Here is a 70,147-nt window from a genome sequence, read left to right as displayed (position 1 = left end):
TCACTGGCTTATAGTATTGCTACACCAGAATTTACTTTGATCTTATGCCATATCATCGGTTTACAAGGATTGAGAAGGAGGCTACAGTGACACAGACATGCACAAACTTTTTATTTTTTTTTAAACCAAGGTAGCGTACAACATTATTAATATGCAACCAACTTTCTAACTTTATTTGAACTAATGTCATTCTTCTCTAATGTCAAACACTGGGAACAGAAAGATGGTACCGCTGTGTGTTGCAAGGGGAACAAACTGTAGATATGTCTGCATGACAGTAGTAGTTAAAATGGAGGGAGATTATTAAAGGCGGGAATATTTAGATCACGTCGTTTCTCTCAAGAGAAACGGGAATGTACCTCTAACATCGGCTCCTTCGTCCCACTCTCAAGGCAACGATGCACCGGCAACTTTTTTTTGATGCGACACCGACGGGAAGCTCGAAACCAGCAGATCTGTAAACGTGTAAACATTTATTTGAGCTTTAAAACGATGCCTGTGCGTTGTTGCCTTGGCAACAGTGTCATGCCTTTTTGCCGTCACGCACACCATGCTTCCAAATGCCCGAAGAAGCTACCAGTACTGTACGTGCAATGCAGCGGTGGGAGAAGCACACTGTGTCTTAACGTGCTAATTCATACTTCTGGGAAAAGGATTAACATTTGTATAGATATTATTTATTTAAAATACATTGTGTAAATTTCTGACATTGCTTATATTCAGTGTGTTGTGTAAAAATGAGTTGTTTTTTTATTTTGATTTCAACATTTTGTGTTACTGGGACAATTAAAACAATTGTTTGAAAAAAAAAAAAAAAAGTGAGCAGTGTTTTTTGTCGGCGCTCGTTGATTTACAGTGAAAGTGGCGCTTCGGGATAGTGACATCACTATGTCCATGGCTGAGGTGCCTGGAGACGAGCACCTGTGGCTGCCCTCTGCTCCAAGTGTGCTCACCTGGATGGGTTAAATGCAGAGAACAAATTCCTTGTTAGTGTGTACAAATACAATTCAAATGAAAATGATTTGACTTTATATTATACAGCAGGCCTGCAAACTTGAGACCTGGACCCTGGGGTTCTTTGGTTAAAAGTTGCTGAACGAAAGAAAAAAAACACTGTCATCCCTCACGTGGCTGTAGTATCAGAGGTTTTCAATACACACACAATCCCTGGACATGCTGAGGCAGAAACTTCTTCACCCCACAAAGACAAAACACAGAGGAAAGAGCAACAATGACGTTCAGTGCAGTGAGGAATGCACAGACAAAACAACCCCTTCACAGGCTCAGCCCTGGAGAAACAGCTCGTCGGGTCACGATTCCGCAGTCCACCTACACCTGAAGGACAAGGGGCACTCTTTGGAGGACAACAACATGCACATTTTAGCCAGAGAAGACGGATGGTTTTCAAGAGGAGTGAAGTAAAAACTGGAAAACCCCTCTCTCAACATTGGCGGCGGACTGAGTGATCCCTTCTCAACCACTTACTACACAGTCTGTCCCCAGAAAGTCTCACTTCCATTCACACCTCGAGTCAGGGGTTTCTGTCCATTAACAGGACATTAGTGTACAATCATTGGAAGAAAAAAAAAGACTGAAACACAACAAATTCCTCCAGTTACAGTCAAGTCAACACACTATAATCATGTGAGTTTGCTAATAAAAACCTAAACTCCCCACCACTCATTTAGAACTTAATGGATGAATGGTGCAACATCTTCTGGAAGACCCAAACATGTCCAATCTTCTTTCAGCTTTTCCACATATACATGACCTGGATGGCTGAGAATCTTCACTGACACATTTGTTTGTGTGAGTGAAGGACTCTCAGCTATGGACAGTGATGAAAACTCTGCAGAAAAACATGATGGTCGAGTGAGCAGGTGCACTAAAATGACCTTAAATACCTACATTTTTTTTTCTTTTTAAGCATTACATTGTAGTTCGTCATTTGTCCAAAAGAGGGCACAGGTTTGCCATAATCTACATTACAGCACCTGCTCTCTTCCTGCAAGAAGTCCACAAAGGCTTTAGGCTCTCAATAAAGTGTCATAACTGATGGCAGAGGTAATGTCATTTTATTTTATTTCTTCATCAGAACATAAACAGAATGCATTGCATAGCATGTACATAGTCCCTCACTGTCTGAGCAGTGAACCTCGGAGTCAAACTGCACCTTTACACTGATAGTTGTGACTCCTTCAAACCCAAGTGGGCAAGTTGAACCATCTGCGGAAATCCCAATAAATAAATAAGTAAACACAATCAGCTCAGTGTCTATTTAAAAAAAAAAAAAAAAAAAAAAGAAGATCATGCAGGAGGCTATAGAAAAAAATAGGACGTTTCAAACAGCTGACTTTGGTGTGAGAGTGTCAAAGCTTCTGGAAATAACCTGAAAGCATTGCAAACTAGGTATTGGTTGTACCTGTACTGTTTCAAGTTTTTATGATAAAAGGCACACGCCACTGTTGTACTGACTTTGAATACAATCTTTGGTAATATTGCACTCAAGTGCTGCTGCAAACAAACACACCATAAAAAAAATGGATACATATATCAACTCAATATAAAAGTGAAAAAGAACAACGCAAAAATAGAAAAGATACCGCGGTGTGTCAACATGTCTAAGAATCCTCACAAACGACTGATTAATCACCGACTCTCGCTTACGTTCCTTTTCTCTTTATAGGTGCCGCAGAAACTCAAGACGTGCCTTTATCCGTCTCTATTGTGTCAGTACTGCATCTGGACATTAAATCACACTGCACCTCCCCCATGTGAGCAGGCCTTGTAATATCGCACTGAATAAATCCCAATTTTAAACAAATTACTTCCCATGCTGTAAGGAACAAACACAAGGTGTGAAAAGAACAATTTACATTCTCCAAATTGGGAAAAAAACAAGTGCAAAAATGTAGGTCAAGAGGTGAGTTCACTTTGGAGGTGCAATAAAAAAAAAAAAAAAAGCCATATATTCCCTTTTTCCTCTCCTCCATCCATAGCCCGATAGTTTCTACATAACTTTTGCTCTACGTCACATTCACACGCTTTCAGGAGCCTTTGTGTTCGCTCAAAATAAACTCGATTGCATAATTGTCCCCCTGCTTGAGCCCCCCCCCCACCTCCCCTCCTCCAGTCACTAAATATACATCCAAGGAATTGATGGTGGTATTAAACAAAAACAATACATCTATGTACAATAACAGTATTTACAGTGTGGATTCAGGGCGGGGATCAGAAGTTGAAAAGGTCGATAAAGTCTTGAGGGGAGAGGGGCATGGTGCAGCTCTCTGCGTTGTTGGCTGTGCAGGGATGGTCTGTGTCCTGAAAAAATAAATAAATAAATAAATAAACAAAAACAGATGTTAGCATTTCAGCACAGCTTCACTAGTTTCATATCTGCTTCAAACGAGCTCAAATGTCGTACCTTCCAGCAAAGGATGTGGCAGTGTGTGCAGAAGTGCAGGGTGTCGCTGTACTGCTCTCTGTGAGGATAGCAGCGGCTCAGCTTAAAGTACATTTTTTTCCACTCCAGGTGACCTTTATCTGACACTATCAGGCGCTTACGGATCTGGAGAAGAAGAAAACAGACTTTAAAGATATGACCCAGGGAGAGAAAAATATCCACTACAATGATAGCTTTCTTGATCATTTCTTTTGGGCCACATTCTCTACTACACACACACACACGTTCATCCAAAAGCCTTAATGGATAGGGGTTTTCCTCCAAACAAAAACAACTTCTAACCCCATCACCCTGTAAAAAAGCTTCTGCGGTTTATACAGCCTCACTCCCTTATCAAGTGCACGCTTTTAAGCGCAAGGCTCACTGTGATATCTCTCCTGTTTATCAGAGATGCTTAACCTCATTATTTAACTGCCTATACTGTGTATGCCGCCTGAACTTGTTTGCGTACATTATTATCTCCACTCACATATATTCCTTCCTACTTGCCTGTCTGTCTGTGAAGTGGTACTGGCAGAGTCTCTTCCACAGCAGCCGGTCCTCAGCAAGGGCCCCCAGCTCAGGACACACTTGGCCCAGGCTGACCAGGTCCCTGCCATCTGTAAGACGCTGCATGATGTTCAGCTGCAGACTGGCCGGCAGGTCAGTCAGAGACATGCCCGTGGATTTGGGCTGAAGGAGAGAGGGGCCGGGGAAACAGCCGTGAATATTACAGGAAATTATTAATTTGCACCTCAGAGCCCCTCTCCAGTGTCTCCTGTATTGTGTGTAGACGCTTACCCTGTTGATCTGGATGTTGTCCAGCTGCTGCTGCCACTGCATGATGTTCTCCATGCGGTGCACCCAGATGTTGATGTTCCCCACCAGTACAGACTTGCCCATGTCCTGGACAAGACCACACAGCGAGAGGTACAGGGTCTGCAGCAGCTCTTTGATGGGACGGACGTTCTGCTGGTCATTGAGGACTGTGGAGAATTAATGAAACACCCCGATTATTGATTATTACAAGGATGACCTGATGTTTGAAACGGGGCAGATTAGCAGCTACGAGAAAAGCAGGCAGGGACACAGTAAAATATTTACTGTGAATCGTCAAAAAAAAAAAAAAACACACTATTAAACTAAATGTTTTGGAGTGGCTGCGCTGTCCCCCCTGTTACGTTCATAATATTTGGCAAAAATGTTTCATAAGGCCACCTAAACAACCTGAATCTCTGTTTAGTGCAGGGAACATTTAGTTTACACTGTGGCTTGCAGAGGGATCTGGTGTGTGTCAGTGTTTTTCACTGAGCTATTAAAACACTAAATTCAATCCCACAGCCTTCTTTAGGTGTCACCAAGGCTAATTTCCTCACCCACTGTTGCAAACAACACAGCAGGAATGTACATTATTTGAATGTATACCTTTCAGAAATAATAGTCTAATACACTTGATACTTAAACCATCAAAGAAAAGCAAATGTGTACGATAAGAGCAGGAAAACAAAAGCCTTAGACGCACACGAGACAATAACCGAGGGGAAAACTGGTGGAGGGAATGAAAAAGAGCAAGAGAAGAGCGACAGGGCTCACCTTTCTGTACCACTCTCTCCAGAATATTCATGTAGTTTTTCTGCGCCACTCCGCTGAGCGAGGGGAGCTGGGACTTGGCGATAAGCTCCAGGAGCTAAAGCCGAGAAAGAAAAGAAAGAAACACAACATAAATTTCACCCTGTCTGCTGTCCAGACTCTCTGTCCCATTGCCTCATTACTTCCATGTTTCTTATGCTGCATTCTTGCAAAAGGCACTTGCCCCCTTCAAAATAAATGTCGTCAAGAACAAATTTGGAGACGTTCCACCGGGTCATTACTCTCCCCTGACGCTGGGCCCAGTCAGCTTGTAACAGCATTCTTGGCTCTGATCGCCCTCGATCTGAGAGTCTTTACACGCAGAAGCTACTGGAAAGGTGCTGGACGGCGGCCCAGGTCGCCAACAACATCATCCTCCACAAACAAGCTTTTAATCATTTGACTCCCGATCTTCGTGTCATGTGAATAAGCTGAATCATTTGACAGAGTGCGTGCACTTGAGTGTCTACGTGAGAAATGGTTGTGTGTGCGTTCGTATGTCTGCGCAGTTGTTGCCGTTGGCTGGCGCACAAGCGGCGGGTAGCAGCGCGGCATGTCTGGCACGAACAAGAGGGCCGTGACATCATGGAGAAACTGAAGTTGCTCAACTGTGACCTCAGCATGTGACCTTCGTCATTGTACCACTTCTGAACATCTTCTGAAGAACTTTCTGGTAAAACAGGAAAATGCTCTAAGTTAAGTTAGAGGAGGCTTAAAAGTAAAAACTATTAAATCGAATACTGTACTGACAAATCCTACATAAAAAGATGGTGAGTTTGTGGTCTTAAGAAAACCAACTTTGAACTAAATTACTTCTCTCCTTCATCCTCAACCTGGCTGTCAGCTTTGCCAATTTTAAGCTTCCCCACTCTCTCCTGGCTGATCCCCCCCTCCCCCTCGCCCGCCAATTCTTTCTTGCTCCATTCCTAAAACCTAATCCTATGCCCTTCTCCTTTTAGCAGCTCATCAAGTGCTCCTCTCTTTGTAGAGCAGCCGGGCAGAACAATGTGCGTTTCCGTATCTACTTTTAGCCCCCCACTGTTCACTAAACTGCAGCTCATAGCATGCAGCTCACACTTTTCCACACCAGAATTAGCAGCAGCGGTTCTCCTCTACGCTAGCCCTGCTTTTGAAATAATTATAAAATCGCCAACTGCTTCTCCTTGGAATGACCTCAGTCCACGTTTCCGCTCTGAGAAAAGACATGACCACTTGTTGTCCCTCTGTGGAAGAATCTGATCTGTGTAACTGAGACTGAGAGTTAAATGAACCCGCAAATGCCGTCAGACACGACCAGTGGGGAGCGGTGACCGAGGACACCGTGTCCAGACTGGACGCTAGTGTTACACAGCCGCATTGTTCTTTGGGCTTACCACGCTACTCTGCACTCGTTAGGTGGAGCCCTGCGCTAAAAAAGGCAGAACCCAGACTCCAACAGAGATGCAAACAAACTTATCTGTTAAAACAAAACAACTCTTAACTCTTTTGTATTCCGACATCTCTGGTTTATTAGTTTAAAGAGTTTATAAAAACAGTGACTTAATGGATGGTACTCTAATGATATTAAATACTGTGCCAGTAGATGAGTGGCAAGAGACAGAAGACAAAAAAAGGACAAGAGGCAACACGAGAGAGAGGGGGGAGTTGTATCACCTGACAACCACCAGGTCTGGTTTCATAAACTCCTGTCCGGTGGTCGCACCTCACCGCACAGCTGTCACCCCCCTCCCTCCACGTGCACTCCCCCGCCTCACCCCGACCAGAACAACCACATGTAGGCTTCAGCTCACATGGGAGCACATGCGGAAGAGCTGGTGTCCAGTAGTGATGTCGTTTTGATGTAAATTCAACCAATTGCTTCGTCGATTGATATCCCATTGCATTATTGATACTGATTTCCTTTGAGAGGACGTTTTTCGCTGAGCCATGTGGCATCCCTATTGTACCAGTTGAAATTTCAGACACATTATAAGTGAATAACAAATACGAATCTTAATGTAATTATGGTTTTAATTTAACTTAGTGCTGCTAAAGTGTATTAGCAATCACATTACGGTCAACACGCGCTCCCTCCCCGAGTCAGTATCATCACCACTGGGAGACTCCTGTCTGCAAAGTATTGATAAGAGCCCAGCAAAGGCCTACACACCCTCTTAACCTTAACCCTTTCCCTGCCACTGACAAAAACATCCAATAACAACAACAAGGAGGAAGACAAACAAGAAGAGACAGTAGAACCTGGAAAGAGAGAAAGGGAGACGAAAACTCACCCTGACAACGTAATTAAATCTCCTCGTGTCGTTGATGGCGCTGCAGAAATCCAAGCGGTTGAAGGCCTCTCCCAGCGTACAATATCCGTGGCGCTGGAGGAATTTAATTATCAGGGTATTAGATTGCAATCCTCGGCAGGAGTATAGAGTTTTCTCGGCGTGTTTACATTAGCAATGATGATGTGAAAAGTTGATGTGAAACTAAATGAGGCGCTCGCTTACCTCCTTGGTGCTTCCTTTATGAACGTAAATCCACTTTTCCCTGTGGAAATCTGTGAGAAAGCAGAGTGTTTATGTGAGTGGCCGGCTCTCATTAAGCAGCTTATTAGCGCTGTAACAAATGCGAACGCACGCATCACAAATAAGAGTGGGCATAGTTATTGAACTAGAGTTTATGAAATGCTGGAGTCGTAAACAATGTTAATAAGAAGAGTTGGTCTCTTGAACGTTGCACAACATCCTTGGAAAGTTTCCTGTGCTAGTCTGGATAGGCTACTTAACTTTATTACGTTTACAACACGATTTAAAATATTACTCACAGGGGACCTTGGAGTTGTTGTTCATTAGGTCTTTCTTCCTCTTCTTGGCAGCCATGTCATAGCTGAGCGAGAGCAGCAGGTTCTCCTTGTTGAAACAATCCTCCTGCTCCACTTTGCAGAAGCTGTAAAAAACAAAACAACAACAAAAAAAAAAAAAAAAAAAACAAGGACACATTCATTTAAAAGAATAACTTGAAGGCAGAGAGTATAGTTTATCATATGCACTACTTTTTATGCTCTTTCAGTTTCTGTTTTTTTATGTAGAAAGAGCTCAAGCACCAAAACAAACAGGCCATGTTTTAATGCAGGCTCTTCCTTGTTAGGAGGGAGCGTACTCATGTTGGAAAGTGGATAGACGTTTCTTAATCCCCTCACTTGTTGTTAGGTTATTAATAGCTCAGTGATTAACCTCGAAAAGAAACATGGCAACCAGAAAAACAACAAGACACCGTGGTTAATGGTGTGAGTCTTTGTTCGCAGCGCTTTCTTCAAAACTTCGCCGTCTCCTCCTCCTCCTCCTCCTCCTTCTCTTTGTTTTTTTTTCCTCCCTCCATCTTCCTCTAACTTAAGAGCAATGGCGCATTTAAGAGCTGCGCATTTTAATGACCAACCTCTGCACGGAGACGTTGTTGTTTTTGTCGTCTGCCGTTGTCTTCTTCCATCCTTCTTCGGTTTTAACCCAACTCTGACCCGGTGACCTCCAGTCCTGTCCGAGAAAAGGCATCCTGGAGTCTTTTAATATATATGTATATATGTTTATATATCAGGAAGTAGTCCCCGCTCGAGTTACTATGCGTCCCTTCTTCTTCTTCTTCTTCTTCTTCTGCTCGTTTTCTTCAATGTGTTTCTAATCTACTGTTGACATTGCGCAGCTCCTCTTTATATCCTCCAGCTCAGAACCCGGAAACGCACGAGAACCGCCCACTTTGGAAACTTCCCTGTAGCACGTGGCTTTGTTTATCAACTTGAGCGTTGCAAAACTTCTCGGAGGAAGGAGCGGAGGGATCACAACTTTTCACGACACGGGATTGACACCGAAGAAGTTCATTTGAAAATAATTGTTAACGGATATGAATCACTGAAAAAGGCGCTTTTTAAAAAACGTGAAACGGCCTTGAAGGCGATTATGTAACAGTTGCCAGGGCTGGAAAGTACATTTACTCAAGTACTGTAGGCTACTCACCTCAGAAGTAGGACTACCTGTACTTGAGTATTTCATTTTATTGGCCAAAACCTGAATACATTTTTACTTTAGGTTGATTTTATTATCATTATAGATTAAGGTCTCTGTATTTAGTTCCGTGGATGATTAATATTTTTACACTGCTACTTTTATTTACTTAAATAAGTAAAATTAAATGATCTGAAATCCCTACCACTGGCTGTGGCGGTATAAGGCAAAACTTAAGGAGACTATACACTAAGAGTTGCCTCACTACTGTTTTTGTAATGCATTGATGCTGAGGAAAAACACTTGCCAGGAAGTGTTTTCAGTCCCAGTTTATCACTACAGGTTTTACGGCATAAATAAAAAAAAGAAAAAGACAGAAACATTCAGATCTCCCAGCAACGTGGCAGTAATGTCCCCAGATTCTTAGTTACTCCTTGTATTATAAATAGATTGAGATGTCCTTTACATCGCTGCAGGGTATTGGGTTGCACTGTGGATTGTGCAGGAGTGTGTGTCTGTGTGCGTCTGCTGACTGGCAGATAATGTGTAACTAATCCCATCCAGACCACTGGGTCACATCCTATCAGCTTAATTAAACATGCGACATTATTACACACTTTCTGGGAAACAAATCTCATTTTTTATAGCTTTAATAGCCGTTCTCGTGTCATTTAAACGTTCATAGGCGGAGATGAGGTCAACTGCCCGCTTTGTTGCTTTTGTCATCAGCATTCAATACAAAAAAAAATGAATAACAAAAGCGATCAGTACGGAAGTGGTTTTAATGTCTCACCAGAGCACACCTCGCTCTGATCAGTGAGCTCATGTACGTCCACTTCCTAAAAATCCTCCCACGCGACGCACACTTTGTTTCAGTTGTTGTCTTTGCAAAATACTGCCATGTTGCTATGTTGTCTTTGTGTGCCTGTATCTACACCCATGTGAGTGACTGCTCACATATCCGTCTGCAGTGAGGCAGTGAGGGGTGCGAGAAGGGGCGAGAAGGGATTTTCTTGGTCCTCATAATTCACGACACACTATACAATCAGCAAAACATGTCAGCAGCTGCACATGGTGCGCAACAAGTGTGCTTTTCTTCCGAGAACTATCAGACCGGTGTTTCAGCGTCTCGTCTCGTGCTCGTGTTGGGACACATTTGGTCTTGTGTAGCAGGAGCAGTTCTGCAGATGAAGTGGTTTTTGATTTACTTATTTTGTCTTCATTTATTTGCCTTGGCATAAGTATCTCTTGTTCATCAGTGACTTCATATTTGCCAGTACCACATGATTCACTCAGACCTTACAGCGCTAGCTCATTAAACTTTTCAAACAGGTGTATCTGAAGCGTCATGCCTGACACTTTAATGAAACACCCTGATATATCCAAAAGGTCATGTAGCTCTGCACACACTCTGTGTTATAAAATCTCTTAACGAGACATCACATGAGAATATATGATGGGGCATCGTAGGTAGATGTGAACTGTTCACAACTTACAATTGCAGCCACTGCAGAAGTGACTTAAAATAACTCAACACTTCCTCATGTGGGTAACCAAACAGAGTGCAGTGGTGTATCAAAAGTGGAACTTCAACACTGAGAATGTATTTCAGTGCAAACTGCAGTTGTCCCTGTTGTCTGATTAAGTCTATTTGTAGAGTAGACCGAACACCAGCATGACACGGAAAGTCCCAGCAAGTGCTCGGTCAGCTGGTGACTGGCTGACCGAGGATGAAGCTATGACCTATGACTAACATTTAGTTTATTCATGACTAACAATGCTGAATCAGATGTATAAAGTGTTGCACCAGACAGCAGTAAGTACGTTAACAAGAGAAAAGAAGAAGTCCTATTTTTTTTAACTTTCTAGAAGTTGTGGATGTACAGGTTTCCTTTTCACTATCTTAATTCAGACTGAAATTTCACAGCACCTACTGTGTGGATTGCTGTGAAATTGTTTACTACCCTTCACTGTCCCTGAAGAATTAGTCCAGCTGCTTCTTGGCTGACTTTGTAGCTTGGACCACGACTAGGTTTTACCTTATAAATTGAAATACCTTAAAAATATTTAAGGAATGTATGTTTATGCTCCCAAGATGGTGTGTCCTAATGATTTTGATGATCCCCTAACTACCCCAAATCCTATAATGTACTCAGTGTTTAGTTCTAAGTAGCACATTTTGACGCACTTACATGCCATACTCATACTGTCACAGAGGGTGACATTAGCACTATGCTGAAATCACCTAATGTGCTGAAAGCATTAGAGAGCCGGCACTGATGTAAGCCCTCATGCTTGTTTACACTGACACATATACAGCATGTGTGTGTCCATGCAGCGTGTAGTAGGTACTCTGTGTATTTTTCCGAAATATAACTCTGCCAATATTTTTAAGGACTCACAAGACATCAAATTAGAGAATGTTTTGAAAGGTTATTAGGGAACGCATACACTGCCTCTCTCTCTCTCTCTTCCATCTATCATCTCTGTTTTTGTTGTGATGTTGTGGCCAGACCTGACAGCTGCTCAGTCCTGCTTGACCCTCTAAAAACCTTAATGACAAACACACACACACATACACACACACACACACACAACATACAGAGTTACACAAACATACACCTGTTGCTGCTCCTCCTGGATGAGTTTCATCACTCGCTCAGATTTTCTGTTGTGAAATCCTTCTCATCAGTTTCTCTCTCCCTCTCTCTCTCTCTAGTCTCCTCTCACATCTGCCAGCTTGCATGGCAACCGACAGCGCCAAATGCCTCACGTGGTGTAACATTCGCCCTCTTGTTTGTTTCTCAAAATAACGTCAGATCACCTATAGTTTTTCCAGCGCCCTCCACCTTTTCTCAACCTCCCCCCCGCCTACTCCACCCACCGTCCCTTGGACTCCATTTGTTGGAACTGTAACCTCTGACCCAGTGACTTCTGGTTTCAAAGAAAAGCCCATGAAGTCACATGTTGCACCCTCTGCTCACATCATGTTTACTCCATATGAAAAGCTGACCCAAGTCACTGATGAATGAATTCATGCTATCACTCCATCTGTTGCTGATGGGTTTGATTGAAATCTGTCACATTTGAAAAATATCTGAAACAATTGTGCTTTCAGGACCACCAAACTAAATCACCAGTGATGTTCTGCTCAGGAGGATACGGCTAAATCTGGATTTGATATCTCCCATTTCCCCTGGTAATCCAAAAGATTTCTGCAACGAACAAAACCTCATGTCAGCCTGTCGAGACTTAATTTTACCTGTCACAGCTGGAGCAAGTGATTTGTTTCTGCTGGATTATAGTTAGACCGTGGCTTTTCTATATCTCTAGCCTCTCCGTACATGCTGGACGGGAGCCTGTCTGGACATGTAGAGGTCCTGCGTGAACAGGAGCATGAGGGGGGGTCAAACGGACACATGATGAGGCATACGGGACACATGTGCTGCTCAGATTTCGTTCTCTGTCAGCACTGCTACAACATGCTGTACCAAAAGGGAGATTTAGAGAGGTCACATGTATTGGTCTGGCACTTTATTTTCAAGGTAGAAAAACAAACAAACAGAAAACAACAGTACAAAACATTAGTAAAGATTTTTTAAATGTTTTTCAGGAAGCATTAGGTTTATGTAGGAACGTCACTATTATGTCAGCATATAGTTACTATATACTACTTAATGTGTATAGCTGTGCATTATATAATACTAATAGGTACAAAATAAAGACATGCAAAAAATATATATACGTTATAAGCAATTCATTTAAGTTATACATTTCATTATAATTTTCCAAGGAAGCAGCAGACAATCGTCCAAAAGTTCTCCAGACACATCAGCAGGTTCAGACCTAAGAGCTGAACATGGCTTTGACTCGCACCAAACAGTACACAGCCCCCAGGATTTAAACATGACAAGTGAAATCTTGTGATTTAGAGCAGACCAAAAATAGCACTTTACCCTTTGTGAAGTCAGACAGGTTAAGAACAGGCTGTGCAGCCTGTTTGTTAAAGCAGTTGATTTGCAATGAAGGGCCTGTGTATGTATCTGTGTGATTTAATCAAAAGGTAATGAATGACGGTATTATTTTATCTTGTTTTCATAGGTTTGGGTGTTAAATAAAAGCATGGAAACGTCATGGAATAAGCAAAAGTGTTCAGGCATTCAGATTATAAAATTCTTATATGTACACCCTGAAATACTTGAGGTATGTTGGCTTTATGAATCATGTACCAGTGAAGTCTGGTAGTAAACAGGTTTCAAACACACATCATTAAAATATGAATCCTGCCTTTATTTCTAAATAAAAGTTTCACTTAGGATTTTGCCCATGTTTGTGAGACACATGTCAGAGTCAGCGAGCCGTGGTCAAACAGCTTAAACGGCAGACTCCCTTTAGATGTCCAAGTGTCCGTCTTTAAGTCATAGGACTCAAAACTGTCCGAGTCCTCAATGACGTCGTGGCCGTTGACGTAACGCCCGCCCGTGACATAGAGTTTGTTGTTGAGAACGGTGGCAGAGTGGTGCATCCTCCTCTCCTTCAGATTGGCACACTTGATGAACCTGTTGGCCTTAGTGTCGTATGCAATCATCCTCCTGGTGTATCCTATGACAGGCAAGAGATTTGTATGAGAGAGGAAGTAAGTGTGGGTCCAGCAGAATGTGGTGATCTAATTCAGGACGCTTCATTCAAGTTTTAAGGTTAAAAGTCCTACTGACCCCATTTTTTTTGGTATCTATCATAGTACTAGACTTGATGCCGTACCTTTAAATACATCTAATCCCAAAGCAGTAATTCAGCTAAGTGTGCAATGCATGCTCATTCTTGCATTACAGCCTTTAACAGCGCTGCTATCTACCTCCAATGATGTAGATTTTTTCATCCATAACCACAGCCGGAGCAGACACGTTCTTCACTGTTCTATTCTCCATCTTAGACCACATGTTCCTGGCAATGTGATACACCTGCAGAAGAGGCGAAGGGAAATTTTCTGAGCGAATGAATGGATGAGCGTGACAGATGACAGATGAATGAACGACAATTGTACCTGTATTATCCTGACAGGATTCTGCATGGCATCCTCTCCTCCAAACATGTAGATCCTCTGGTTAGTAGCAGCGACCGCGGGGTGAAGAACGGCCTCAGGCATGGGCGCCATACACTCCCACTGGTTGAACATACTGTTGTACCTGATAATAGCATAATGTGTTTAATTCTGTACATGTCACTGTTATTACCAACAGAATCTCTTGACTGAGGACGGTCCATTTCACCTCTCTACGCTGTCTGTCAGTCGTCTGTCAGGTCCAAGGCCGCCCAGGACGAAGATGAAATGGAGGTAGGAGACACTCTGGTGGGCAAAGCGTGGCTGAAGCATGGGCTCTGCTGTCCGCCACTGGTTGGTCTTCAGGGAGAGAGTGTAGACGTCCGCGCTGACTTTGCTGTACTTGGTGTTTGTGGTCAGGCCTCCGATGACATACAGGACGCTGTGAAGTGCAACATAGGATGATTTGTAAAGACGAACGGGCAGCTTGGCAAGCCACTGCCACTTCTGGCTCTTCTCGTCGAAGACCAGCGCCTCCCTCGAGGTCTGCTCGTTGTTCTTCCTCCCTCCTACCACCACCAACATATCATGGTAGGTGTAACGCCTCGGTGCGACCCAGAGAGGTTTGAAGTCGACCACAGTATCTCCAATGTATTTTGTGCTAACAGAAAACATGAGCCGTCTCACAGATTCAATGAGCTCGGTGCAGAGAGTGGAGGACTGGATCAGAGGGTCATTGGCTATGAACTGGAAGAGGTAGGTGGGGTGGATGTATCGAAGACGAACTTTCTTGAAGAGGTCACTGATGGCACCACGTCTAGATAAAGGGTCATGATGGATCCAAGCAACAAGTGTCTCAAAGACCTGCTCCTCCTCTGCGCAAAGGCCGTCATCCTCCAGGTAACCCATGATCTCCGGTAAGGAGAGATCACACAGATCCTCGGATGCCGACACATCAGAGAAGCTCTTCATGGCCATCTCTTTTGCTTTGTCTCTCAAGCTGTTACAGTTCATGATGTCAGAAAGTCTTATCATGCTCAGACAGTTTTCTGGGCTCAGCTGCTTCTGAAGGAATCCTGAGCAGGCCTCAAAAAGGCAGCCATATTGCAACATGGATGCCGCCTGCATCAGGGGGAGCACAATATCCATGCTGATACTGATGAATCCGGTGTAAACATAGTCAATAACACTGCTCAGAATGGCTGACGTGATGCCCTTTAAGTCAATCTTGGCCTGATGCCTCTCCATGAAGTTGTTGCAGAACATGGCTCTGAAATAAGGGCTGCTGGAGACCAGGACGTTACGGTGACAGGGGATCTCTGTGTTGTCTGAACACAGCCACACGTCGGTCAGGATGTTGTCCTGTCTCAGTCTGTTGAGCTGCAGGAGCAGATTGGAGGAATGCTCTTTGTCTTTGTAGTGGAAGACTTCAACAGCAGGTCGATCCATGCTGAGAAGAAACCACGTTGTTAATAGTTTTCAATTTCAGACTATGTTTTGACATGATTGCTGTTGTTTTAATGCAATTTTAGTCTCTTTTGCTTGTATAAATTAACAAAACTGTGCGGAAATAAAACATATTTAGATGTTACACAGCAATTTTCATACAAGACCATGGCTCTTAGACATCTTACAATAGATACAATAAACTATAAAGGCCGAAGTCATACCCACATAGTATTGGAATTAGATTCAGTAAACCCCTGCGGCATTTATCTTAAATTTAACCTGCAATTATTCCTGGTAAGCTTCCCAAAGTTCAAGTTTAAAGATATAACTTTAGGTCACCACGTCAGCCATGTGAAGCAGTGCAGCTGCACAAAGTTATTTCCTGAATGGGGCCTACAGTAGACCTGTCTGATCTTTCTGGAGACTAATAGTCTGAGCAGATTTGTGCTGAAACACCTGCACAGCTCCTCTTGCTGCCAGAGTGTCATTATTGTGGTGCCAGTGAAGCTATTGTTGAGTGGTATTATTTTATGTGGAGCTTCAAAAGATAATTTTTTGGCTTTTAAATCTGATGACTGTAGCGGCAGCTTCAGTTTCGTGCATTAGATATGAGAGAAAAGTTTGCAAAAAATTTATCAGTTTATATTTAAAACAGCACAAAATTTCTATCAATGATCACACATATTATTTAAGTATGAAACCCAGCTCATATTAGTATGGAGTAATATTTGCATTTAATCAATTTATATATTGCTAACATAAGACAAAATAAATCCAATGCTTGCAGCACACGAAGCTGTAGTGGAACATTGCTCTTACCTGGTCCTCTTGTTTCTCTTTATATATGTTCCTGGGGTCCTGCTGCTCTCAAAGCAAGTTCTCAGCAGAAGATATGATGTCTTGACATTTTCCTGTCCCTTCTTCTCTCTTCCTCTCGTGTTGATGCTGTGTGACTGTATGTTCCCCTCTCTTTGTAGGAGTCTGTTGCGTACTGTTTGTTGTTATGGTCTCTTTCCACGAGGCCTCTGTGTACATTCCTCCCCTAAAAATAGGACCTCTCTTTGGCAGCACTGCTGCAGACTCACATGTGACATGTGAGAGAACTTTTCTCAGTGTCGGTCTGACTCCACCACCACTTAATCTCTCTTCTTATGTTTTTCTTTCTTTCCCTCTTCCCGTGATATTATTCCTCCTATTTGTACACCCACGCCAGACTTCTCCTTTCTTATAGCTTGTGTTCCTGCTCACTCCATCATCTCTATCTCTGTCTGGCACATGATTGCGGCAGTAACAGCACTGATACTTGATAACACTCATTTTGTTGGCGGCTCTCGCTGCCAGCTGGTGGAACACACAGAGGTTTAAAAACAGGATTATGTTACTGTGGAAGCAACAAAAATACTTTTTCAAGAAAAACAAACAAAGAAGAACAAAATCCGACGACTTTTATTGACGATACGAGTTCAGCGAGAATGTTTTGGATTCACATCAGGATGAGGGTTGGGGTTAATGGAGATGAAATTAGACGGCCTAACCGCACTGTTTGACTTCAGTTTTACAAAAGCTCTTCATCTTGAAGCATAGAGAAACATCCTAATTGTGTATCAAGCACAGATGCGTGCATTTCCTGTTTTTTTGTGTGTATTCTTTAAGCTCATTTCCATCTGATTTGTTTCATGATCCCTGAAACAGATCGAGCCTATTCACTGCAGCGCCGCGGCTTTTATGGGGGTACATCCCACAAGGTGGCAATGTGCTCGTTGCCCGTTCCTAAAAGCTGGAGAGGAATCAAAGCTTGCGGGGCTGTTTTCTTAAATGTGGGCACATGAAAACAACAAGACAAAAAGGTTTCCACTCATTGCTGATACCGACGTGACTTGTTTTCCTTGTGCCGAGGCTTGTTTACAGACCTCTGCAAATCAGACGTAAATAGCTGCTTGAGGTACCGTGGCCTCTCGAGTGCACTTCCATGTGTACCGTATAACAAAATCACCAGCTTAGACCATAAGCCATTTGTGCTGTTGCTGTCCATCTTTGCGGACAGCTTGTGCTTTTGTTGTTTGTGGGCTGCATCAAACACAATCACAGACACCTCTGGCACCATTGCTGAATGCATAATGTGCACAGTTGTTGCAAGAAACGGGAACCACGCATCAACCTAAAATGAAATGAAAGTGTGGTATTATAAACTGAAGTCATAATAATCCAACGGTTGACACCAGATTCACCAGCTGCTACAACTAGACAGCGACATCTAGCGGTCATGTCAGTAAAAACTCAACTGTTTCATTATGAAAATCTAGTTCCCTTTCTAATTAACTGCTGCATATCTTTGACTTTTAGTGTGTGTGGTCAGGAGTTTATTAAAAAAAAAAACACACACACAAGAAAGGCATCAGCTATATCGTAATGTAGTAAATTGTTATTCATACCTGCAGGACAGCGCTGACTGTATCATGCAACAAAATGTCAACATTTAATATCCTCCCTTTTTGCACGGTACTGACATTAAAATTGTCTCATCGATCTCTACGGTCAAGGGCAAAAGCTGGAACTTGTTTGCCCAGAAGACTGCGGTGTCATTTTATCACCCCCACTCTCATATTCAGCGCTGTGATTGCATCCTTTATAGTTAAGCACATTGTCTGCTATCTCTGTTCCTTCACCTTGACAAAAAGGACTCATTAAAGTCTGCCTGTAGGCAACAAGTTATATTAAAAGTTAAGGCTTTGGCTCGCTCTTTGCAGCGCAGCATTTTCATACAGCGGCGAGGCGGCGGCCACCCACCGCCCACCCCTGTGTCTTCATATCACCAAATGATTATCTTCTCATAAGCACATGCTCTAATAGAGCTTGTACCCTGGGGATTTAGATCTCGCTGATTAGTATTGTGTTTGTGTTAGTGTGAGTGTGTGTGTGTGTGTGTGTGTGTGTGTGTGTGTGTGTGTGTGTGTGTGTGTGTGTGTGTGTGTGTGTGTGTGTGAAGGGCAGACAATTCTCCTTGGTCAAATAAAAGACTGTTTGAAAGCTGCACGGGCAGCTCAGTCTGCTTTCTTGACTTTGTTTGACTGCACTCTACTCAGTGCAGGGTGTAATATTTTGCTTTGCACATCTTGTTCGTTTTATTTTATCATTCGTGATGATAAAATGGGAGTAGTATTGAAATTAAATAAAATTCATTCTGTCTGGGCTGAGGAGGTCCCAGACCACTGGCTATATATACAGTGAAAGGAGAGTGCTGATCCTTATGCAAGCCCAGATAATGATCCCCATTCCTCTATGTTTGCTCAATTAAGGCCTTTTTTATTAAATCAATGTGGAAGTGAATGAGACCTTTTGCATTAGTCCATGGAAGAGTTAAAAAAAAAAGAGGTTTCCTGCAAACAAATCATGTATTTTGAGATTACAGTGCCCATCAACGCATCATCATGCCCTGACACTACACAAAACCAGCTGTCTGTTCAGTTTGACTCAAATCTAAGTATCCTCCTAAATTCTCTGCCTTCCTCTTCTGTAATGAATTTCAAGCTCGAGCTGAAGTACACTGGATTGTCACTCTGTCATGTCTGTTTAGGATGCTTGCCCTGGTGCTCGGGGACTGATTCCGTGCTTGACTAAGCTCGCTGAGACGTACTTCCACAGCGGAGTCAAACACAGCTAGCTAGGTAACCGGGGCTCGTGCCTCTGACTTTTTCATTAAATGTTCCGTGACTGTCACATTGCCAAGAATTGTTGTTTGAGCTATACAATGTCAAAAGCTTTGTACGATTAACGCTGAACCACAAACGCCCAATTGAATCAGGTTTCACTCATTAAAAACACACAATTCTGCAATACCTAGAATTTCAGTTTGTTTGATTTGGTGACACCTGTGTACTGCTCATCCTAAGAAATTCATAATAGTACAAATGATACATCAATTAGAAAGGCATGTGCATGTGCAGTATACACGCAGGCATGGATTCTGGTCTTATTAATTTCCTCTTTAAATCTCTGGAGCGTTTGTACCTCATGTTTAATCCAGTGCAGGAATGGCGGATCCTGTTTCTCTCAATGGAAACTACTATAAAAAGAATATGCTCCTCAGTATACTGAGTCTAAAACATCAAACAGCTAAACCAGAATAGTGTAGGCCATGAATAGTATCAAAAGTTGGGTTTGATGTAAAAGTCATATAGATTCTAACTTTAACGTTACACCAGCCAGCCACAACATCATGACCACTGACAGGAGAAGTAAATAACATTGACCATCTTATGACAATTCAGTGTTCTGCTGGGAAACTTTTGGACCTGGCATTTGTGTGGATGTTACTTACACATGTAGCACCCACCTAGACCAGACCAGGCACCCCCTCCCCATAGCAATGACACTCCTTGATGGCAGAAGCCATCTCCAGCAGGATGCAGCCTGACACAGACACACACACAAAAACAGTTTAGGAACAACTAAAAAAAACTTGAAAAACAGCACAAGGTGTTGACCCGGCCTCCAAATTCACTGGATCCCAAACTGACCAAGTATCTGTGGGATGCACTGGAACAAGCCTGATCCACAGAGGCCCCTCCCCTCAACCCACTAACAACATTCTGTTGCCAGACACCACAGGACACCCTCAGAAGGTCCGTGTCTATTCTCTGATGAGTCGCAACTGTTTTGGAGACACAAGGGAGACCCATAAAATATTAGGCAGGTGGTCATAATGTTATGCCTGATCGGTGTACATGGCCTTGTCTTCTGCATAGCTTGATTTTCATTTTCATATGCTGTTTGTTGTTAATGCTGCTGTTTCACTGACAGTAATTTGTAGGAAGAGGCGTCCCCTCACTCACAGAGCTGCTGTGACTCCAGCTCAGACATTTGCAGATGTCTTAAAGTATTAAATGACCAAAATGAACCGAACATAACATTTATGTCCCATTTGCAAGTTAAACATCAGTCTTAGTGAAATGTTCAAGGTGCAGATGGAGTATTACACTGTAATTAATTCGTAGGGCGGACAGCAGCCTTGTAAAAAGCAAGCTCACATTGCAGCACCCCACCCCCCAAAAAAAGATGATTTGAAATACAAGCTAATTTTCAGTGTCTTAATCCTTTCAGTGCACTCAGACCATTATTGTATCCACTAGGTGTCAGGCCAACGTTATGCAAATTTCAAAGCCGGCTCCTTCCCCTGTGACTTCTAAGAACTCACTGTAAGTCAACACAACAGATGCACGAAGTGGTGAGATGAGAACTGTTTCCTTATTTTGCTCAGTTATTTATAGGCCGAGACATTTTCTGTAAATATAAAGACAAAAATTAGCCTATTACTCCTCTGAGATATCCTGAAACAGTTGCACACATGCATTTGTGGTGTGAAATACAAAGCGCCGGTTTGCTATTTGACGCGGCTAGGCTCCATTTACACAGACACTGAGAATCATATGGTAACCTCTTGAGTGAGTCTGCCTTGGGATATTACTCCCAAGTGCAAAGAGATCCATTCGAAGCAACAGTGAGAGCAGTAATCTAGCTTTGATGGAGAGACGTCCACACATAAATGAACAAAGAGTGAGGGGGAGAGAGGGAGGTTTGAGGAGTAGCCTATTGAGACAAAGAGAGAGAGTGAGAGAGAGCTAGAGAGAGAGAGAGAGTAGGGGGTTGTGTCAAATAAGTGTGTGTGTGTGTTTCTGTACATGCACACAAGCTGGGATGAGGTCTTAAAGGGCTTATAGTTAGCTGCTTAAAATTCTTCTGACGCAACCAACACATGCAGGACATGTTATTTGGAAAGAAAACAAAAAGTGCGCGAGGTGGAAGGGCAAATGCTTTGTGTTTACTCATTGTGCCCTCCACCGTAGCCCTCCCAAGGCTCCTGTCTTGTTGGTGTGGCGGTCATTCAGTCCTTGTCGGTGTGCGACATGTATAAACCTGCCTTTATGTCTGCTCTGATAGAGCCAGCCACACCGTGTGGGTTAGTGGGTGCCGCGTGGATGGTGGAGGGGTGTTTGTGGATTTTCGTGAGCCTTTATGTGCTCTATATGTTGCTACATGTGTGGGAGGGAGGGTTGCGAATGTGTGTGTGTGTGTGTGTGTGTGTGTGAGCGTGCAGCAGATATTGATATTCCACTAGCAGCAGAAGCTGAAGCCGATGTCTTTAAAGTGTCAGCCCTCAGCAGCCAGCCAGGTGTACCTGAGTTACAGAAGAGAGAGGGCGAGCGAGGAAAAGGGAGCAAAGGGAGAAGGGAGTGAGACAGAAATGTAGAGAGAAAGAGAGAGGCCATGAAAGACAGCAGAAATACAAAGGCAGAGGAGATGAAGAGACAGACTGAGAGAAATATATTAGAAGAGGAGGGAGGGAAAGAACACTTTGGTGGGTTTTCTGGAGGTGAAATTACTCAGATGTCTTTGAAGGCCTCTATGACTGTCTTCTGCATCTGTGTTCACGGCGACAGACGGACGGACAGACAGACAGACGGATGGACACAAAGGGAGTGGTGGCTGATGGGGACAGGCAATGAAAATGTCAGGTTTCAAAACAGAGCAAATGAGTGGTTTTTAAGGTGCTGCCAAGGGTGAGTGAGTCCACGATAACACAAAGGAATAACAAACAAAGACACAAACATGCACGGGTTACCCTTAAACACACCTCAATTAAAGGAGCAATATATAGGGCTTGATTGTGAGTTCACATTCAGATCTTATCCTTGCTTCCTCTGGTTGTGTTTTTCTTCCTTCGGTGTGTGTGTGTGTGTGTGTGTGTGTGTGTGTGTGTGTGCCGGCGACTGAAAAAGCAGGTAAACACCAGTATTTCCAGACAGGCCTTTCTCTATTATTGCGAAAGGTAAACAAAATCGAGAGAAAACAAATGGCAACCGTCTCTACAGGGGTGGTAATACGTTTCTGATGAACGAGGAATCTCCTCCCTTGCTGTCAGGGTTCAAGATAGGAGCCGGATTGTTGTTTTTTAAAGCCGCTCTATTTCTCTAAAACCGGTGAAATAACTACGTGCAATGAGAAATATGCTAACCTTGTAGTGGCAAATCCACAAAGAATAACCTCCAGCTACTTAAAAACCAGTTTTCTTTGTCTGTCATTATAATCTTTTTGCAGTTTTATCACCAGAAGATAATTTGCCAGGCATGAAATAGTTGACAAAGGACAAGGAATTAGCTACTGAACACAAAGGAAAAAGAGTAACTAATCAGTCAAATAAATGGATCACTTATATTTGTCAGGCTGCAATGAATAATTAAAGCAGATTTATTTTTGTGGAAGGCCTTGAAGCAACAACATCTGAGGCTGAAAAGAAATGAAGGCAGTGCTGAAGTGGCTAAAACTGCAGTTCCTCAAATGGCCACTTGAGGCTTGCTGCAGAAGAGAGTCAATGCCCATCCCCCTCCCAGCAGAAATAAATATCTTTACCCATTTTTGAGGTGGTTTTGCAATACACAAAATTCAGACTTGTGTATTTAGTTTTTCAGACATGACAAGTTTGACTATAAAATATAGATGGGAGGGCGCCTTGGGGTCATTCTGTCATTGGAACAGTAGTGGACTTGATTTAAGCATGAAACACATACCTGGCTGCTGTTGCAAGAACGTTGCAAGAACACATCTGGCCATTTGGTCAGATGGGTACTACGACTCGTATTCGGAAGTAGTCGACAAGAAGTGCAGTATATTGAGAAACACCTCTGAATTAGCCAGGAGTCAGGCACCGCCCAGATGGTGACGGCCACCACGCAGAACTTCAAATCTGCTGTGCGATTTATGGAGCGTTCATCCATCTCTATATATCCCTGGAAGTTTCACTAAAATCAATTCTCCTTAATTTAGGAACATGCTGTTCACTGTTTCAAAGCATACATCCACACCTGGACGCTGCCAAGTATAACCACACACTGATTTGTAGCTGGCCACTCCACTGTTTAGGAATCAAGGGCTTTGCTCAAGGGCATATTGGTGTTGGTAATGCACCGAAGCTGTAGTTTCTGCTGTAAAAGTTTATTTTTATTGAAAGAATACCTCATACATCTTTTCCGGCACACTATGTCTGCTATTACTACTATTACTACACTACACTGTTGCCCATAAAGTTGGAGTTAAATATTTTTTGTGATTTATTCTTGGTAGATAAAGACTATAATTTCTCAAAACTTTATTGATCAATCTCTTCTGAACATATGACAGTGAAAATTAAATCACAATTAACATTTGCCAACTGTGTATTTAGGCTTATACAGCATTGGGGTTTTGAACGGTAGGATCAAGGGTTTTACTTCCAATTTTCAGCCTTGGTCAATTTAACAGGAAACACATATTTACTCAGTCATTAATATCGAGTATGGCCACCTCTGACACTGACCAATGTGTTAAGACGTCGTGACATACTGTGCACAAGCTTGTTGATGTAGTCAATGGGCAGGGCGTCCCACTCTTTGGTCAGATCCCGGGCTAATTCCTGTAGACTCTGAGAAATATTGTCCCTCTCATTAAGGGCTCGGCGTAAGGCATCCCAGACACGCTCGATAGTGTTCATATCAGAGAAGCAAGCAGGCCATGGCATCTGCTCTTGCGTTGTCATCTTGCAGTCTAAAATTGTTCCCATTGACCCTTCTTGCATGTGGGAGGCAATAGTTATCCATGGCATTTACGTTTCCATCCAGAACCACCAACTGCGTTTTTCCTCCATATTGAATACCGGCCCATATCGTCACTGAGCCGCCACCTCCTTGAGTGGTTTCCTGGATGCAGTCATCGTGGATGTTCTCACCTCATAATCGCTGCACCCTTTATCTTCTATCTCAGTGGTCAAGGATATAGCGGCTCTCATCCATAAAGACAATATGTCCCCAGAGCCAAAGCTGTAATTTTCTGTGCTCCCTAACCCAGCAAAATCAAGCAACTCTGTGTTGAACAGTTAGGCGAGGACACTTGGTCTCTCGTCTTGCTCGGTAACCATGCTGAAGCAATCTTAGATTCACAGTTTGGTGGGAAACATTGATTCCATGGTGTCTTCTCCACAAACGACGAAGGCGGCTCGCTGGCATTTTCCAATTTCTACAACAGAGATTAAGCAGTTGCTGATCATCTTGTCTGGTACTTCGTCCTGGAAGTTTTTGTGGCCTCAAATGACACTCCTCTTGATGAAGTTTGAGGATTTTACAGACCTCATTCTGCAATATTCAAAGAAAATCAGCAATGTTAGCTTTTTTGTGTCTGTCCTGTCGGAGCACTCTTTGGCTTATTGCCAATTGCATTGCAAGCACAGCCTAGGGACCTTTTATAGCACCAAACAATTGTTAAGCATGAATTCATTACACCTGGGTAACTGGCATTCAATATATAATCATTGTACCAGGTCAAAAGTGATTACTGATGTGCATAAATAGGAATAAAATTATTCAAACTTTATGGGCAACAGTGTGTTATAGTAACAACCTTCGTCTGCTTCTCATCGTCCTCATATCATCGTTTCCTTCAGGTTTTTCTCAGTTTCAGTGTTTGATCCAACTATGTTATTATCCCTCCCTGTTGCTTCCTGGAAAACTGCACCTCTCTTCTCCTCCCTCATTCCATTCCTCCTGCTCTCATCACTCTTTCCTCCTCCTCATCGCCCTCCCTCGCTTTTCTAAACACCGTCCAAATTAATGGGATGTCCTTTCGTGTGGTGCAGCTCGGGGATGATGACTGTTCTGACCTCGTCTAATGTTGGCAGTGTTTCGTCAAGCCGGACCCATTTGGTGCTTCAGTGTGGGTTCACTTAAAAGGAGCATCAGAAGCGAATCTCCTAAACAGCAATTCAAGGCTATCTGGAGAAAACATTCCAGTGAATGAAGCAAGCCTCCTACTTGCGAAAGCGTCGTTTAGTCCTAAATCTGCCTTTTGGATAAATCTGTCTCTTTCCTGGAAGGCTGCATATTGATACAGCTAATGCGCTGGCGCAGGTTCAGCACCCAAACAGCATTCTTATGTGTGATAAGCGCTCGATGTAACTGTCAGAATAAAATAAACCAAGAGGAATGATCATGATCATCAATGAAATATAAACCTGACCCTGTACTCTGTTCTCGGCCTCAGGAGCTGTCCTCAGTCAGCTCAGTGAATTTTTGTTTAGTTTTGTCTGCACCCTGCTCGGATTCTTTGTGCTATCGTTCGAATACAGAACTGAAAATTACAATAAAGAAACTGTAAAAGATTATCTAAATGGTAGCATTTGCGCTGAATGACATGTTTCTGTACAGTACTTTGGCCTTTTATTTCCTTCTGCATGCTGAGTTAACCCTGACCTGGACCTCCTTTAGCAAAAAGACCTTTTCACGGAAAATGATGCCATTTATATAACTAACATGTTTGCATTGTGGCTTAATTCCCCACGGCCTCAAGAATATTGTGCAAGATTTCTTGCCATGCATTTCGAGTTGAAGGAACAATTTTAAAGCGGATTGTTCAGGACCGAGAAGTTTGCGGGTTGAGATTTCTCATTTATACTCTTACATAATGTCTCAATCCTTTGCTTATGAATTACTGAGTGTAAGTATTAGGTAAACATTTTTTTTTTTTGAAAGTTTTTGCAAGATTTAAAATAAAAAAATATTCAAAAATAAAGGCTCTCATAAAAGAAGCAAAACATATCTGATTGAGGGAAATCATGGTGAAAGGTAAGATGCTTTTACCAGTTTAACATTCCTCTCCATGGACGTACCATGTAATGCCTTGTAGGTATTTCAAATATATAAATATATAAATAAATAAAAAACTCAGTCCGACTCTGTGTAATGAGGATAAATCTCGACTGATGCGAGCACAGCGTTTGGTCTTTGTTAGAAGTCTGGCAGCAGAGTTTTGAACAAGCTGGGGGAGATTTATTGAAGACTGACACACTGAATGTAAATGAAAAAGGGTATTACAATAGTCTTAGCGGGTTGTCACAAAGGCGTGGAGGAATTTCTAAGTGTCCCGGTCTGTCCCAATTGATTTAATTGTTTGAACTCTTTTTTTAAGATTAATGAACGATTAAGAGGTCAGTTTTGAGAGGTTTCTTTTTGTTCTCTCACGGAGACTTGCAGGATAAAAATATTTCAAAACATGAAGTGTGTCCATGGGTCATAAAATAATTCTTTCAGACTCAATACCCAGAAAATAGTGGCATTTGTCAACCAAGGGACTTGTAATTAAAATCTCATTTTTGTTAATATTCTTCTCTTTAAGGATTAGCCATGCCCTGATTTTTCATGTCGTTAGATTTGCTGAGATAATTTGGATTAAAACTAAAACGCACCGACAGGGAAAATGTGTGAGAACATTAATAATCCAAAAGTAAATTTTAATAAACAGCTGTACTGTGTTAAATTTAAATAATATTTTATAATGCATTCTTAAATGCACGGTGCACAGTTGATTTTCAATATGTTATATGACTTCCAGAAGCTGCTTTGAAGTTTTTCAAGGACAAGCGTAGATCTGTAATTGATGTGAAGCCGGTGGTCAAGGTTTGGATTTTTTTTTTAAAGGTGCATGAGCACCTTTGTGCTTAAAATACTCAGACACTGAATCAGAGGAAAAGGAGCTATCAATAATGACATTCAGGACTTGAGCCGCTGCTGCTTTTAAATAATGAGAAGGCAAAACATCCACGGGGCTGGAGGTGATTTTCAAGTGGTTAACCATGTCAGTAAGAGGTAGGAGATAGGTAGCTGTTCCCGGACAAGAGAAGGGATGAGCCTGAACAGGAGTGCTCGCAGAATGGATATAGATCATGTTTTCTAAAAAGAATAAGGCCGTCTTTTCACATTCTGAGCAGACAGACTGATCGCAAATCTGTGCAAAGTACAACATTAAAACCTTAAATCCAAAGCCAAAGGGGAGATCTCTGGAGAACCGGACAAACCTTGAAAACGAGTCTTCAGTCTGCAGAATTTTGGGTAACTAATCATCGTTGTGAATATTGTGAGAGTTACCATTGATAGACACCTGGTCGACAAGCCTCAAAAAATCAGTATGCTTTGAATAACTATTTGCCAGATGGTCCTTTGGTACTTTTCGCCCTTCAAGTGTGCTCATCAACCACAGGCATACGTGCTTTCACCTTTAAACGTCGTCGGACATCTTTAAGTAGGAAATGGTTTGTCCGTGCTTGCCTCCGAGAGTACACTGTCCAGATGGGTCACTACATGTGGGCAGGTGAACCGTGCATTAAAGGTCGAGTTTGGAAGATTTAGTGGCATCTAGAGGTTGCAGTGTTTGGTTTATCTATTCTGGTTCACTGTAGAAACATGGCAGACTTTGTGTAAGAGTAGAGATGAAGTAGCTTGGTGTAGCCAGACTCAGTTCGTATCTAATATCTAGTCTGGTAACACACCATTTGGGTTTCATTATGGAGCATGCAATTAACAGAAAGAATACCTCTGCACAGAAGTGGATAGGCTTACAACCAATCAGAGCTGTTTATTGTAAACAAATTCATCTCCATGGCACTCAGATGATGTGTCCATCACTGCAAACAGCCTATCCAAACAATATGAGTGTCCCGTCAGATTTTTGCCAGGGCATAATCGGTTCCCAACAGAGTGTCTCCAGACCAAGGAAAGGAGAGCCAAGGAAAACACATCAATTCACACATGATGATATACTAAATAAAACATAATCTAATCAATACCCTAAATACGCATTTGACCCTGAAGCTCATGCATCATTTATATAGCAACTTTGGACACTGAGGGCTGTTCGAGAAATCAGCGATTAATGAGCTAAGGAACCTGTCCTGCCACCAACAGGGGTCTGACTAGTGCCAATGGTGCAGGACACACCACAAAAACTAGGGCCACGGATGCTCACCAGCCCTTAAACTCAGTGCCTAGCAACGTAAGGTGAAAATAGTGCAGTTCAACTACATAAGGTAGATTTGTTTCAGTGCTAAACTATTTATAACACACACCGAGTAGTTCATAAATACTACAGCTTACATCGACTAATGTGAGTGAAATAAACACTAAGTACTCAGCAGGAGAGATAGAGCATATTGTGGGCTTCACCTCACATGGGTGAGCATGAATGACCCCTGCATGTTATTCTGTTAGATAGCAAAAGAAGAAAGCCTCCTCCTTGTAGCCACAAATTATGACCATTGTCCTTCTTTCAGGTTAGTAGAGAAACAGAGCAACGTTGGTCTACTCTAACATTTCCCTGGTTAAATATGAACAAATGTGAGCACTGGGGGTGAGCATTATTAAAAACGATCAGTCAGTCAGATAGCAACTCACGCTCTCAACGCACTGCTGCCAGCCTATGTGTCTCTGTGGAGCCCCTGATATTGAATAAAGACATGCCACACTCACAGAAAATAGCTCAGCTTTAATATGCGGCAGCAGTAGAAACTTCACTTTTCCCTGAAGGCAGTAGATTTGAGTTTGCCATATCCCGTAGTTTGATGGTCTGGTCTACATGGAAACAGAGTCAAACAGAGATGGGAAGAGGCTTCTTGGTGGATTTGAGGGGTGGGAAGGGGGGAACACTTCTGCTTCCACTGTATTTTGAACGGGTTTTAATGCACCTTTGGGCTGTTTGTCCAATCCAAAGTGAGAAGTCAATCAATTGTAAACCTCCAGGCAAATGAAAACTGTGGTGCAAGGCATGAAATCAGAACCCAGTCAGAACCATCAAGCAGACCAATTGTCATAAAAGTGGACCGGTTTAGTTTTTCCCTTTTGGACAAAAATCTGTTGGGTTCCAGTGATGAAAAATCTATTGGATATGAAAAGACGTTAGCTTCAACAAGCTTTTCAGCCTCAACAGGACATTAAGGTGTTACAGCAGCGGGAGCATATAATAACATAAGGAAGACTAAGGCAAGACAAGAGAAACTATATTGCACAGTAAATATGTTAAGGTACAAAAGATATTTACATATTGCATCAGGTTTAAGTAGCTAACCAGAAAGTTTAAAAAAACAAAAAAACTACTAGTGTTAATCGAAGGTTGAAGTGGTAAGGAGCTGAATATACATAATGATTCATATTGATTATCAGCCACCAAACGCCAGCCCAGTCAAAATCTTTGCCCTGTTGACCTCAATCATGGTCTGATTTACTGGGGGGAAGGGAAAGCACACACAACCAGTCGTGCAAACCGGAGGTGTCCAAACTATCACGATTTCAATCTACCCAAAAGAAGGTAAATAGTACCTCAGTTTTTTTTTCTTGATACAATTTAGTGTTTGGCTTGAAAAGACTGAATGAAACAAACTATGCTGCATGTATGACCAATAAGAAAACATCCTTACTGATGGGTTATGATTTCAAAATGTCCATGGAGCACTGGTGGGATTCTCCCCCCCCCCCCCCCCCCCATCAGTCAGTTAATTGCATTCACCTTGTGTCCCAGGTCAAAAACAGGCCTTCGTTATTTGGCCAAAATGATAAGCTGGCTGGATCAGGTTTGAAGACCACTGATCCAAACACTTACTGACTCTTTCCCTCTGTGCCTCTCCTCTCTCTTTCTCACAACCTGTAATCCAGCGATCAGTTGTCCAGGCAACGGCACTGGTTACTGTTACTGACACGTGCAGAGTGCTGCCAGGTCAGGATGAAAGTGCCCGGAGGGGGCAATGCAAATCACCCCTTGCACCCCACTGGAGATCCCCACTGAAATCCCAGGCATAAGCCTGCCCCGGGGTTTTTCTACCAGCGATGGTGCAACACCTCCGTGTCTTATTAGTGCTCACATAAATAAATGAAAGCGGTTCCAAGTCTGATATTTCTTTCACTTAAAAACTTATTTTGGAGGAGTCTTTATAAGTTTTTACAAGGTAATCTGCTGCTGCTTGAAATTCATATTTATCGATACCAATTGTATTCAAGCGGCTGAAGATGCAGATCAGAGATTTGCATGTTAGGTCGCATGCCAAGTGTCAACGTATTCCAGCTATTTAGACTGAGGAGGACGTTACCTTATTGGAATGCAGAAAGTTGAGTGTGTCTGAAAGCACATACCACACATGTGCACATACTTTACCTATACTATGAGTCCACAACCATACACTGCAGGAAAACAAACACACACACACACACACACACACACACACACACACACACTGCATATTGTTGAATTTCGTACATCAGCAGCGCTCATCAGGCTCCCTGTTGTTGAAGAATTAGCTCATAACCTTGTGCACCGCGGCTATCGGGCTCTTCCGTAATCTATCCTGCAAACTTTGTGTGAACTCCAGTGCACGTAATAAATTCATTCAGGAATCAATGGCAGGTGGAGTCAAGTCGGGTAGCGAGGTAAGGGGGTTAGGACCCAGATGCAGGACTTAGAGGGCAGAGGCAGGAGTAGGCAAAAAGGTATTTAATGAAAAAAAAGACAAATCTGACAAAACCAAAGGCGCTGCAGACAAGGCGGGATATCCAAAAATCAAAACACTATGAAGACATGAACAAGACATGAAAAACTATGACATGGAAAGACACAAACATGGCAAAGAAACAGCATGACACGACAAGGAACGAAGGGGAAGGCAGGGCTATATATACACACACACGGGGAACAGACGGGTGACGAGACACAGGTGAAACAAATCGAGACATAGCACAAGGAGAAAGCAAATCAAAAGGGAAAAAACAGAGAGTAACACAAAACAGGAATTCAAGAAAATAAAACAGGAAACAGAAAAACTAAACACCAAACCATGTCTGTAAAAAAACAAGAACTTAACAAAATACAATAAACACAAACCCAGGAAAACTAATCACAAACCATGACAGAAAACCATGACAGGTGGAGTGATATAAAGCAGAGATTCTCATGTTTTAGCACGAGGTAAAAGCACAGCATACAGCTCTGCTCTTTAGTTTAAATATTCTGGCAGAATTTGTAAGATATGGAGCATTCTACAAGAAACCATTAATGACCCAGTAAATACATTTATTTTATTTTTATTATTATTAACATCATCAATAGATAAAACCTGTAAAATCATAAATGAGCGTAAAACTGAGATGTTCCTCCATTCAAAAGTTTAGAACGGTGTCATGTTGGGAAGACCAACAACACCCCAAGGCCTCAGGAATCCACCTCCAAGCTTTGTGTGGATGTTACTTAGACATGTACCACCCACCTAGACCGGACCAGGCACCCCTACCCCATAGCAATGACGCTCACTGATGGCAGCAGCCATCCCCAGCAGGATGCAGCCTGACACAGACACACACACACACAAACAAAAAAAAATGGTTTGGGAAAAACTCAAAAAAAACATGAAAAACATGTGTTGACCTGGCCTCCATATTCACTAGGCCCCAAACTGATCAAGTACAGTATCTGTGGGATGCACTGGAACAAGCCTGATCCACGGAGGTACCTCCCCTCAACCCATAGGACACAAAGGCCCCCACTAAGACACCACAGGACACCCTCAGAAAGCATGTGTCCATTCTCTGAAGAGACAAAACTGTTTTGGAGGCACAAGGGAGACCTACACTATTTGAGGAAGGTGGCCATAATTTAAGCCTGATCGATTTAAATCTAACACTTCTCTGACACAAAACAAAACACTGACAGATCCCATCATCTAAAGCGTGCAGTTTTCTGTTTGGCTAGAAATAAGACTTGGATATAGTGTTAGTCGAGAAGAGTAAATACAGTCAGTCACTGTAATTACCCATGTCCGGCACTTATCAAATAAAGGTTTTGAACTGGATCACAATTAAATGAAATAGGTAGAGTCAGTCTGGTCACTCTGGCGGTGGCACCAACCTTCAACTGTCAAAAGCGTTCAATGGGAAATGAAAGTGTTCTTTTACCACCGGCATCCCACTTTTCTGTGTCAATTGCTTTTGCAGTTATTTTCTCCGATTCTCGCTGTGTCAGCCTCGCCTCGTACTGTCTTTCAGTCTTCTCCGTTTCTCCAGCTGAATCCTCTGATCGGGAGGACGGCGGCTTTTGGTTGTCAAGCCAAAAACAGATGCGTGCCCGATGCCTGATAGAAATTACAAACTCCTGTCAACAGACACAATACATTCCATTTTCCACTCGGGGTGGTTAGGGTATACTTCTCTCCAAGAGAGTGACAAGAAAGAAAACAAAAAAAAAATCTGTCAGAGAGTGGTGGCTGAAATTACAGTCTTGCAGTTCAGTGTGAAGCAGAGATATAATTTGGGTATTTGTCACTCAGTGGTGTAGTGTTCTCGGATGAGCACTGTAAGTGGTTTTATCTGTTTGCACACAGGAATACATTGTGTGTCGCTCGAATAAAAAGAGTGTGTGAATGTTTGTGCAACCAACAGTAAACACCATTTAACAAAACTCTGTAAGAGATGTGTAATTTGAATAGTTGGAAGATTGCAAAATTTAAACCGTACTAGATGCCTCTTTGAAACAACTCCCTCCGTGTCTCCTCTCGAGCAATAAGGGATTTGACACCTGCATCGGAGTTCACACTCTTCGCAAGCTCGACTCACACAGATTTCATTTGTGTCACTTTGTGAACACTTTCTCTCCACAGTGTTCCATCACTGCGTGCCGAACCTGTGGATACTCGTCCTGACCTCAAATAACCCGACAGCCCCACCAACCCCCCTCCGCCCGAGATAATCCCACAGCCTCGCAGACGAGCGAAGAAACCGTGCAGAGAAATCCGCTGGGAGAGAGTGACTGTTGGAAAATTCTCACTGACTTCTTTTTCTTATTTATCTTCATGACAGTGGGTCCAGAGAAGGGGGTGACAAAGAGAGAGAGCAGCGTGGAGTGCTGGCCCCGCGCGCTGGGGTAGAGGCTGCACTCATGACTGCCAGCAAAGAGACAACAGTGAAGAGAAGGGACGGCGAAGCCAGAGACAAGAGCCGCGATGGTAATGCATGTCACATCGATGAGGCCACGCCGGGAGAAGTTGGGAATGGGGTCAGCTCCGCATCCTGACTCCCTGTATCTTAGCTGGGGGCTTTAACTCCAATTTTCACTGCTATCGTTTGTTTGCGCTTGGTTCGCTTTTCATCCTCTCTAATCGGCCTCTGCTTCACTTTGACTGTCCTTTCCTTCTCTGCTCTTTCTCTACACTGTTTGTCTCATCTTCCCTCTTTCCTTCCAAACTTTTCTATATATTTCTGCGTCGAGGGAAGAAAGTTACAACTAAAGAAGGAACCTTTTTAAAGCAAACATGCAGTGATCTGTAATCACTCCTTTGAACATACAGTGCATAAGGCCATGACTTGTACTCAGCTTAAAATAGGCTGCCTTCTATTACATGTCCCGTTGTCATATCAGTAATAAAAAGCTGTGGTTGTTAATGCCACATGGAGAAAACTAGCAAAGAAAGCTCTATGAAGTTCAGACAGGATGAACCAACTGTTATTTGTAATTGTATTATGTAATATTTGCACATTGTGCAGAGCCAGGCTAGCTTGCACCCCTGTGCAAATGCTAAGCTAGTTGCAAGCTACAGCTTTGCAAAGTGAGTATCTTAAAATACGTCTTCTCAGTGCAGTGCATTTTACTGGCTGCACTTTTTACTTGTACAAGAATATTTTGTTTATTATTTTATCGACTTGTTCTAAAGATCTGAATGCTTCTTTCGTCACACTGGGGATCGTCTACACCTCTGAAGTTTGTCTGTGTCTACAGTCCCTCAAACCAACAGTGTACAGTGTACCAGGCGGGAGGCAGCCTGGGTGGGCAACACAGAGGTGTCCAAAATCTCTCTGCAGCCCACTGCTCCACCGAGCAGCACAGAGGAGCTTAGGAAGAAAGAAAACAGCGCTAATCATTACACACACCCTCATCCTCCGTCCTTCCCTTTCTTTCAAGCTCCTTCCTACCACCTTCCTCTCATTAAAATAGGTCAGAGAGAGCTTGCCTGCATGCTGATGCATTGTTAAGCACTCCTAATTGAACTCAAGGATTCCTAATGTGCCATCATTCAAATGCTTAGTCTGTGCGCTCTCAGCTGCTTAGTCCGAATGGCCCTCCGTGCTACATTTATCTCAGCCTCCGCCACTGCACGTCCATTCAGCTTTTGGTGGAAAGGGAGGAAGCACTCCGTGGCAGATTTGTAATGCGCGGGCACGGAGGAAAGGGACACTGACTCTTAATACAACAGAGGGAACAAAAGCCTTCACTTGGTGCCAGCTGGGAGTTTCATCACCAGCCAGGAGGGAGAGGGGGCAAAGCGAGACAGCAAGAGAGAAAAGAAGGCAATGAGAAAGAGCACAAGAGTGAAAAAAAAGTTATTGCAGTAGATGGGGCCGGGTGACATCAACAGCATCCCAAGCAGGGCCACAAATTAGCCGGGCAAGAAGCGGCGCAGCATGGGATCTGACAGCTGGGGCCCCCGCGCGCAGTGCCACCAGGGGATTAGCAGGGTTTCAGGATCTGACACGGAGGGGATGAGCGTCATGGGCAGAATAAAGAGCAATGCAGGGATTAGAGAGCTTCCAGACACTCCACCAACACTCATGAAGGGCTTAAAGGGCTACAGATATCATTAATGAATGGACAGAGAGAGACAGAGATGGAGAGAAAGACAAAGAGAACGGCTCGAGGGTTGTCTTTTTGATTTTATTCAGGCTGACCCCCGCCCTCTACGTCGCCGCCGAGATTTTTAATCATCAGACATTCCACATACATACATTAAAAGTCAATGAGAGGCGGGCCAGAGAGGCAAACCGCTCATGTGTTGATCATTCAGCAGAACACACAGCACACCAGACAGAGAATTCCAGCCTCTGACTGATGCTCTGTATGTTCAATTCATGCCACCCTCTGAAGATTAGGCCTGAATTATTCATTCGAAAGTCGTGGTGAAAATGCCAAACCCACATTTGAATTTTTGTATGCTTTTGTATGTGTATTGGAAAAACAAGATCGTATTCATTGCGGTTGTGCATGTGGAGAGGAGCTGCCGGGATACGTGTAGGTATCAAATTCTGCATTCAGATTCCGGGCATGGGATGGGGTGATATGAGAGGCCACGAGGTTGTGTCTTGTTTTATAAAAAGGAAATTGTAGAGTTTTCCCTCATAAACAGGCCGCGATTTCAGATATGTACAGCACCGCCGGCTTGTCTGCACAACCACTGGAGGGATTTGACACAGAGAAAAACTTGGTTCTGGTAACTCACAGCAACCAGAGGATGAGACAAACCCACTGAGATAATTTGATTTTGGAAAATGGCGTGCAGAACTTTGAAGAATATCAGCGCAATCTATGAACTTAAAAATATCCTTGTGGTAACAACACTGCCTCTGAGCCAAGTGGGACATCCTGGACAGGAAGGGATTGGGAGATAAGTCTGCCTGTTGTTTGGGAACATGGAGTTATCATCTTTCCCCCACTTCCTCCTCCTTAGAGCTCCGTGCGTAACACTAATGGAGTCTTTATCGTGAAAGAGTTAAATACTTATCACTGGTTTTCTGCTACGGATCAAGAGCACAACTGGATTTGCTAAAGGGGCAAAATGCACTTTGATGAACTTCAGTCAAAATGTAATGAGAGCTTACAAATTTATATTTATATACGGTTTTAGGCTGTGGCTTGCTCCTTTAAACGTTGTTTTTCTCTGTGGTCACAGGACGGGTGTTTTTTAGATATAAGGTGCTGAGTAAAATGTAACGTCATGATGGAAGTCTGGATCCCTGCTTCTTTGTGTGCATACTAACGTTGATGGGCCATGTTGTGCTTGTGGGCCCCAAAACTTCTTGAGGGTTAGGGTTATGGGGAATTACAGTTTTTTACAACCTGGACCTTATTTGTGTCATTTGGAGTCATTCGGACGATATTTAGATCCAGTGGAGCGCCGCATATATCCATATAGTGGGAGTAACTGGGGCACCGAAACGCAGCCTCCAAATAACGCATTATCTGCCGCGAAACTCGTTAATTTCACCAATATTTTGTTATGATACGTTAGTGCTATTCCCCGTTGACTCCAGAGTTACCTGTTATCATCATCCGGGGTCTGTAGATTGACCTCCTAACCCCTGACCTGGATGATGTCATCTCTGAGCACCGCGCACACCCGCAACAGGCGGCTTGTTTACCTGTAAATTGCTACTGCTAGTTTTTTGCAACACGGCTGAATATTTTCCTGATTCTCAGGTTGTGGACGACGACTTTGTTTATGATGGACATCCTTACTGTTTTGAGCCAAAGTATACGGATGAGGAGCTCGTTGAAAGGAGGATGCGGAGGCAGAGAGAGGAACAGCTGGCCAAAGAACAACAAACTGCTGCACGTCCGCGAATAGATAGTAACTGGTGGTGTTCTTGTGGACAATGTTCGTCTGTGACAACTGAGGAGGAATGCCTCTGTTGCTCAGAGTGGGATTTGAGGCCAGGAGATACGCGTCTGGACGTCTCCAGACATGTCTGTATCACAACTCTGGAGGATTTCCATTTTATGATAAACCGGGCTCCCGAAAGTCAGCTGGAAGATCCAGCCAAAGCCTGCAGGACCAACTTTCGATTGAGTAAGTAGTCTACACACATGCAGAGATTGCTTATTTGCCTTGAATTTGTTTGCTTTACGCACAGAAAGCCGGACTTCAAGAGCGCAGACTTTTAGGGTTCTAACCCTAACCCTAACCTCATCATCCAGGTCAGAGGTTAGGAGGTCAATCTACAGACCCCAGATGATGAGAACAAGTAACTCTGGACTCAGTGGGGAATAGCACTAGCGTATCATAACAAAATATTGGTGAAATGAACAAGTTTCGCGGCAGATAATGCGTTATTTAGAGGCTGCGTTTCGGTGCCCCAATCATTCCCACTATATGGATATATGCGGCGCTCCACTGGATCTAAATATTGTCCGAACGACTCCAAATGATACCATAGTTATATGGGTGAGTAAACGATTGTATTTTATGCCAGAAATAAGGTCCAGGTTGTAAACAAACGGTAATACCCCTTTAAGAATCAGTTTTAGGCTGCGTGTGCGTCATTCCTTCTCCTCCTTCGTAAAAACCTACAACACAGAGACATCAGTTTTGTCACGTCCGAGGATAAGAAAGCGTTTCTTATTTCCTTCCCAGCAGCATGGACATCCCTCCAGCTTCCTCAGTATACCCAGACAACTCACATTCAAGTTGTTTTGGAAGTGAATGATTTGGGTTGCACAGGCATCCCTGCCTCCCGCCGTGCGTAAACACACACAAACCAATCAATGTCCAACAACATCTGAGACGCCACACATTGTCCCTGCATACAGTATCCTACCATTGTCCTTAGAGATCCCCCGAGATCCGCAGGAAGGGTGTGGGACTGTGCCCTTGCTTTCCCAAACATCAAAGAGTATAGAACCTGTTGCAATATGCCTGAGGAACAAGGAATATAAATGCTCGGTGTGTGAAGTTGTATCAATTTACTGTACCTCTTGCATCGTGATTGATGCAACACCGAAGAGCCTTGTTACAATTATTGTGCTTCTGTGCTCTTGTACACAGCACATACCGGTATTCATGGTGACAGGTGTGTAGGAGACTTCGCTAGAACTTAATTCACAACAAGAAACTCTCATAAGTGAAACACTGCTGTATCAATAAAATACTTCTCTGTAATTGCAGTCATGATGGCGTAGGCAATTTCTCTCATGAAAAAAAAAAAAAGAAGTTCTGATTCAAAAGCCGTTACAACGAGCTGTAGAAATTTGAAGGGAGCTTAATTGCTTCTTTGTTGTCAACACACTTGGTTAAAAACGGAATCAGGAGCCCTGTTGACAATAAATCTCAAAGTCAGATCTTTAAGGGGAAGCATTAGCATTGCTTCAGAGCAAACATTTGGGCTTGGGAAGCCAGTGGTGTAGTCATTACTGCTTCCCATTTTCACATTGAGATTTTAATCATCGGCTACAGTATTTCTGATTGATGTGCGAGAGTGTTTGCGGGAGTGTGTGCGCGGGACTTGTGTGTACACGCGTATATCCGCGCACATGGGGGGTTGTAATACATCTTTGTAATTAGTCTCATAATTATAAGGCAATAAACTGCGGTACACATGGGAGACTGATCCATCTCTGGGATACTGCAATTACCCTGCTAAGATGTGTTGCTGTGACAAATCTGCAAGAAGCAAAAGTACATCATGGTAAAGAACCCCCCCCCCCAAAAAAAAAATAAATAAATAAATAAGAAACATCCGCTTTACACTGATTTCATTTTAAATTACTTTCCTCTTGCCTCCTCTTTCTCTATAATTTTCTCTCCAAAGCCTGTCTAGGTTGCAAGCCCAAGTCTTCGAATGCTGATGCACAACACCTCATTTTCGAGTTCTCGTCAATCTGGTCGATGTGGTGATATCAGACGGCCACTGAGTGAGTCTAAATTGGCTTTGCCTCCATTAGCTCCAACAATGCCTCATTATCAGCAGCCAAGATCTAGCCTGCAGGGCCAGACCTCTGCGACTCCGCCACCCACTAGTTCCATATCACACATCCTCACACACCGAAGTAACAGGTATATGCACAAGCGCACGCACACACATGGGTATGCTCTCACTGTCTCACACACTCTGACTCAAATACTTCCATTTCCATATCTTTGATTAAGCCAGCAGGATGTTCAGGTTGCTACTGAGCACATCTGCTTTCATAGCAGACACCCACAAAGGATGATGGGATGCTTATCAGCTGGAGAGGGAATAGGAAATCACAGGTTTTTTTTTTTTTTCTGTCGGTGGGCAGCTGGGGTAACGGACGTGGCAAGGCTTTGTCACGGCAACGTGACGGTGGAATTGCAAAAGAGGATCTGTTGTGTAAATAGCGGTAATTTAATTGCACAGCAGTTAAACATCAACGCATTTATTAACCACACACACACACATTGCGCAGCGCGATAAATGTGCACGGTGCAAAGGTCAGGTTCGCTTAAATTACATATTCACTCACAGACAACTACGCACAGAAAATGTCGCCTGGTGTATAACCTTTTCTAATAACACGGAGACCTTTTTCAATTCAGCATCAGTGGTCACACCCTGAACATAGGCCACTTGCCTGAGAGTCATACTCCTGCTAAATAATGGATCATTGATTCATTGCTAATTCACTTTTCTTTAGGTAATATGTTAATGGAAATAATAATATTTCAAAAAAGGTACAAGTGGAAAACTGCACATATGTTAGGATCAAGTAAATTATCATCTGATACTAATAATTACTAATAATATGTATAGGTAATATAGAGTTCAGGAAACCACCATACGCTTCAAGCACACATTGAGTGTTGTGTTACTCATTTTAGACTTTTTGTGTGTCAGTTTGTGACGCAGACGACACACAAGATGGTTAAGGTTATGACAAGTGCTGGCCTCAAATGGGGTTGTGTTTACTGTGTTAAAAAAAAAAAAGACTCATCATTAACAGCGCCCTCTTCCATCTGGAAATTTTCGTATTGGTCCAAGTTCAAGAGTTTGAATGTACTGCTTGTTAATCTGGCATCAGGACACTAATAGTTTAACTGAGACGTGTACATCGTTTCACATATCGTAACCACAAGCTCACACGACAGTCCTTCATCGAGTTTATATCCGGGTGTCACGACACATCCAAAATTAACACACTATCATGACTTTTTAAAATTGTTGACAAAGAAATCTTCTCTTCTGTAACATCACTGCCGTAAGATCACAGCTGGTCATTGCTGAACTAGGTACACCAATCAGCCACAACATTAAGGTCTCCCTTGTGCCTACAATATAGTTGTGACTCATCGAAGAATAGACATGGGCCTTCTGATGGTGTCTTGTGCTGTCGCAAACAGGATGTTGTTAGTGGGTGCCTTTGGGTCCTATGGGTTGAGGGGGAGAGGCCTCTGTGGATCATCCCACAGATACTTGATCAGTTTGGGATCTAGTGAATTTGGAGGCCAGGTCAACACCTTGTGCTGTTTTGTGAGTTGTTCCTAAACGGTTTCTCTGTGTGTGCCTGTGTCAGGCTGCATCCTGCTGGGGATGGCTGCTGCTATCAAGGAGTGTCATTGCTATGGGGTGGGGCTGCCTGGTCTGGTCTAGGTGGGTGCTACATGTCTAAGTAACATCCACATGAATGTCAGGTCCAAAAGTTTCCCAGCAGAACATTGCATTATCACAAGATGGTCAATGTTATTTACTTCTCCTGTACGTGGTTTTAATGTTGTGGCTGACCGGTGTAATACTTTCTTTAGATATTAGGCTTGTTTCCTGCCTGTGCAAGTTACTGCATGCAGTCAGTTAGCTGAGGTTGTCATAAAAACTGTAGAAGATAAAAACTATCTTAGCTGTGTCCCAGTGGAACAAGATCTATTGCTTTCAGTTTTCGTGCTAAGCTAAGGTAAGCCTCAATGAAGTCACTGCAATCATCCAAGAAATAGTCCCACTCCCTCTCAGCAAGAAAAGGCGTATGCTATATATCCCGCCCCCTGATTAAAACTGTTTATTGAAGACACAAGGCATAATGACCATGACCCTGCATTGGTTGAAGTGTCTGCACCTGTATTTCAGCCACTGCTTTCCCAATCGCTTACAGGAGGAACTTTCTCTGAATCGCCCGTAAGTCTATCTAAAATCTAAGTTTCGTAAAAACCTGTGGGCTATAGTTAACACAAAAAGCAGATGTGGAAACGTCTGAGTCATAAACACAATTCAAAGGAAGCCAGTCAAAATAGTACTAGCGGAAGATAAGTACGTAAGTAAGGGAGAAGTAAGAGAGCAAGAAGTTGGCAGAGGAGAAGAACAGGTTTCTGTTTTTGGTGATATTAAAAAAAACAAAAAAAACAACGTTATCTCTCACAATTAGACTGACAGAGCACGGGGGCAGCAACATGGAATTAAAATTAGAGAATATGAAGAATGGTGATAAGCACTAATTTAATTCCTGGGGATCTGGAAGGGAGATTTGAACAGACAGCCATGAGGAAAAAAAAGAGACTCTCACGTGGTTATTGCATGTTTTGTTTTTTTTTAACGCCAAATTGTTTAACTTAGCTGCTAAAAGCTGAATACCCTGTTAAGTTGTCAAATATAGAGACACTGAATGAGTAAAGGGAGAAATACTAAGCAGTTTCTTTTAAAATGCATGTAATGTCTTCCTGAATTAGCCAAACTAGTCGTGCTACTAATCTGTAATTTTGTGAATTTTAACATGTTCACAGTGTAGAGTCAGTAAAGCTGAAGACAGAGCAAGAAATCCTGTGACGACTCAGGCCAAGATGAATGTTGATAGCTATTGAATCAGCCTGCCATAAATAATTCAGCTGACAAACAGGTCAGAGTGCTCGAAGGCAACAATTCTCAGTCACATCTCAGTTCAAGTATGAGGGTTTAATAACCACTGTGATGCTCGTTCCTGCTCTCTCAGGTCCTAACTCAAGGCCCCTACGCCCGTCTTTCTTCCTTTTTTCCATTCATCCATCAGTAACCAAAGAACAGGGTCAGTTTTGCTGAAGGTTTCCTCGAGCCATTTATTGTTGTCTGGCTCTGCTTATGTAAACCAGACAGCCCCGGCTGACCGGGCACGGCGGCTCAAACCAGAATGGGGACTCTGATTCCATTCAAAACGAGCTCCTCGCCGGATCCCGTGGTCCGTGAGTTTACACTCTACCTCCAGTCGCATCAAATCAAGAACGTTTGTTAACACTGACCCGCAAAGCTATACTAATCCTTGTACCATCACCCAGCCTGTCTTTGTGCGCTGTCTTGTTTCCTTGTTATTTCCTTTGAAACCACTGTGATTTCTTTGAACTGATCCTTTGTAAGCGCGGCAGTTCCACAGTTTTAGCTTTTAACTGTGGCTTTACCTTCACAGCCTACTGCTCAGTCCTGCTGCATTTGTCGAGGAAAGTGAAAGAAGCCACAAAGGAAGGAAGGAAGGGCACATTGGTTTCCTGTGTGCATGGTAGCATACAAACTAAATTCAATTGTTGCGCAGTTCAAAAGCATCAGCCAAAGCACACACGGCGTTAAAGCCGGGCTGTGGGAATGTTGCTTCGAAAAAAGGAGAGCAACCTTCAAACTGTGGCGGAACTGGGAGGGGGAATGGACTTATGCTGCTATTGTGCGGCCGAAAAAACAAATGATCTCCCCACGACGGGGCGAGAAGGAATCGCAGCACAGCGCCAGTTTGAGGCCGTCGGTAAACACAACCCAGTCCAAGTCAAACTGGTGGGAGTCCCATGTAAACTGCAACGAGGAACATTTACAGTGAATTGTAGAGGGGAAAGCTGTAAGTTGTGGATCGATGATTGGCAATGAATGCAGTGTAGTTAATTTTAGAGTTACAAGGCTTTCGGGGTTTCATTATACTCTCTCTAATTCACAGGAAATGGAAATGTCCCTCATAAACATGATTCAAGTGAGCAGGCGGTGGAAATGCCCTGACAAACAAAACCCCACAGGACTCTATCTCAGTCTGTGGCAGATGACGTTGGAGGCAACAAAACACGCTTCATGTTTTTACAGTTAACATGGCAGGGAAGTGGCTTGGCTTTCAGATCACGCTCGACGTCGGCAAAGTCTGGAATCAAAAAGCACCTGAAACACTCAATCAAAAGCTGGCGCAATCTTAACCATCTGTTTTAGTATCTTATCTTACAAGTGCACTCTTTTCCCCAGCAGCCATTCATAAATCCCACTCTTTACTGGTGACGGAGGAATCCTGTCTGTTGGCAAAAAAAAAGAAAAAAAATAAATGGTTCAGAGACGCCGTGTGAGCAGCACAGGATCAAGTGACATAAAACTGGCAATCTAATAAAACCCCTGAGGTGGGATTCAAATTCTTAATAGTCAAGCACATAACCCGAAATTGTCAAACGTCCTCAAACTATCCATCTTTATGCTACACAGTGCTTGTCCCACATGGATAACGATCTTGGAGAGGCTGGAGGCCACGTCTAAAATACCCTCCCACTTCCTGTGGCCCTGTCAGATACAATCTCCTCATAAGCACTCTTGTCTAAAGTTCAGGCGTATTTGCGTAGGGGTAGGGAGGGGGGGCGAGGAAGTTTTTATAGATAACATTTTGTAAACACAGGGTGGGTTTGATTTGAGCTCTGGCATCGTCCTCAACTCCTCTAACGTTGCCAGTTTTGCCTGGAGGGTGTGGGCTTTCCTCCAAACCTCCAAAGGAAGCATGACAGACTCACCGGCCAAAAGGCTGACAAGAACGAGCCAACATGTCAAACCAAAAGCTTCCCCTGGTTTCACACTTTTTTTTTTAAAATTTTATTTAAAATCACAGTAAACGTGGTGGGCTTTGACACGGATCGCACTCACAAGTCAAGCAGCTTGGTTAAAGTTCGAACAGGGGGCCTTTTTCTGAAGTAATCTGAGTTCAGCTCAACATGCTTGAAATGTAAAAAACGATGCGCACATGAGCCACACGACGGGCGCCACGTGGATGATCTGTTTGCGTCATGTACATATTACACGTGGCCAGTTTCACACTGTTCTGGTTATCGACAGTTGATTGCAAAGTAATGTGCGACATGGCGCTGCAATTGACTTTGTGAACGTTTTTCGATGGGGAAAACACAATCAGCATGTTCCCGAGGACATGCGCTAATTGTTTCGCTGACAAATGAAATGTGTAAACATGGAAACACCACAGGGCGGCTTTAAAATCATGCCAGCGTACAATCTGCACAATAAAACTAATGTATATTAACTCAGCTGACAACCCAGAACCTTCTCTTGGCAGCACCTTTTTGCATTAGGCACTATCTTTAAAAGCACATGCAACAGTATATGTATATGAAGGACACATAAAGAAACAGAAATTGAATTATTTCTTTTCAGCTTTGTCGATGAATAATGTAAGGTAATATTCACAATTACACAAATCCACCGGCAAGCTGCTGTGCACTCTCTGAGCTGTACCAATTCCACTGTTGCTAAAAAAAATACAACCGATTACCATAAATATGCATCACATACACACACACACGCGCACACACGATTCATATTTCATCACCGTGGAAGGCCACAGAGAATTGAAGAAATGCTAATGTGTCCGGCAGCTTCCCTATTTGCTACCAGTGCTGTAGATAATCTGGCTCTGGGTCCAGTGAGACCGTACCTGCCACAAAATGACTACAGAGTTATCTCCAAGCAAATATTACCTGAGGAAAACATACAGGCAAAAGTAACTCATCTGCTGGCTGACTGGGAGGACTGTGATCATCAGCTTCCTCTGAAGCATAGAGGGTGGAAAACAAAACGTGTTGCAGTTCAAAACAACCCGAGAGCCTACTGTAATTTCCGTTGCAGACTCAGTATGTGAACGCACTGCAAAGTGTTTCCCAGGCATTCTTCCATTCTGGCATTTAAAACACCACAAATATTTCAACTTGTGCGGCCTCCTGTTGCGAGCTGATACACAATAAACTTGTCCATTTCTCGGGTGGAATTTTTAGCCGTGTTTTCTTACGCTGTCGCTTTATAGATGTGATATTTGTGCGTGCGCTCAAAGGAAACTGCACCTTTGCCCTAAAACTTCAAAAAAGAAAAAGCGAGTGAAAGGAAGGAAAGCCAAATGCGCCTGAAGAACATTTTTAGCCTGTGGCTAAACTTTCAAAAATCTTACGGGGCTCTATCAGGGTGTGAACTTGGGATTGAAATGGCCGGAGTGCAGCCGCCTTCAAATCATGTGTGGAGTGCGGAACAATGCTGGAGTTTAAGGTGCTGTGTTTGCTTTGAATACAGAATACCCTCTACTTTTCCTGAGGTTCACGCTCTGAAATTATTGATTAGGCTAACACTGCACCAACACCCCCACGAAATATTTAAAGGTCAGACACAACATTGAACTAAAAAGGAAAAATAAATAAACTTTACTCTTCAAATATATATTTATTTCCATAATCCTTCATACAAACATCTTTTTTCTCCAAAAAAATAAACTGTTGAAAGGGGTGAATCAATAAAAGTGCACAGTCATGGCTATGAACGGTGTCCACAAAGTACTCTGAGTAGGTAAAGCTGTGTGATGATTGGATACAAAGCAACAGACGGGACTCCTCCAGGTTGAGACACAACAGTAAACGCAAGCAGTCGTCTCTCTTCCACTCCGTTACTGGTCTCCAACACCTGAGTTGTGCAGCACTCTCCTCGGGCAGAAGTTCAAGGAGAGGTTCTGCTCCTCTGTGCAAAGATTCATTGGATTAGAAAAATAATCATGGGCAATTAAATCCTGACTTCATACCCGAATGATTAGACTGCAGGTGCAGCTCGGATGCAAGCATATCCTTCACAAGGAGTCACTAAATCTTGGGTCGAGAGTGTAAAAGGAAATCAGCCACTGGGGTGCGTAATTTTCACTTGTTTTCAATGCAAATTAAGGTATGGAAATTTTGTCTTGGCCCTTGTGATCCTTTTTTTTTTTTTTTGCTAATGCACTTTTGAATGGGACAAGTGTTATTATCCCAGATGCCAGGGCTTTTCCTCTCAGTTTGGAGGGAAAGACTCTTTTAAAATAAACTTTAAACTCCTTCTTAATACGCGCGTTTGTTGGCACATTCACGCAAGCTCATAAACAAAGCTCGTGACACTTCTTTCTGAGCACACAGCTGTGTATTTCCACCGAGCATCTCCTTCATATCAGTTGACAAAATGCTCCTCTTTGATTTCATGTGTTGCATTCAAGTGGCTGGCCAGCTCTTGCATCACAGCATCTTTGCCGATCTGATCGTTCCTCCTCTTTTCCATGATCACGTCCTCCAGGCTCTGAAACTCCAGGACGTGACTCTTCTTCTCTGAAAAGAGGAGTTTTAACCTGTACGGCTGCTTTCCAATCCGTATCTCCCCTCCGATTTTGAACTCCCGTTTGCCAAAGCGGCACCAGGCGGCAAAGCACTCCGAGTTTCTCCAGTACAGCTCTCTGTCTCTCGACCCAACGTGGTCCAGGGCGTTGCGCACGATCACCTCCGGCGGAAGCGCGCGGTACCTGTAGAGGCCGTTCACTATCCTGCCTTTTTTGCCCTGGCTCACATCGGTGAGAAAGTTGTTTTTTATCTCAGCCCGGTGCAAGTGAACCACCTGGAAGTCCCCGACGTAAACAGCCCAGTGCGGGTACTGTCCAGTGGCCACAAACTCCAGCAGGTCTCCAGGTCTGCACTTGTTCAGGAGACTTTCCGCGGAGTGAGTCGCGGCTCCTTGGCTTCTCTCGTACACGCTCTCCTCTCTGTAGTAAATCGCGCACTCCAGCTCGTCCTGCGGGTCAAATGGCTTCTCTTCATGGTTTGTCGGGCGGCTGTCCGGCGGGAAGTGATCCAAATTGTCGTCCTGGTCGTCGTCGTCGTCGTTGGAGAAAATGTAAGAGACGCCGATCCGCGGTCCGTCGTCGTCCGGGTCGAACCCATTCGGGTCCGAGGTCGGCACCTCTGCGTAATTCAAATGCGTTAGTTTCTCCACCTGGTTCCCCATAAATGTGGAAGGCGGATGGCTAAGGACTAGGCTAAACACAGAAACAGGATCCACCTGTTCTCGGCGGCGCTCTCACTTCTCCGGGGAGGAGACGGAAGGAGGCGCGGGGCTGTCCGAACTAAATCCAGAGCGGTGGAGACGGGCACCAGTAATCCATATCCAGCTGCGTTCTCTGCTCCCCAAAATGAACTACAACTGCGCAGATCTGTGTGGAAAACAGACAAGAGTGAGATCGGAGCCCAGGCCTGCCTGCGAATCCAACTCTAACGCTTAGTATACATTCCCAACAGGTGTGACCTGACTCACCTGTTGGCTCAGTTTCCACGTAACTAACAGGGCAATTTAACTTTTCACCGCCTGGGTGATGTGTCTCAACCCACACTGCCGCTGTCGTGTCAGTGTCAGTGTTTCCCAGTCGCTCCAGAATTACTAATTTCCCAGAGGTCAGTGACAGTAAACTCACCTGCAGTTGAGCGCGTATCAGCAGCTGCGGCTTTCCCCACACTCCTCTGTTGTCACATCGGTAGAAATCAACAGGATTTCAGACTGCGCTGGCAGCCGCCCTCCTTCCTGTACGGTAGGCTGCTGCCGTGTGTGCTTTGCTCTGCTGTGGAGGCTGTCTGAAGTATGAACCACGGTGTTTGTTGCAGAGATATTCGGCGATCCGGCGACTGCTGGGAGGTGTTGTCATTTAAAGCGACAGTACGCGTTTTCTTTTATTGATTTCCAAATCAATTAAAATAACGAGAAAAATGCACCAACTCCCACTGCAGGTCGATTCATACGAGCTATTGTGTATTTCTTTATTTCTTGTCATTAAATCATTCATTCAATCTACATAGTTTAATATGTGTCACGGATTCTGCTCAATGTTATACACACACTGATCTCCACAAATCAATATCAAACCCCGAAGGGTGATCCCAAAAGATCAAGAAGAATTATATTACTGGTATGTATTTAAATCAGTGAAACACAAATTTAGCATATAAAAGATGTAAAAGAAAAAAAAAATAAGTAAGTTTGGAAGGCCTTAGTGGATATGGAATAACACGTAGCCAAGCTGCAATTCAAGAGTGAGAAAGGAGGCACAAATAAAATGATTCGGACATAAAAGACTATTTAGACTCCATAATACAGCTTCTTAAACTCATCCCCACTGCATGAGGATTTACACAACAAAACAAACTTAACCCTAACCCTAAATATGTCATAATTGATCTGTGTGCCTGTTAATCATTAATTATTTCAGCACTACTACACTGCAAACGTTAGAGTTTATCCAAAACTTTTAGAGTATATTGTACACAAGTTTCCATGTTTATTTGGGTCCAAGGAGAACAGTGAACATTTTACATTTCACACTGTACGCACGCTACAGTACAGAGAAGAAATAGCTCTGCACGCAACTGGATAGTCCTCCAATCAGATGACATGTATAGTATGACTACCCTGTTACTCTTCTGTCCATCACTGTATGAAGCCCAGCCAAACGATTGGACTGACCTGGCATATCTTTGCCGGAGCATAATAAGCTCCCGAGGCAGTGACTCCAGACAAACTTTACGCCACACAAATAATTTGGGGTAAACCTACAAGGCAACGTAAACCATGATGTAACACTACTGTGAGTTTCAGGCAGGCACCGCCCTTCAAAACCCTAAGAACTGAAGAAGCAGCTTGGATGTGTTGGGAAATGTCTTCAAGAAAACCCCAACAAGTCCAGTTGCCCTTGTTTCAGCTTTGTTTCTTAGGATCATAGTAGATCTAGATCACAGACATGATGTAAAGCGGGGATTATGGTTATAAACACCTGGAAAACACCACCGGTTTAGACTAGATTCTCTTTAGTCTTTCAAGCAGAAGCTACTGGGTCAAAACTGGTTTATAAGATGATATCAAATGTGCAGCAAAACAGCATTTTATTTGTTTGTAGCATGTCGTTAATATTCAGGTCATGTCATATCAAAAAAGCCAAACACAACTTTGTATAATCCCAACAGATTTTAGAGATGTTTTTTTAAGATTTTGCTCAAAGAGGAAAAATATCTACTTTGCACAGGATCTTGACATCTTGCCTGTAAATGTCTTGAGCCACAAAGATCTATTCAGCGATAAGCGTCCCAAGAGTCTGTGCAGGAACATTGTACACTTGAAGTCTTTGACTACTAAACTCTGCCATAAATGAGCTGTTTTATTTGGAGGCAGAAGTCTTTACGGCAATCACAAGCACGAGAAACCCAGGCAACTTTTTTGGTGACGTCAAACTGTTTGGACTAAGAGATCAAACTCAAATTCTGAAGCGCTGCTCTCTCCTTCGTCTCCACCCCGCTCATGCACTTCCTTTGGCCAAGACTCCTGTGCCAAGAATTGAGAATATGTTCAGTTCCCTGCCATCCGAAGGTAAAATCCTCGGTGCACAAGCCAGATATCCAGGCTTACAGTGTCTCAGGCAGCTATTACACCTGCTTTGTGGAGCTTTTGAAGAGATGAATGTGAATTCCAGATCAAACATAGACCAGAAGTAAGCAAACATCTATGAGAAATTGATTCCCCCCCTCACAGTAACGCGTGTACATACGATATTGTGATTAAATTCCTGCTTCCCTCCAAAGAAAATGCTTAATGGCCCTGCCTGTGCTACGGTGAAAGCAATGGTGGCGGTGCACTTTCCACGAACTGAGCCGAGAAACCACCGGTGATTTCATGTTTTGCAGTAAACACGACAGGATTCGCAGAATGGCAATTCAGACTGAAGCAGAGTGGAGAAATGGATTAGCCACGGCGTTTGTTGCCAGTTAATATCTTCATTGGTGAAATGCTCTTAGTGCTGCGTGACGCACTCATTGGAGGGAAAGAGCAATTAGAGATTTTTAAAAAAAAATGCCTGATGCAAGGTTATTAAAAGATTAGCTTCACCTAGTTTCATCTCAACACAGCCTGTGTTTGTTTCGTTTAGGAACAAAGACCCTTTACAAGAGGAGGCAGGGAGAGGTTTAATCGCATAAGTGCATTTGCAAAGATGTTAAAGAAGTGTTTTTTTTATGGCTCATTTGCGTAGCTTTTTTTGCCCAATTGTTGTGCTTTCAATTAGAAATAAATGTCTTCGTTTGCAAAAGACATTTCTAATATTGTTGGTTATGTATGTATGTAATATTTATTTATATAAGTAGCACTGACTCACAATAGAAAAGACTAAAATGAGCAACTCCTGTAAATAAAGTGGCTTAATGTACCTGAAGATGGGGTTTTACAGTTATAATGCAGATCCATGGAGTTCATTTCCTCTGCACTGACTCTGAGCAAACGCTGCCCTCTTGTGGTTTTGTCACCTCACTGCATCAGTCAGACAACACAATATTTGAATAATCAGCTTTTTGTTTTTATTGAACTAAACTGGAGTTAACAAAAAAATTCTCCAGATGAAAAGTCGGCACCTCAAAACTCTGAGGTTAAAAAATAGAATAAAAAAACAATTACAAAACACTAGCAACACGAGAACATTACTGATGATGCTCATTACTATGTCCTGTTCTGCCTTTTTTGGATCTGGATCTTTCTCCTCAGTATCTGGTCAGGAACGAGGTCTGACTGTTTCACGTCTGTGTTCCCACAGCCAACCACAGGGCAGCTAGAGGACAGAGAAAAGAAGGGAGAGAGAAACACTGATAAGAGCATGATTAAATTTGCTTTCTTTTTGTTTTAATTTTATTTGTGTATTTGTGCCTCTCACTGTTAAAGGGGTCCTATTGTGTTTATTGTCCAACGTTATATATTTTATTGTGCAGTGCATGACACACTGGCCCTTTTTGCAGCCCCTCAATTCATCCACGGCCTGAAACGAGCAGTTTTGGTTCCTGTCACTTTAAGGATCTCTCTGTATAATGTGTAATAAATATAACCCTCATTACTGTGTGACAGAATAGTGATTATTTGTATGTTGCTCATTAGTAGACTGTTCTGTGAGGATGTGTACATGCATGAATCAACAAGTCCTCTCTATGACTTTGTAGGCATGCTGTGCTGAGCTAACGTTAACTCGGCACAAAAATAGACATAAGCCGTCAGAGCGTCTGAAGACTGAACTTTTGGCTCACAGAGAATATTTTTTTTGCACACATTTGCTTCATTATTTGAAACTTTAAGAACAGTCAACATTGTAACTCACTGACAGCAGGTGACATGCATAACACTGATGTTCTCATTGTAAAGCAAATATTTGGTCATGGCATTCATTTGGATGTTACTTAGATAGGATCCATAGCAACGACACTCCCTGACTCCAGCAGCCCTACACCGCAGGACAGTGCGGCCTGCCACACCACAAAAAGGACTAGCCCGATCCCACAGATCCCTACCAATATCCTGGTGCCAGACACCACAGGACACCCTCACAAGGCCTGTGACGCTGTAGCTGATTGCTGTGCACACTGAATATGACAGAAAATAAGGAAAAGCATAACAGGTCTCACTGAAGTGGTCAAACACCTGTTTAACCTGGTTATTTGTCAACTCTTACATTAAGTTACTAATTAACAACTAGATTTTCTTCTTCTCTAATAAGTGAATGATGTTGAAAACTCTTAAACACGACACACGCTTCTGTAACTGTTACATGGAAGTGTTGATAGCCCTGAAGACTTGACTCAGGGCTGTTACAGTATGGACAAGCAATGTCTGATGAAATATTACAGGTACCAGAGCATTTCATCAGTCACAGACTGTACCTAATTAAAAAAATAATAATAATAAATGACATGGCTTCTATAACTGAGCACAGTAAGCACAGTGGCCGCAGTCAGGACTCAAGACAATAGGTAAGTTTCTTTGACAACAAAACTGGAATTTCATCAGTGTTCCTCCAGGAGCAGCCACGTTTAATTCAATTCCAACATCAAAGCAGTGAAATAAAGAAGCTGTGAACTAAGGAAGTGTGCTGGTCCCGGTCCAGCCTGCAGAGTTGTTTACTGCTGCAAAGTAAAGAGTGTCTTACCAGCATTTCTTTTTCTGGCTCAGTCTCTTCTTGATCAGGCCCTGTATGGCCTCTTCATCATAGTGGTGGTTACACTTCTTGTTCTTCACCGGGTTCACCATTTCCACCTTGAACAGAAAAGATTAATGAAACACACACACACACCGAATATACAAATATCAAGACGGTTCTCTGTGTTTTTCTGATGCCGGAACGAATTCATTATCTTGATCAGAGATTAGACACGAAAAAGGAAATGTTTCGAAATAGAAACAGTCATTTATAATGACTGCAGATAAACTGTATCTTGCAGTTTGTTCTATTTCAGTTGATTCGTTGATCATCAGCTAAAACGGTCTATTTTTATTTTAAATGGTTTGATCAAAAACAGCTACAGTGAGCTCTGGTGTCTAATTAGATAAAATTTCCAAAGTTAAATCAGTTGCCTAGAGCCCAGAGAGTACGCTAGTCTTTCACTGCGACATGCTGATATGCGTTTAAGGTATTTAGATTCCTTTTCACTTCATCAACTATTTATTCTTGGACTGAAGAGTGCCAGAGTAACGGCTAGAGGAATATGTGACAGCATAAACAGATGTGAAGTTTGAAATAAACACACACACGCACACCAGAATCACAGAATAATGTACCTGAGTGAGTGGGCAGGTGAAGTTGTCTTGGCTCTGTGTAACGGCGATGTCCTCGTCTAGCTGCTCCATGTTCTCTGCCGACTCTTTGTTGGCTAAAGACACGACATACACGCAGTTTGTTTCCAAATGTCCAATCAAGGCTGATATATGATGAACTGAATCATTGAAAAGATGGCAGGAAAATATGCAGTGTGGGTTTGGATGAAATGACATCTACCGGATTTGGGAACATGTTTTAAATATTCATAACTAATCTTGTTAATAAAGGATTAAAAAAATATATACTTTCCCACAAAAATAATCTAAGTCCGCACTCTTTACCACCAAACTCTCGAACAAGACACACAGCCACACAAAGGTGAAGTAAATAACGCTGAGAATTTCAACAATGTTAAACCTGGGTCTTGGATTTAAGTGGATGTTACTTCAGTATGTACGACCACCTAAACATTGCTGTAGAGTAAGCACACCCCCATGGAAACAGCAACAGGGTGTTCCTTGCACTCTGGTGCCATATGTTACCCAGCGATGTCTACGTGCAAAGACAAAAGTTGAATGCACAGTTGGCATCTTACACAACCACACATAAAATAATTTCCTCTTTTATAGTCCTCCTTGAATTTCACAATATCTATTGTTGTTGCCCCTGCACAGCTACCTCAGGTGAACAACTCAAAGGTCATCCTGTGCCCAAGGTATTAAAATAAACAGGTTACCTTCTTAAACTTGTTCAAGATAATTATAAAATGCGAAAATCTTCAAAAACTGTTCCTCTACAGAAACATGAAGTGGTAGTTTCTTTGTTCCATGAGTGAACATTCGATAGGAAAAGCCTCATAGAACACATTCCCAGTATATGAGCTGTTCACATATAATCACCTTAGTTCACAGAGTTCACGCCACAATTATGTTTTCTCACATTTGTTGCCATGTCATTTTTAGGAATGAGTCAGCCTCTGAAAATAACATCACCCATGATTAGATTTAGCTTCCAACGTCTACAGAGAGCCTAAAAAGCGTGGGAATGTCTGTGGGAGGCCACCTTATTAATCGTGCCTGTAATGAGGACGACAGTGAAGAAGCTGAAAATAACAGGCTGACTGACAAACGTAATTATTCTACAGTAAACAAAAAAAAAGTCCCGTGTTTAAAATTAAGCTAATTATCCTGAAAAAGAGGACACAACTTAAGAGTTGTCAATCTCCTCAGCTAAGAAGTCGTCCTGTAGCTATTATTAAAAACCTTTCGTAAGTCGTGAATGCACTTGCGTCTCAGTCTGAGCCTTGACTCGCCACAGGCCTCACCTTGCATGAAAGAGTTCTTGATGCTTTCCTTGAAGGTCACTACTTTCTGGTGATTGTGCAATTCGGCATCAGAGAGCCTGGCGAGTCTTTCTGTGAACTGCTGCTTCACATTGTCCGACAGGCTGAACATGGCCTCTGGCTGCTGTGCTGTAACCTACAGTAAAAGAAACCACAAAAAGTAAACAAAAGGGTGTGTTAGAGTACTTCCTGGTCCTTTACAATTAACCAAGTTCAGTGTTTACCCTGATCTATAGCTAAATCTATACCAAGAGGCACAGTGAGCACTAAATCACCTCTCAGAGAATCAAACATCTTATTTATTGAAGTCCTCTTCCCGGTGACAAATCTTAAGATCGGTCCGTTCGTTTAGGTGATCAGACAAAAGCCGGGCTTCTCTCACCTCAGCTGTGACTTGTTGCACGACATCGACAAAGTGGTTGATCTCTCTGTCCAGCCTGGCACACTCCAGGATCATGGCCTCCATCTCTTTGATGCCGGGGTTCAGCTCTTCATCTGCACCTTAAAGAGGATGTGGGAAGTGTTCAGATCATGTAAACATACTTCATTGCACATCAAGATTAACAACAGATGTATTACAAATGTGTGCTATCTGATTATCTGATTATGATGCAGAATGATCCTTACAAGTAATACTAAGTACTTATCTATGGTTGATTTAATTCATTGCTATCAATAGCAAAGCATGACAAGTGCAAACTGATCAAGTTTCATTTTAGAAGCAGAAAAGTTCATTATTTTCCTCTGAATTGTAGACTTATTACTAATTTCCACCACTAATAACGCACTTATTAAGTCAATACAATTAACAGAAGAAGGATATCTATAAATATTCCTGCCTGGCAAGTGAGGGGAGACGAGCATCTTTTGACAGCTTGTGATATTTACCCTGAGCTTCCGCCAGGTCCATGGCCACATCTGTCACTATGTCCATTCCTGTCCCGATGTCCGCCTGGCAAGATTTCAAGCTCGACAGTGTTCCGTTAACAGCGGTCAGAGACATTGCGGTGGCTAACTCGAGTCCTCCTAAACTACAAACACGACAAACACAACCTAAAGTTGACTAGCTTACTGAACGTTAGGTTAGCATTACTTGCTAACTTCACCTAGCATACTTCCGCTTTTGTTAGCTGAGCTAGCAAACTGACGACTCATAGCGTGGATATCAAGTAGCAGGGTCTTAATAACTACTCGCCTGTTACAAAATTACTATTATAAAGTTACCAGGTAAAATAAAAATACACTAACGCTACGCTAAACCAAACTAATCACCCGCGAAATAAATTACAACGGCGCTTCTTATTTCCGGCTGTGCTTTTCAAAGTAAAAGCCCTCATCAAAAGATTCATAAGCTAAAGAAAAACAAAATAGTTTTTTTTTTAATGAACAATTGTGTTTATTAATGATTTTCATTTATAAATGGCACAGAGTGGTAGTAGACAAATTTGGCAAGGTAATTATGTACAATCTATTATTAGTGCAACACATTAATAGTCTAAACAACGAAATGCAAGTAACCAGTTCAACAGGCCCCCACATCTGACATGACACTGTAGAAAACGCACAGACAATCAAAGTAACAATGGCTGAATTCCATTTAGCTACTTTTGTTAGTTTAGTGCACACCGACTCTCTGCCCCGGCTTACTTGAACAAAGCAATTGTTAACGTTACTGGTAACACCTGTGCTTTATAGTCAAAATGTCTACTGTGGGAAAAAAAACAGCCCATGGCAACAAAAACAACATTTTTCAGATGAAACGCTTCATCCAGATCTTCACAGTATTGTTCTGAACTCGTCAAAAATGAAACTGGGCACGTGAGCTTCAGCCACCTTCAGAAAACAGAAAGAAATAAAGAGAAATATGGGTTATTATCACACAGAAGATAGAGATTTACAAGATATGGTGATTAAAAACATTTATAATTGAGTCTTATTATACAGTTTGTTTTATATTATCTCACAGCTACAGAGTATTAGACCTAAATATGTAACACATTCTAAATACACTAAATTAGAAACACAATCTTATACAGCATCAGTAGTTATCATGTGAAAGTTGTCCCACCTTCCGTGACAGTTTTGTGTACTTCACATAGTCTTCAAGGAACATCAGAGCCCCCACCACATCAGAAGGCATGTCAGGGATTTTCTGACTATAATGAGAACAAATGGAAACACACATTTAAGTTTGTGAGCTATAACAGGGTGCGTTTAGTATCCAGCAATAAGAAACAAGATGACTGATATCAAAAAGAAGTCTCTTTTGTTACCTTGTGCACTGCTCCATGATGGAGCGGATGAACTGGCCAATGAGGGCCAAGAACTGCTGTGTGTATCTGGAGTGGAACTGCTTGAGCAGGGTGAGCAGGCCGAGCACCAGAGGAGGCCAGTCAACTGGGTCTGTTGCTTTCCTGCAGGTCATTCCTGGCAAAAACACAAAACAGTTCCCAATCAGTTTGATAAGACATATGACGCAGCAATGGTTTTATCAATGAAAGAAAAGAAACCCACCTTGGTTTTTGCTGTACTGAAGTTTAGGTAGCTGAGCAATAATAAACAGGAAGTTGATGAGGGGGAAGTAAGGAAGGCGCTTGGTGGTAATGTAGATCTGAGTGAAGCATAAACAGAGAATGAATAAGTTTTACTCCAGGTACAATGTGAGATCAAGGCTATATCGTTATGTGGATAGCAATGCATATAAAATTCCAACCTTGTTGAGTGGGTTGTGAATGCCGGCGGCCTCCAGGTAGGCAGTGATCTCATACAGAAGAGTGTTGTCCTCTTTAGGGTAGGGCAGGGATGGGTCCTGGTAGTGGGCCTCAATGTCTGCCAGCAGAGACCTGGCAAGAAAAAAAAAAGTAAAGGAAAACAATTAGCTTGTCATTGTTCTACATGTATGCTTCATGTATGGCAAAGTCAAATATCTTCTCTTGAATGCCAACAGCAATTTAGTAGTCTTGTACTTAAGCCGATAAACCATGAGAAACAGCAGCATACAGTAAAATAAATCAACAAAACCAACAAAAAAAGACACAGTTATAGAGATATTGCTAAGACTTCACTGACTTGTTGATGTTTTCCAGGGCAGCAGCCAGATGTTTGGAGTCAAACTTGCAGGAGTAGTTTAGCTCATTTGCAATCTGCTGTCTGAGAATCTGCATCTGACCAACCTATAAAAAAACAAAACAACAACACAGGCACTTCCATTATGTCAATGTCATCTTCTCTTCATAGCAAATTTGCACGGGAGAACAACATGGACCAGTACCTTCATGATTGCTTCCAGGTATCCACCCCAGATCTTCTGGGACTTGGCCACAGCACTGCTGTACACTTTGTTGGCATTGGCTACAGCAACAACAAACAATGAACAGAGTGTGTACAAGGAATATAACACATCAGATCACTATTATAGATTTCATGTACTCACCAACAATGCCTTGGATTGGGTTGACAGCACCCAGCATGGTTTTGAAGACATCCACCACAGCTTTGTCCTTCAGGATGGTCTTCTGAATCATCGTCAGGAAGTTCTGATGACACAAACAGGTGGCAAATATACTCAGTTAAATGCAAATGTGTGCTGATGATATGATAAAGGCTTTTCGGATTTCAGGGTTTCCGCTGATTACCTGAAGTTCCTTGACAATCATGAAGCAGAGGAGGCGGTCCAGTCCATTGAGGCCAAATGTACCCAGAGTGTTCTGGATCTCCGAGAACAACCTGTTGTTGGTCACCTCCTGGTGGCTCTTAATGTCGTACCAGGTGTTCATCTGATCAATGTAGCATGTTACCCTGTATGAAAACGTATCTCAGGTTAGATTTGGCACCTATATACAGTATGTGACCAAACCGTTTATCTCCATTTTCAGGTTCAAGTTTAGTTGTTCTTTCAGTAGGATTTCAGCAACGAGGCCTTCCGACATACTTTGGATCAGTGATTCGGAGGATCTCTCTGCAGAGACGACCAATGAAGGTGGCAGACTCATCCACAGGGGGAAACTTGGGAATAGGAATGTGGGTGGACTGGTGCACACTCTGCCAATCCTGGATCTAAATGCAAGCAAAGAACAAGCCAATTCCTATTAGCAATAACCAACCAATCAACCAGAGTATTTCCTTCTGATTAAACTTTGATGAAAGGTACATTAATTATTCAGGCCTGTTCACAAAAACTGCACACAGCATGCAAATGGTGTTCATCCAGACCTTGGTCCTGAGAAAACTGTTGCACTCCTGTTCCACATTGTAGTTGATAATGCGGGACACTTCCTCCTGCCAGATCTTAAGGCCATAAATGCTGACGTAGTCCTGGATGTACTCAAACGACCTGTAGAAGCCGTCCATGGTGGCTGCCATCTCTTTTAGCTTGGGCATCAGTTCACTGGACTGAGAGAGTCGGACATTATACTCTGGTTTAGTCTCATGTTTTATATTTCAGGTTATAAATAGTGAGCCAATGAGAATATGGTGTTAGTTGTTGGTGCCAGAAACTTGTAGATTGATAATGTTTTAAAATACACATACAGCTATCAGCAGTTCATTGATCTGATATCTCACCTTAGCCTTGGGGTTGAAGATTAAGCCTTTATGCAAAGCATAAGCAACCCTTTTCACCAGCTCCTTCCTGATGCCATCCTCCAGGAGCTGCTTAGGATCCACCTAGAACATCACAGCATGTTAATAGCGCAACCTGTACCCGGCCAGAACCAAACCCTGAACACTGGAAATAACGAGAATGCGCTGCTTACAATGTAGACAGAAACCTGACTCCAAACTCCAAATAACTTTATCACAGCGTTTACCTTAATGATCCCAACCAGAGTAGTCTTCATCATCAAGATGCCCTCAGTGAAAATAGAAATGTCGTGAGTGAGTTTCGCCACCTGCAGTCACATAAAGCAAAAGGATGTTTAGGCACAGGCAGAATCCACAGAAAATTAATCAATTTAACCCTTTATGGGGCAAGGAACCATATATGGTAACGTCAACACACATTTCAAATTGCGTCCCTGTGCCTCTCAGTGAGGTTTAGAAGCATGTGGTTTTCATGCAGCCAATCAGCAAAGATCAAGGCAACATTCTCGGGTCAAATCAGGGTCAAATGTGGTCTGCAAGGTCCACCTCTGCGTGAACGCTGAGCATAACTGCTTTATTAGGTACCACGAAGAAGTGGTCTAATGTTGTCTAATGTGATAATGTGAATGTTGACAAGTGCCTGAATCAGCACTTATGTTCTAATGCTCTGAATACATGTTTACAGTTGTTTACCACTTGAGGGCAAGGAACCATATATGGCAAATTCACTAATCCATGAAAATCAAGCTTAGTTTCTCCATGAAAATGAAAAATTTAAAGTAAAAAAGTCTTTTTCTAAAGGGTTAATAAGAATATATTGGGATAAACTAATTAAAAGGTATTCAACAATAATGTTAGTAAAAGACGCATTTGCATAATAACTTTAAATTTGAATCTTTTTCAGATGTTCGGCCGCATTTCAAATTAAGCCTTACAAAAATGAAAATGCAACTTCAGTAGTCCAAATTCTAATTAATGCAGTTCAAGTAAGCCTGCTCAGCACAATCTGTCTCCACATCAAGCTTTCATTTCTCATTTGTATTTCACATCAAAAGCTGCGGGGTACGATTGAAAACTACTCAGAAATGGAGAGAATACAGCAGATGAGTTGACATCAAAACAGAAAACCATGAAGCCTCTCATCTATGTTCCTCATTTTATAAAATATCTGGAGTTTTTTATTATTATTAATATTCTTTGCCTCAGTGACAGTCTGAACAATGCTCAAGGAGCAGGAGTCAACCACAAGAGTTGTTTTACTTCATAGCGAGCCCCCAACTGGGAGTAGTCCTTCAGCTTGTCCTTATCCAGCCGAGTGGGCACCTCCATTATGTCATGGATCTGAAGTTTGATGATTTTGGCCAGGGAGGTGAACATGCTCTCGGGGATAATTTGCAGCACCTGGAAGCCAGAAGATAAAAGACCCACTCAGAATTTCAATATAAATCTCATGTATTTTCAGGGATTTTTAAGGCAGGGTGATTGAAATTAGTCCTAAAACGCAGATGGTACATGATGAAAAGTCTGCTAGCATTAAGTCACACAGCATGCAGCTGCAATCTAAAGGTGCACATCTATTAATTACTTCTTTTTGGGCAAAATTAACTAAACAAATGGTTCTAGTAAATGAATCATTATTGTAGCTGCTACTGCACAGACACTGTACAACAATGGGCAGCATTCAGAGCTCATTTCTTAAGGCTCTTTCAGGGAACTGCCGGACATAGGCAACCTACGCACGTAGCCTACGCCAATGTGAGCCATTTACACTTGTGTGCTGATCAGTCTGGCTGGTTTTTTAAGATGTCAGGTGCAGACAATACTGCATCTTACTGTACCTTTCTGACATAAGCCACCAACTCTCCAGAATAAAACTGCGAAACACTCAGCAGGTCAGCACTATTGGCCTGGTTGATCCGCAGCAATGGAAGATCCAGTGCAGATGCCAGCTGGTCACACAAACACAAAATAATAGTTTTAAAATCACAAGGAATATTTCATATCAAATCCCAGTTATGGGAAATCATTTATTAATTCTTATTATTCTTTTAACAGCGTGTTGAACACACCTTCAGAAATGTAGCTCTCAGCTTGGTGACCATGGATGGGTTGACTCGGATGCTCTCCTGCATAATGGATGTAAAGCTGCAGAATGGAATAAAACATGAGGCAGGTGAGGCAGGTGAAACTGGTGAAATCGACAACACAGATAAATCATGAGTGAGTTATATCAAAGTCAAAGCAACTGCAGCTCTGTGGCCTTTCTGATGGTTTACAATACAGAAAGCTAAGCAGAATGTGTACCTGTTTTTTGGCTGGCCATATAAAAAAACACTTCTGTAACTATATGTACAGTAGTGAAGAGCTTTTAAGCAGCGATGGCAAAACATATGCCAGAAAATATGCTATTCGTGAGGCAATCAAACTTGTACATTAATGTATGACACCATACAAATTAATCTCCTATATGGTGAGTATTTTGTATAAAGACTAATAGTTTATCAGCATGTAAGTACCTGTCAATTATCTGCCATGCGTAAGACAGGTCTCCGACTATCTGCATGGTGATTAGGACTTCTTCTTTGATATTGATGGTGCGGATCATCTGGTGCAGGAACTTCCTCGTGTCGGCCAAAAACTGACAGACCTGCAGGTTGGACTCAAGCTGGTGGAACTCCTGGACCTGAAGGCCGAGAGGAAAACATTTTATAGACACGCATAACTGTAGTGGCAGTGTTATTGTCTTGGACCTTAAAATAAAAAAAAGAGTGTAATGAGGGAATAGTTGATTGTGTTGTTAGTGGCAATCTATGTCGCAGCATTTGCAAATTTGGGGAAGATAACAATAAGGGACATACAGCAGAAAATGAGACCACATTTCTACTACGCATTCTTATTTCTATTTATATATATTTAATATCAGTTTTATTTGTTAACTCTACACGAGGCAAAGTTAGTTTAAACTGAAGCAATATGAAAATGAAAATCCATGGTGAAATAAAATCGTCCCGCTCACCTCGACGAGAGCCTGAATCAGCTGCACTGTCTTCCTCCCAGCAGCCGTAGAGTCCTCGTAGTTCAAAGACTCGATCTGCTTTGAGATCTCCCTGAACCAGGCCTGTAAATTCTCTGTGAAGGATTTGTACAAGTGGAACAAACAGCCACAAAATGTTATCAAATTGTGCTCACAAGTGGTGGTTTGGCCACATGTGTTTATCGGTTAGAGTAAAATGTAAGCATGACTGATGTCATTTTAATCCGCCTCTCTCTCTGCTTGTGTACCTTCATGTTTCCCTGCCTCTCTGAACACCTTTGAGGTATGTTTAAGCTTTTGTGCGCTAAAGTAATCCACGCCACTCAAGGTATAAAACGGTACATGGCTGCAGCTCCTGTGGTCAAAACCACTTGTTTTCTGTGTGTAATCCTTCACCTCACCCTGGCCAGGCAGCGTGACTCACCGTTTTTCTCCACCCTGGTGAGAGGTTTGACACCGGAGAAGACTTCGGCCAGCTCAGTCATTCTCTCTGAGCCCTCCTTCTTGTAGCTCTCCCACTTGATCTGCTTCTCCAACAGCATCTGCTTGAACATCTGGAAGAGGGACAGCGCAGATGCTAAGTCGGCAAGGAAGGATTAGCCAGATGAGATGTGCAATTAGAACGTTACATTTTTGTCCCCTCCTAATGATAGACTGGCTAGCCATATGCTGTTTCACTGTATGCTGATAAACAACAGGGAGGACACACCTAACGAGAAGCACAGTGTGAGGAATAAATCAGGTATTGATTTTACACTCCGACACCGTCTTAAAAAGAAGAAATTGTGCTTCAAAGAACAATTTCCATTAACTTCTCCCATACTATTTCATCATCCTTGACGTTATTGATGAAAAAGTGTCACCTCTTTGAGTGTGAACTCAAACTGAGCAGTGTCAAGCAGCAGCTGGAACAGGATCCTGGGGTTGTACTTGTCATTGAGCACTTGGTCCTTGATCTGACGTAGTCGCTTGTTGTTTAGATCGTAGGCTACGAGACACAAGATGTTTCAGTTAATTGCAAATCAACAGCCTATTTTTATTAACATCACTTTTCTACAGTAGAAGGCCAAGTTTGTCCTGTAGGAACATATAGGAACACACAGAGTAAGTAACCTCTCATTCATTCAGCTAATACAGAAAATGTGACAAATAATTATAATCTGCATTTTTTCATATTCCTTGACTTTGACGTGTTTGGATATCAGTTACAATCTCACACACACTTGAGGATTTATTTATTTATGTACATTGAGGTATTTAAAGGAAGAATCTGCTCCATATTCTCACCCGACTCTGCAGCGTGCAGCATCAGCCAGCGAATGGCGACGTTACAGTCCCTCAGGCAGTTGAGTAGTTTGGGAATGTTATCCAGTATGATCTCCTCCCTCAGGAAACCTTCCTTCAGCAGCTGCTGCACCTGAGGCCTCAGGCTCTCCATGCTGGCTGCATACCGAGTGGCCTAAACACGGTGATGATAGTGATGATATGCTTCTAAAATTAATGGACAATTAAATATGCATACCTTCACTATGAGAGGTTGTTAGGAAGACTGGAAATGTCTGTATGAAAGATTTTTCAGTTGTCTTTTCAAAAAAAGTTCAAAAATGTCCTTTCTGAGTCCCTCCCTGTCTTTTCATTTAGAAGTCACAGCGACTGACTTACAAATTCTGTGGACACAGTCATCTGTGCCCGCATGCATAAAATAGATTACTGAAGGAAAATAGATTAAAGAATCAGAAGACCCTGTGACATTGAAGCTAATGCATTTTTTAATACCTGCTCTTTAATGTTCGCAGAGTCCAGTGTGTAGTTGAGAGCGGTCTTGGCAGCTTTGTATGGTTCCCAGGCCTCCACCAGGTTCACTGTGATTCCCATGTAGATACTGATAACCTGCAGACAGTCAACATAAACATTTAACATAACTGAGACAAAACATTACATTACACTCAGCGTGACCCTGAACAATTCTACCGTCCAACAAATGTCTTACCCAGTTATCAGGGAAGTATTTGTCCACGATCTCCCTCATCTTGGCCTGCTGGGTCTGCAGTATGGAGGGGCTGAAGTAGAGGCAGACGTACAGCATGGCTGCCTGGTTGGCCAAGGCTGTGCTACGGTGCTCTGGTAGAGGATAAGCAGAAACCTGGCGGACAGAAGAAAAAAATTATTTGTCTGAGGAAGTTTTTCTACACTCATTTGTATTCATTGTTCAAAAGAAATGCCTGAAGTTCTTTTCAGTTTTTAGGTGCATTTTTCAAGTTTAAAGGCATATCTGCAGTGTTTTATGATAAGCGGACTTTTTCCTCATTCTCTGTGTTACACAGGTCCCTCTACTGATAGTGTTATACGAAGTGTAAGAGGCTGGAACAAGGACAGAAAAAGACAAATGGTTGGATAAGTGGATGAAAATGATAACTGATACTGAGTATTCTGAAAGTTATATCGATTAACAAGTTGGAAAAGTTGAATACACAGATGTTGAACTTACTGTCACATAAGACAAATGGAAACATCATTGGATCCATTTCAGTTATGTTTGCTCAAATAATGACTTGGCTACAGAGAATCAATTTGACAGATTTCTACGGTAAGGTCTCAAAAATCTCTAACAAATGTAATTTGAGGGGACAACATTTGTTAGGTTTATTAACTGTATTTGACCAAAGGTTTCTCACTTGGTTGTAGATGTCGTCTGAGCGCAGCCTCCCAATGACCATACTGATGAAAGTGGCACTGATGGGAACCCTTTGGAAGTAGCTCTCTGGGTAGTTGGCTGGTCTTTTCGCTCCGGGCTGGCTGGAGTAGCCGGTGCTACGCAAGAGCTTGCAGATGTCATCGAGGTTGGAGTCACCTGACGAGCGGGCGGCACTAAAGAAAGAAGACAAAATACTGCTTAAAACTGCTACCAACATTTGGAAGAAGTGTTGTTAATTCATGGCGATACAAAATGTTTCATTCCATTCAGCATGGCTCTGCGTAGAGCTTTAGTGAGTGTGTTCATCTGTGCACCTGGCATGGAGGTAACCTATGTACAAAGGTAAGTAAATGACTCAACTTCTGCAGTGGGAGAGCTCACTGTCTAACAGGTGAACTGAGTGCACGGAGCATGTGAGTCACAAAGAAAAGTGCTTATGGATGCGTGGGAGTGTGTGAGTCACATGCGCACCTGTATCTGTAATAGGAAACCAGCATCCTCTCTCTGACCTCCCCTTCAATTTTTTGATCAATAACCAGCAGCATGACTCCGTACAGATAGAGAGCTTCACACTGGGTGGAAAAAGAAAACACAATCAACTTTTGTAGTCTCTTCTCAGTTAGATCCGAGGTGTCGATTAAGGGCATACACGTTAATCTGCGAATCAGTGACGAAGGCAACTTAAGATGTTAGCATATGTGTAAGGTTGACTTGCTTTGTAGCGTCACATAATAAAAACTCATTTGTACTTATGTTACCTACCAGGAGCTGTTTTCCATCCTCATTCAGTAGCACAGTCTCCAAGGTCTGTTGAATATAAACACCCTCATAGAGGTCATCCAAATATCTGGATAGGAGGAAAAAAATAATGTAATAACATCTTTTTATACAGTTTTTTTTCTCCATCATGTTTTGTGACTTGAGAATCACAAAAGAGGGAAAGAGTCTGCCTCAAGGTCAAGGATTATGTTTATTTATTTGAAAGGGAAAGGATGAACACATTTTTGTATTCTTAAGGACTTAGTGAACTAAAGCCTTAAATATCCCCGTGCTGTCTTACCTGTTAAGATCAACTATATATTTGTGGACACTCTCAAAAGCCAGATAGAACCTCGAGAGAATCTCAATGTTGTTCTCTCTAAACTCTTCGTCCAAGTCCTGAAGCTCCGGTTTGGCTTCCAGCTTCCCCTCGTAATACTCAGGACCCTGGAGAGGAACCAACACAGTGAAACAATGCAAAGCAACAGTTTTTTGAAAAGTCACGACAGCCCATCAAAGGCAATAGGATAAAACGGTTTTGGGAGTGCTACTCTAATTCTCACCTTGAAGTAGCTGAAGTCACAGACAATGTCTCCATATTTCTGCTGGTCACTTTTGTCCTTGAGTCTAAAAACTGAAGGGACGAAGTCAGAGAGGCGCAAGAGCTCGGCGATGATGGCATTTCCTCTGGAAACTATCCTGAGGATGGCCTGGCCGCACAGGTTGTTCTCTGCCAGGAAGTCCACCATAGCGGCTGGAGAAGGAGGAAGAGGAGGAGAAGGAGGAGGAGGGGGAGGATGTAAAAGCAGGCGCACGCTGACACTGCGTTTTGTTTGTATGAAATTATCCAAATATTCCTGAAAAAAAGAAAAACAAGATAAAAAAGACAAACCATTTAGTTAAGTGAAATAAAATTAAAAAGTATACTTTAGAAAAAAAAACTGAAACAATTTGTTGTGTTAAACAAATGCTGAATACCATAGCCTTCATTAAGGTAAGATTTAGAGCAGGAATGTAATATTGAAATGCATTCATTTTTATTAGTGTTAAGAGTTAAGTTGTAAGGAGTTCAGGTCTTTATTCAGAATGAGATGTCTCCATGACTGTGAGTCAACAGCATTCACGAAGTTAAATCCTGAATTTCTTAGACTGTCCCTGTGGCCGTGACCATTACCCTCCATATTATATATATATAAAAGCAGCTGACTTAAACACTTCAACTGAAAATAGCCAACCCAGCCTATAGAAACTATCTGCACAAGTTCAACATAGGAATAGAAAAATAATAAAAAATTGAAAATTATCATGAACTCTAACTCATCCAGCCAAACAGTAACAGCTTTACAAGCTGCTTAGATAATAGCTTATTACATTATTTTTAGCAAATGTGCAGCATATGTAACATAATACTTCTAATAAGTCAGTTATTCGTATTCATAACGATCATTTTAACATGTTTTAATCTTGTCTGCGTCTCTGACATGTTAACATCGTCCACTTTCATTGAAAATAACTACCAGAATTTGCGGAGTTTAGTTATTATCCAGTCATGTGTTAAACCATTACCAGCAAGCTAACGTTAGCATGTAGCTAACTGTAGCTAGCTACTTTCATTTAAGCGTGAAAGACGCACGACATGTGAAATATTTCAAACACTATTTGGACAACTGACGTTTTTTGCATGTTAATGTCTGAATTCAAAGAATGAGGCATTTTTTTAAAAAAAAGTATAAGACTATAAGATAACATACTTGCCTCTGTGTAGCTCCTCTTTCCTGTTTACTTCCTCATGACCAATCACATGACTTGGCTGCTGGGTATGTTGGATTCTCTTCAGTCGGCGCGCCGGAGACGAGCGGGAACAACTTTGAAGTCCACCGGAAGCAAATATACTGTACTTCAGGAAGTTTTATTTCTTCACAGTTTTACAAAACGAAGTGATAAAATGTAAATAAGCCTAAATAATGAGTAAAATGTACTTACATTAATTAAAAAGTCGGCCATGCCTCCTCTGCAGACGGGTCAGGACGATCACAGGCACAGATGTTTGCATTGTGGCCTCTAGGTGGCGACAGAGATCCACTACAGCCTCATTTGATTTATCTCGCTGCTACTCCGCCACGCTGAGGTCACGCGTGAGCAGATTTGTGGCTCCACAGGGATGCAGTGATTTGCAGGGCTAAACTATGGAGGAGAAATTAAACCAACCCACTGCCTCAGAGATCAAACCACAGGGAAGACATGTAAACTCCTCAGGCCTTCAAGTGACTAAATATCCTCCTAAAATATACTCATTATCCATCCTCATCTGTATAACAAACATCAGACTTGCTAGAATAATAATTAACTTTGCTTGTAAATACTTGATCTAGCCGCACAACGACTGACAAAACCTGCATGATGAACATGTGGTCAGCACGGATGAATAAGCATCTGCCCTCATGCTTCTGTCAAATTCTGATTGGATTGGAGTTTTATTGCCAATAAGTCTAACATGATGGCAGCCACTTCCTTTAAGAAGTGTGAGCCAGAGGTTAACGGCATCATATGGTGAGAGCTGTTTGTTTGACCCGTTCACCCCTCTGTGTGGCACCGTGGTTCATCTCAATCCTGAACCGGTGGATATCTTCGTGTCCCCATTATTCATCTTTCATGTGGTAAAAATTGCTGGACATCTTTTGATTCAGCGCTGCCGCATTATCTTAATTGGGTTTTATCTTTGACATGCAAAAGATGGTCTGCTTTAGGGTATTTTTTACAGATTATCTTCAACGCTTTTGCCTTCAGTCATTAGCGCAGAGTGGTGAATGACAGGGAAAATGTGAGACGAGACGTGTCACATATGGCAAGGTGAGCTCGGCGCCCCTGAATGGCTCGCTTCTTATCTCGCCGTGCCACTGGAAAGCCATTATTTCAATGCATTTTATAGCGGGGACAAGAGAGGGAGACAGACGAAGACGGATGCAATTTAGATTCATGGCTCGCCTGCTCGTTGACCTGGCTGTCCACAAACTACACACTGTGTCCCTGCGGCCGCTGGATTTATTACCCGTTTACCGTCACGCCAAGGTCACATTCTCAGCGGCACCTGGGTCAGCTATATGGGCTTCCTGGGAAGCATCATGAAAGGCTTTCACTAATGAGGTCTCTTATTACATACCTTCTCTATTAACCCTCTGGTGCCATGAGGGTTTTCTGTTCTTGTTATCCTGATTGGTCTTCATGGGTTCTCATTGGAGAGTTGTTATTATTGTAAAGCACAAGGTTGTTGGTGGTGATTCATATGCAGGTAGAAGGCACACTATACACACAGCAGCAGTGCGATCTGATCCAACGAAATAATATTCCAAACATGTTTGCTGTAGTCGCTTAGCCGTCGAGTGCAAAGTGACCAAATGACCCTGATGTCTCTGCACATTAAGACCACTGACAGATCTGATTCGCTTTCCCTGAGCAGTCTGGTAGTAACAGCTGGACTGAGTAGCACTGATCAGTGAAATTCTTGAATATGCAGAGAAATCATGGTAAACTCTTAACTATGACCTACTGTGTTAAACACACTGAATCAAGAAAACCATTTTTTGTCAAGACTAACTCAGAGATTTATAAATTGGAGGTCATTATCTGTATTCAGCAGCTATAGGAGGGTCATTTAAAGCTCTGTTCTCGGTGCTAAAATGCACAAATGCAAGGACAGGGATGTGTGTGTGTGTGTGGTGTGTGTGTGACTAGATGCATTAGCAAACGTACACGTGTGTGCATGCGTCGCCTCAGGCCCCGTGTGCCCTTTATTAGCGGCAAGTTGACTCTATTCAGCTTGACTAGTGATTAAACCTTTTCATGCCTGGAACTTGGAACTGTGTGAGGTGATTAAAGGCTGCTCAATTTGTAGTCCAGTCCCACTGCTATTCTTCCTCATTGATCTCGTTTCAGGCCCTTGAAGAGAGAGCCGCTCACTGCGGGCTCCTCTCAAGACAGGATGCAAACGGCCTTGCTCTTCTCTTCACGTCGGAGCAATTATTTCACAGAGCAATGTACCAAACCAATTTACTGTTTAAATTAGCTGCCATGTATGGTTCGTGTTTAATACCATGCATGTTATTAACTTTGTTTGTTGTCATATGTATTGCAAAAATCAATAACCTGTGCTGATGGCCTTTATTGTATCATATAGACTGATCAGCCGCAACATTAAAACCACTCACAGAGGAAGTAAATAACATTCACCATCTTGTGACAGTACAATGTTCTGCTGGGAAACCTTCGGACCTGGAATTCATGTGGATGTTACTTAGACATGTAGCACCCACTTAGACCAGACCAGGCACCCCCACCCCATAGCAATGACACTCCTTGATGGCAACACAAGGTGTTGACCTGACCTCCAAATTCCCTAGATCCCAAACTGATCAAGTATCTCTGGGATGATCCACAGATGCCCCTCCCCTCAACCCATAGGACCCAAAGCCCCCCACTAACAGCATTCTTGCCGCCAGACACCACAGGACACCCTCAGAAGGCCCATGTCCATTCTCTGATGAGTCTCAACTGTTTTGGAGGCACAAGGGAGACCTACACAATATTAGGAAGGTGGTCATAATGTTATGCCTGATCAGTGTATTAATTATGTGGTCATAATGTTATGCCTGATCAGTGTATTAATTATGTGTCTTCAGAGAACTGTACATCTTTGAACTTTGAAACTAATGAATTCAAAAAAAAAATATTTTTAACTATGCCAAATGCCATAAGACCAACAATTACACTTCTTCACGATGGCACTCATCTATAATATTCATCCTTTTAGCTTAGAACACTGGCATAATAAGGCTTAAAAGTGAGGACTCCTCCCACAATCCATCCAGTGGTTTTCAAGGCCCTCCATAAAAGCCCAAATGTCAAATTCAAGGAATGTGCCATTATGAATGTGTCTACAAAATGTCATGACTGCTGTTGAGGTATCTCAGTGTTGACCAGAGACAACCAGAGAGGCAAGTCACACATTCCACCCAAAGGCACCCTGATAGCATGACTAAAAAACTTGGCTAATTTGGAACCTGTGTTCACTGACTTTCTGTGTGTTTGTTACATGTCAGTCGCATCAGTTATGCACCTTTTCTTCTTTCGCATTTTCTGGAGAAACTCCTCGCCCTTTGTACAAAATGAATTTCACATTTTACAGACCTGAATTGTCATTTTCGTCCATATAATTAAGATGGGCACCAC

The 70,147-nt window shown here is 42.5% G+C and overlaps 6 protein-coding genes across 8 annotated transcripts in view; 1 reads left to right on the top strand and 5 right to left on the bottom strand.

Annotated features, from left to right (window-relative positions):
* Positions 1-964, top strand: part of prelid3a (PRELI domain containing 3A) — a 4,178-nt gene extending 3,214 nt beyond the window's left edge. For both annotated transcript variants that reach the window (XM_084556487.1, XM_084556486.1), the window contains one exon: positions 1-964. This exon is cut by the window's left edge and continues 334 nt beyond it. The gene's annotated coding sequence lies outside the window, so the exon portion shown is untranslated.
* A 2,163-nt stretch (positions 965-3,127) lies between these two features.
* fbxo32 (F-box protein 32) lies at positions 3,128-8,760 on the bottom strand. Its single transcript, XM_084556305.1, has 9 exons — positions 8,492-8,760; positions 7,881-8,002; positions 7,564-7,613; positions 7,342-7,434; positions 5,036-5,129; positions 4,244-4,428; positions 3,953-4,135; positions 3,425-3,568; positions 3,128-3,321 (listed from the first exon to the last, which is right to left on the bottom strand). The coding sequence occupies exons 1-9, from the start codon at positions 8,602-8,604 to the stop codon at positions 3,232-3,234; spliced, it is 1,074 nt and encodes a 357-aa protein (XP_084412431.1). The 5' UTR covers positions 8,605-8,760; the 3' UTR covers positions 3,128-3,231.
* A 4,450-nt stretch (positions 8,761-13,210) lies between these two features.
* Positions 13,211-16,206, bottom strand: LOC311496975 (kelch-like protein 38). The gene is made up of 4 exons (XM_084557042.1): positions 14,322-16,206; positions 14,096-14,237; positions 13,907-14,012; positions 13,211-13,653 (listed from the first exon to the last, which is right to left on the bottom strand). The coding sequence occupies exons 1-4, from the start codon at positions 15,539-15,541 to the stop codon at positions 13,364-13,366; spliced, it is 1,758 nt and encodes a 585-aa protein (XP_084413168.1). The 5' UTR covers positions 15,542-16,206; the 3' UTR covers positions 13,211-13,363.
* A 29,122-nt stretch (positions 16,207-45,328) lies between these two features.
* lratd2b (LRAT domain containing 2b) lies at positions 45,329-48,330 on the bottom strand. Its single transcript, XM_084557654.1, has 2 exons — positions 47,372-48,330; positions 45,329-47,113 (listed from the first exon to the last, which is right to left on the bottom strand). Exon 2 carries the CDS (start codon positions 46,906-46,908, stop codon positions 46,084-46,086), a length of 825 nt encoding a protein of 274 aa, XP_084413780.1. The 5' UTR covers positions 46,909-47,113; positions 47,372-48,330; the 3' UTR covers positions 45,329-46,083.
* A 1,159-nt stretch (positions 48,331-49,489) lies between these two features.
* nsmce2 (NSE2 (MMS21) homolog, SMC5-SMC6 complex SUMO ligase) lies at positions 49,490-55,197 on the bottom strand. The gene is made up of 6 exons (XM_084557516.1): positions 54,741-55,197; positions 54,235-54,353; positions 53,835-53,988; positions 52,531-52,622; positions 51,902-52,008; positions 49,490-50,539 (listed from the first exon to the last, which is right to left on the bottom strand). Exons 1-6 carry the CDS (start codon positions 54,853-54,855, stop codon positions 50,431-50,433), a joined length of 696 nt encoding a protein of 231 aa, XP_084413642.1. The 5' UTR covers positions 54,856-55,197; the 3' UTR covers positions 49,490-50,430.
* Positions 55,198-55,242: 45 nt separating this feature from the next.
* Positions 55,243-66,930, bottom strand: washc5 (WASH complex subunit 5). Of its 2 annotated transcripts, none has more exons than XM_084557514.1 (29): positions 66,673-66,930; positions 65,485-65,778; positions 65,223-65,368; positions 64,925-65,009; positions 64,634-64,734; positions 64,143-64,335; positions 63,458-63,610; positions 63,244-63,357; positions 62,755-62,926; positions 62,331-62,455; positions 61,892-62,021; positions 61,450-61,562; positions 60,950-61,116; positions 60,503-60,578; positions 60,272-60,382; positions 59,694-59,834; positions 58,661-58,741; positions 58,416-58,517; positions 58,065-58,244; positions 57,784-57,908; positions 57,488-57,650; positions 57,286-57,388; positions 57,124-57,203; positions 56,922-57,025; positions 56,566-56,695; positions 56,367-56,463; positions 56,126-56,279; positions 55,921-56,008; positions 55,243-55,685 (listed from the first exon to the last, which is right to left on the bottom strand). In XM_084557514.1, the coding sequence occupies exons 2-29, from the start codon at positions 65,668-65,670 to the stop codon at positions 55,629-55,631; spliced, it is 3,477 nt and encodes a 1,158-aa protein (XP_084413640.1). In that variant the 5' UTR covers positions 65,671-65,778; positions 66,673-66,930; the 3' UTR covers positions 55,243-55,628. The 2 variants fall into 2 exon arrangements, with proteins under 2 accessions (XP_084413640.1, XP_084413641.1); XM_084557515.1 differs by having other exon boundaries at positions 66,677-66,930.
* Between the last annotated feature and the right edge of the window lie 3,217 nt (positions 66,931-70,147).

This window comes from Chelon labrosus (genome assembly GCF_963514085.1).
Source record: "Chelon labrosus genome assembly, chromosome: 12".
Classification (NCBI taxonomy): domain Eukaryota; kingdom Metazoa; phylum Chordata; class Actinopteri; order Mugiliformes; family Mugilidae; genus Chelon; species Chelon labrosus.
This window is presented reverse-complemented; position numbering and strand designations above follow the sequence as displayed.

Bases quoted from the DNA above. Each gene is read 5' to 3' on its own strand.
- washc5 (XM_084557514.1), bottom strand. From the start codon at position 65,670: ATGGTGGACTTCCTGGCAGAGAACAACCTGTGCGGCCAGGCCATCCTC. The intron at 59,835-60,271 runs GTACAGTAAGAT...TCTGGCTTCCAG, and splicing joins TGGTGGCTTATGTCAGAAAG to GTGCTGCAAATTATCCCCGA. The intron at 56,464-56,565 runs GTTGGAATTTTA...TGCTTCACTCAG, and splicing joins TTCACAACCCACTCAACAAG to ATCTACATTACCACCAAGCG.
- lratd2b (XM_084557654.1), bottom strand. From the start codon at position 46,908: ATGGGGAACCAGGTGGAGAAACTAACGCATTTGAATTACGCAGAGGTG.
- LOC311496975 (XM_084557042.1), bottom strand. From the start codon at position 15,541: ATGGATCGACCTGCTGTTGAAGTCTTCCACTACAAAGACAAAGAGCAT. The intron at 14,013-14,095 runs GTACAATTGTCG...CCTCTTCTGCAG, and splicing joins ATCCTGTCAGGATAATACAG to GTGTATCACATTGCCAGGAA. The intron at 13,654-13,906 runs GTAGATAGCAGC...TGCCTGTCATAG, and splicing joins AAAAATCTACATCATTGGAG to GATACACCAGGAGGATGATT.
- nsmce2 (XM_084557516.1), bottom strand. From the start codon at position 54,855: ATGTCTCTGACCGCTGTTAACGGAACACTGTCGAGCTTGAAATCTTGC. The intron at 52,623-53,834 runs GTGAGGCCTGTG...TCGTGTCTTTAG, and splicing joins CAAGAACTCTTTCATGCAAG to CCAACAAAGAGTCGGCAGAG. The intron at 50,540-51,901 runs GTAAGACACTCT...TCTGTCCTCTAG, and splicing joins AGCCAGAAAAAGAAATGCTG to CTGCCCTGTGGTTGGCTGTG.
- fbxo32 (XM_084556305.1), bottom strand. From the start codon at position 8,604: ATGCCTTTTCTCGGACAGGACTGGAGGTCACCGGGTCAGAGTTGGGTT. The intron at 4,429-5,035 runs GTGAGCCCTGTC...AATTCTCCACAG, and splicing joins GGAGAGAGTGGTACAGAAAG to TCCTCAATGACCAGCAGAAC. The intron at 4,136-4,243 runs GTAAGCGTCTAC...TCTCTCCTTCAG, and splicing joins ACAACATCCAGATCAACAGG to CCCAAATCCACGGGCATGTC.